Source organism: Numida meleagris, chromosome 14 (assembly GCF_002078875.1).
Source record: "Numida meleagris isolate 19003 breed g44 Domestic line chromosome 14, NumMel1.0, whole genome shotgun sequence".
Lineage (NCBI taxonomy): Eukaryota > Metazoa > Chordata > Aves > Galliformes > Numididae > Numida > Numida meleagris.
In genome coordinates, this window is record NC_034422.1 from 387,568 (window position 1) to 458,071 (window position 70,504).

Below are 70,504 nucleotides of genomic sequence, written 5' to 3' on the forward strand. Positions count from 1 at the left end.
GGCTGCCTGCTTTATCCTCCCGTTTCCTTTTCGGTTACTAGTTATTCCTGCAGGACCCAAGGCAGCAGGGAAAGAAGCACAGAATCTGGTCCTGACACACTGCAGTCATTTACCACTACTCTAATTTCAAAAGTGAATTCCAGGATAGCTCCACGTGTCATTTTAAAAGAGAAGATGAACAGAGTTTCTGCCGGCTCTTCCCTGTAGTGTCTTCTGGACTGTTTAATTCCCTCTTCCGTATGATGGACTTGGTGAAAAATAGGGAACGATTTGCATGTTTGTTTGGATTTTTTGTTTTTGTGCTAATTTTCTACATTTTTATGATCTATGCCCTGGATGATTGCGTTTCTTAAGTAATCATTCGTTTCTTAACCTGAATCTACTTATGGATTACAAATGTTTCATTTTCCATTAATGCAAAAGCATTCTGGTTTTTTTATTAGCTTAATAATAGTGTTTTAAGTATATTGACTGGAAAATTATTTAACTCTTTTTTTTTTTTCTTTTCCTATTTTAGAGGCAAGGTATTTGTGTTGCATGTTTATTCATGCTTAAATACACAGTGGTAAATTTAGCCTGATCTGTTCCTGGTGATTGGTGCATGATGTCTGGTGTAGAATGGGATTTATCCCTGTGGTACCATTGTTTTTTGGACTTGGCAGTTCTGTGTGCATGGAGAGCTCCGCTGAGCGTTTCCACCCCTAGACCAGCTGCAGGAGGGGCCTGAGCTGCTCCGGTGCTTTCCAAGCAGGTGCTCTGTGCTTTCAGCACTCAGAGCCCTCTAACGCTCCGTGTGGATCTGCAGTTTCAGTAGGCGATTCCTGTGCTTGTAGTTGGTGTTTAATCATAATATCCCACCTAGGCTTGCAAATGTGGTAGTTCCCAGTGAAGAACTGCTATGTGCTGCCAGCATGCACCTCAGCAACGCTTTTTCCCGACGCGCGTGGACATACAGTCGTGTGCTTCAGACTTGGAACCACTGGGCAAGTTTTATATTTCACTTCAGGAGATTTGAATTTGAATTCAGTTAAATTGTCTTTATAGATAAAACTCTTGAAGGACTGTCATTACTGTGGAAAAAGCTGAAGCCTTGAGGTTTTCCTTCTTTTGGTCTTACGGCTTCCTGATGAAATAAATAATCAGGGAAACAGTTGCTGCAGTAGGGCTTATAGTCATTTTAAATATAAAAATATCATAAATACTTGATTTGGTGATACCTTTATCACTCACCAATAAAAATGATTTTTACTGGTGGTTGATAGGTACAGAAAGATACCTCCTTTGTATTCTTTCTTGTTGTAGCTATAGAGAGGGGCATCTTAATAAATGCTGTGAGCTCTGAAACAAAGGTAGAGCTGTGACAGCTCAAGTTCTCAATCTAGATAAGATGGGTATTGCACAGATACTTATTAGGGTTTGCATCATTTAAGTTGATCTTGCAGGAATTTATTGGTTTTCAGCTGAAATAATTGGTCTGTTCAGTGACTTCATAAGTTTTAAAACTATTGTGAAATAATTCTTCCAAAGCTCTAGCTCTCATTTAGGTAAGTCCTACGATGCACTTTATCTTTGTGCTTCAGTTATCAAAGCATGGTATCAAAGGCATTGGTTTGCATTTGAACTGTAAAAATGTTCTTAAATACTCATTTTTTAAATACTTCTACTGAATTATATGTATAACTGTTATTAACGAAGTATTATTGTATATTTGTGACGTATCAAAAAATAACCCTTTTTAAATAACTTGTCTCAGAGAATATTACTTCTCACAGGGCAACATTTTGTTTTATGTGGGTTGCTGCCACTGAAGCCTCAGGCTTCTTTAGTGTTAGAGGAACTCGCATTCACCTCCAAGCATTTTGAAAAACAGATATGAGCATTGTGCCTCGTGTTAGTATTAACTGCTGATTTAAACTCTGCTTCTTTTCCAGGAGCTTGAAGAAATCCGCAAATGTGGAATGAAAAACTTCCGTAACATCCAGGTTGATGAAGCTAATTTATTGACCTGGCAAGGGCTTATTGTTCCTGTGAGTATGGAATACTCCTTATTTTAATGAGCTTTATAACAAAGTGCTGATCATTTGTACCATAAATCCGTTTAGCACTGCTGTTAGTGACCATTAGATAGCTTTTGGACATTGACAAGACTTCTTCATTTTGTGAATGCTGACTTTCAGAGTTGCCGTTTTCTGGGCAGTGAAGGGTGGTTACGGATTTAATTCTTGGCCCTCTTTAGAATTCTTATACAGTCTTAGGCAAATATTGTAATCTTTCTGTCTCAATTCATGTGAATGCCTTGTGTGGTTTTATTAGTGTCTGATAATGTTAGTAGGTGAAGTAGCGTGAAGAAAAATCTATACATATTGAAAGGGGCTCTGGACAACTCTGATTAACACCTGGCTGAATGCTGCATAACTGTGGGTCTGGTCCAGCAAATGGCTGCCCCTGGAAAGGCTGCAGACCCAGTGATGGCACGGGGTTGCTTGGGAAGGGTCCTGGAAAGGGGAAGCAGGTGAATTCTGTAGTTTATCTCAAGTTGAAAGTACAATATCTACATCATTGTAGGAGAATGCCTGAGTTATGAAATACTTCATTTGCTCCTCAGTAGATTTTGGTGTATGTTGTTTTCTTGTGGTTGTTTTGGTTGGTTGGGGTGCTTTGTTTGTAAATGAGTATATTCATTTCTAGGGAAAAAAATAGTGTTGGAAAAAGTTTGATGCAAGGAAAAGGTTTGGATTTTTACAAGTGCGCTCTTTAAAAGAAATTCCTTAGGCATTAATCACTTCCAAAAACACTAATGCTGCTGTTTTTTAAGAGCATAATAGAAATAGATAACCACTGTATTAGTCAGATAGAGAGGGACTTGTTACAAAGGGGGATAGCAGGAATCTAGTATGTTGAATTCCTTGGTCGCACTGATTTTCACCTCCCTTTATTTTCCACTGCTATGGCTCATGTTCACTTACTACATCAGCTACTTTTAAGTCTAGGTCTTTGCTTCTGCTTTTCCATGGGTACTACCTAAAATTGGTCTCCTGACCAACGTAAATTATTCTGAAAGAAACTGAAGCATCATTTTGGCACTGCCTTTGCTTTCATAGCTGAAGTCCAATCCCAAACTTGGATCATGTCGTCTCTGCTAAGATCACTGTGAGGCCTCTGAACTTGAAGTGCTGTAGAACAGATTTAGTTTACTCACATTCTGTGAGCAATTCCCTGGAGTGGTTGAGTCTGCTCTTCCTAATAAAACAAGTAGGATTTGGTGCTAAAATTTGATTTAACTGAGAAGCGGTGTTTTGCAAGCCACTCCGATATTTGTGGTTCACGTGTAACGAGTTAGTATCTTGGTAATACTCTGAAGTGATGTATGGTTGGTAAACATGGCTAATAAAGCAAAACACCAGAATGTTGGTTTGCTGCTGTTAAAGTTAGCAATATGTGGGGTACCACATCTATTTTTTTAATAGTTCTTACTTACCAGAGTATGAGCGTAACTGAGTTTTCTTGGTTTTCTTTGCAAAGATTCACATTGCAAGTGTTGAAACATCATTGCAATAAACCACACTCCTTACCTGCCTTTTGGTTTATATTGTGCTTTATTGCAAGGTAAATAGCCTTAAATTCTCTACTGGTGTAGTTAAGAGGGAATTTTGTCATGAAATCTACACTTATTATAGCAATTAATAGTTATATGTCATAGCTTTTGAAAGAGTAGTGCAGATTACTCTTTTTAGGAAATACCATAAGCGATGCTTCCTCTGAAGCATTTTTTTTTCTTTTTTAGCTATTGCTATGCTGGGATGGATGGCTTGAAAATACCAAATATGAACTGGTTGCAAGTGAGGCGTGGGGTTTTGGGTTTTTTTTTTGGTGGTAGCGGTGGTTTTAGGTTTTTTCCCACGTTTTTCTTTCGAAGCTTTACATGCTGTTTCCACTTTTGTTCTCGCTGAGGGTTTGAGATACAAGTACTGTGTCATTAGTAGACTAACCAGTTACTGATTATCAAACTCTGTAACTTGGCATTATTTTGGTTTGCTTCTTAATTAAAATATTAAAGATATGAAGGTTAGTATTTTGACAGTGTTCATGCAGAAGTAGTGCTCTAAAAACCTTTGTGCATCATATTTTGTTTTTCAGTGCTTCTTCAGTTGAGAAGCATGTTGAAGATGGTTTGTCAACATGTTTTCCTGTCCTAAATTGTAGGATAGGGTATAGCTGAAGCCCGCTATGTTGAGAAAGCGCTGTTTGATTTCAAACACCGATGTGAGACTCCTGGCTGTTGTAAAAGGTGCTGCTGGTTTACAGTGAATTTTACTTCACTTTGTCCATAGCAAACACTTCTGATAAACCTGTGCAGAGCAAAAATATGTCAGGTGAATGCAAGTCAAGTGTTAGCTATCTATGTTTCAGCGTTTATAATTCAGACTCTCTACCTTGTCAGTATAAAAATAAATGTAACAAATTATTGGAAATGAATTTCTTGAATATTGTTTGTTGAAAAGATGAGCAACTGTTTTACCTAGATTTTTAGTTAAAATTTATTGGTGAGTTATGGTGAGAAACTGTTCTGACTGAGAGTCAAGCAGAAAATGGGTATTCTTGAGCCAGATCTGATCCTGGAGCATTTCACTTAACATCCTCACCCATTCTAGTGGGTGATGGAGGTAAGAACAAAGTGAACAGTGTGAGGAGAGGGCATTAACTTAAATTGCCACTACAGCCAGAAAGTTATTTGTTGAACTTAAAAAGTGGTCTTAAGCTACTCAAGTTATTTCTTCCCTTGACTCAAAAAATTATGCGTTACTTCTTAGAAATGCACAACCAGACTTCCCTATATGGATACAAACAAAATTGAATGTTGTGTGTTGAATAACATTTTAAGAGAGTTCTCCCCAACCCGAAGTATTCGTAAAATGTTTTTAACCTCTGGAGTGGAATTGAATGAAGGAAATGGTCTGATAGGTAATGAAGAATGATTATACTTAACAGGAACTGGAAACACTAATTCTTCAAGTATTTGGGAGGCTTTGTGTCCTTGTTATTGTTCATTGTAGAATGCCATTTTCATAATCTTTAAACGTAGCAGTAGCTTTTTTTCTGCCTTTCTTCTGCAGTTAGCATTTGAAATAGTACCAGCAGTTGAAAGATCTTTGCCTGCTTCACAGTTCTCTCATCGTACTCCATCAAAAATTATCTGATAACAGTGGGTGCTAAAACTGCATACGAATTCAGAATGTTCTCATCAGCAGATGCAGTGGATATCTATCTTTAGTACAAATTAATGCTCAGCAGATTTTTATGTAGTCAGCACAAAAAGGTACTCAGAATGTTTATGGGAATCTGACAAATCAAACTGCTTTGCTGTTCGAACCGCCATGTTGTGAGACTGACAAAATAAGCAGGTTTAGAGAAACCAATATCCTTGTGAGGTTTCCTGTTTGTGTATCAGAAAGGGTTTACAGTGTATTTCAAAATCCAAATAAGTGTGAGAATAAAAATACTTATTAGATCTCTGAGCATGGAGTAAATGGGGTTGGCTGCTTTCCTACTAGCAGAAATGTCAGCCAGCTTCAGAACAGCGGTAGTCTGCATCTTCCACGGTGAAATACAAAGGTGATAGAGGTTGTATTGTCTATTCGTTACCACATTAGTTTTGATGTTCATAAATGCAGGAACGTCTTTGGAAAAAGTGCCTTTGGAAGAGGTTATTTAATAGACTGAAGCCTGGAACATGCGTTTACTTAAAGTTTGTGTGTTATAGAATGCTAGGTTCTTTATGTTCTGTCATCTTGTTGCAGGACAATCCTCCATATGACAAAGGAGCCTTCAGAATCGAAATCAACTTTCCAGCAGAATATCCATTCAAACCTCCTAAGATTACGTTTAAAACAAAGATCTATCACCCTAACATCGATGAAAAGGGGCAGGTTTGTCTGCCAGTAATTAGTGCTGAAAACTGGAAGCCAGCAACCAAAACTGACCAAGGTAGGACTCCTTGGGGGGGGGGGNGGGGGGGGGAAGAAAAAGTATTAAGAGACTTTGTATTGTGTGTTTGAAGCAAACAGTATTTTAGCTTGTCAGCACGTCACTGCTTTTCTGGTTTATCCATTTTCCTAAGGTTTGCCTCATGAATATGTGTTGTGAGTAAAGCATGCAACTCTTTTGGTATTTCGTTTTGTTATTAGAGCATAAGGTAATGACACTGACGTGTGGTGTTTCCACCTCCAGGAAACCACAGAACTCTTAATGACTGAGGAATTCATTAAGGTCGTGTCCTTGGTAAATTTAAATTAAAAAAAAAAAATAGGCATTTATGTTGGTGGGAGGGTGTTACTTTGTGTTTCTTCTTAAAAAAGTAACTATATAATTCATAGGTAGTTTGGCTTGTTTGCTTAAAGAAAAAACAAAATCATAACACAAATTAACTCTTTGCTCTTAAAAGATCACTGCTGTGAGGCTTACTGTGTGGAGTGTCTTTGGATAAGAATTTAAATATTTTAAGGAAAAAAGTCTCATCAGGTTCTCTGCCAGACTGAGAGCGTGATGTGATTAAGTCTTCTCTTTGCTTCTATTAGTTAGGGTGAAATTTTCATGGTTTCTGGCAAGTAATGATAAACGTGATATTAAATGCTTATTACTGTACTTAAAGCAAGAACCCTTGCAAAAACTGCATGTTTTAATAGTGATTTGAATGCAAATCAGTATCAGTTTAACCTGGTGCAAAGACTTCAGTGACACCGATGTTTGATATGCAGGAGAAAGTACTTTCATCTTCCACGCTCTGTGTTAAGATTGTTCTCTCCTGAACTGTGTTCCTGATAGTGGACAACGCTGTAGTTAAGATTTCTCTTCTGTAAACTTCTCCACATTTACATTTTCATCATCTCACCCCAAAAACAAAACAGTTTTTTATTTTCAAAAAGATCAAACAGTTGAATGTTGAGGGAGAAAGCAGGGACAGCACCAAAAAGAGTCCGTTAAATAGGTCAGCAAAGATCACAATTACCAAGCATCCTGCCCTTCATATGGCTGGGCAGGGGGTGACAAATTGTGTTGTGCATTTTGGTCTTCACTCAGAGGTGGTTGGTTTTGTTTACAGATGTGATTTTTTTCCGATGTATTTGTGGTCATTGAACTAAATGTTGGCATATTACGATAGCTTATTTGTGCGGTATCTTACTTGGCTCTTGAAAATACCCTAGATTTATTGGGGTACGTTTAAATGCAGTTAAAGCTATTTTCTTACTGGGGAGTTTTGATTACATTTCTATATATATACATATATATTTTTATTTTTGATTAACAGTCTTAGTCTCTGACAGCGTTCTTACTTCTTTTGACAGTAATCCAGTCCCTCATAGCACTGGTGAATGATCCACAGCCTGAGCATCCCCTGCGGGCTGACCTAGCTGAAGAATACTCTAAGGACCGTAAAAAATTCTGTAAGAACGCTGAAGAGTTTACAAAGAAATATGGTGAAAAGCGACCAGTGGACTAAAATCTGACACAACTGATGTCAGCAACGTGTGATAGAAGATCGGAGCAGTGCATTTGAGACATCCCGTAAAGCAGGACTCTATGGAAAATTGACAAGTGCCACCTTTCGGTGTTTACTTGTGGCTGTTACTAACTTTCTACAGTTTTCTTAATCAAAAGTGGGCTAGATAGCCTGTAAAGAAAGAATTAAAAATTTAAGATGTTCTAGTTCTGCTTTCTTTGTTTAAAAATCACTGCTTCAATATACTTTAAAGTATGCTGTTTTCTTTTTTTTTTTTTTGTCAGAATTTATCAAAAATATCTTAGACTTATATTCTGCCCTTAAATTGAAAAGGTTGTGGCTGTCATTTCTTATTTTTCCTTGCAGTTACCACTATCCTGAGTTCATTTAATTTTTGCCCCTCCTCAAACTGATGTCTTAGGAAAAAAATCCCACTTCTGGCGGAAAGTGATTGAGTGTTTGGCAGTTTTGTTTACTCTCCTCCTCAAACATTGCACTGTGCTCTGGGGGACTTGCTGCAAGTTCCCCTTAACTTCAGTTTGTACCGTAATAAAAACAAACCCCACAAATACAATTGGAAATAACGTCCAGGTCTGATGTAAATTTGGCTGATGTTACCACAAAATGTTTATTAAAGGGGGAAATACAATTCCTTGTGTGCGTTATTGAATTAGAATATGGCTTATGTCCGGCTTTTGGAAAAAATGTACATATGCAGCAAACAAGTGGTAGAATGTGATTCCAAACTCCTTTCCCGTGGATTCTCAAGAGCAGTTCACTTAAGTGAGCTTGGATAACGTGCACAGAACAACAGTGCTACCAGGTTAGAAGTTCCAGAAATGGAGGACCACGAGGTACACCAAAATAACAAACTGGTAATGAGTTAAAAAGTTGGTATTTTAGAATGGAGTTGATTTCAAATTCAAATACTAAATGTTAGCACTGCTAGTGATACTTTTTTCATCCAAATGCATATGAGATATGTTCTAGGGCATGGCACTCATGCCATTCCTTGCCCTGTTGCTGTACAGTTATTACTGAAAAATACTATTTAGTATGAGAGTAGGATTAAGCAATAAGCTGGATACACTTCACTGCTCCTGTTCCTACATTTTAAAAATACACGTTAGATTATTTAATGACTACTTCAAGTATCACTCTGACTTGGGCAGAGCTGCTTCCCTTTGCTCCAGGCACACCTATGCATGCTGAAGGATGCCCTTTCTGTTCAGAGTTGAGCACCCTTTACCGTGTCTATTGCTTTTCTTCTGCCTGCGTATCCTAAATCTACAGTGTGATTGTAGCTCCAATCAAACTGCCATACAATCAAACTGCCCTCTCCTTCCCCAGCTGTAGAACTTCAGTATGTTACTGAGTAAACAGATTTCCAGCAATCCATAGGTAGCTGAGAGTACATATCACTTTGATTTGCAAGAACTTGAATTAGAAAATCCTTCACGTCTAGATGGTTGTCCATACTCCTAAAATCAGTTTTAATACAGCCTCTACCTTTGCGACCTTGCAGAACTAGTGCATCAAGCTGTAGATCTCTTGTTTTTTAATGTATATTTGCTATTCCTTCATTTGCCCTTCTCATCCGGCTTTTATTTTGGATTTAGTGTGAACAATGACAGCCCGGTACCTCACCTCTGTTGAAAGTAATTTTTTTATTAGTTAGGGAGCTATGAAATTTCATGTTTAAGTGGTCTTGGAGGGATTCTTTGGCAGGTAAATGAAGTTAAACCACATTCACCTTATTTACGGAAACTTATCTTTCCTAAGTGTTTCCTGGCTTGTGAGAGCACTGTCTATTACCAAATTTTTCACATCTTTGTGTCTTTGGTTGCAGAAAGTTGGTACTGATTTTGTTTCCTTCACGCTTACTCAGATTCGTAATAAAATAATGCCAAATTATCTGTCGAACTGCAGTGTGTAACTTCTGCCTCAGACAAGTCACTGTACTTCTTGATCATGTCTGTTTGCAATTGAAACTCTCTTTAAATTTGCATTATTTTTATTATTATTATTTAAAAACAACCGTAGCACTAGTTTGCTGCCCTCATTACTACTCAACAATCTGCTTTCTGGTTGTGAGCCTCTCAGGTTAAAGACTGCATTTATTTCGGTGTGGCTTGGGTGCTCTTGACAGGAACCAGGAAGAGCTGTGTAGCTGGAGGCGCTTCAGTTGGGTGGAGGCTGTGAGCAGTGCTGTGTGCTGGCTGCTCTCGTTTCTTCCGTAAGGACCACACAGAAGACAAGCGTTACCGTCACTGTTCTTCGTGTGTTCTTCATAACGCGATTTCTAATGCTGAAGTGTAACATAGGCAATGGCTTTTGTTTGTAGGTGGCCCTCTCCAAGGAAGATGAAGATCAAATACTGTGCTGTGTGGTTGCAGTCTGAGGTGGAAAAAAATCAAACCCTTTGTTAACTCAGGAAATCAAGCTCTCGCGCTCTCTGGTTCCCTAAGCCATGCTGAATTCTAAACGTGCAGTTTAAAATCCAGAATAAAAACATACTGGTGAAACTACCACCACTGGTACAGGCTTTCTGCAATTCCATTCTGCTACCTTAATAAAAATCGCTCTCAAAGCTGTTGTGGTATGGTTTTATTTTCTAAGAGATTTCATGTTCATATTTCACGTATCTTTATACAGTGCTGTTCATGCACTATAGTCTGTTTGCGCGTTTCAGTTCAGCTTCATGCCGAAGGTGGAGCTTTCATCCAGCCCCTGAGAAACTTCCTCCTCTGCGCGTTTTATGCAATGAGAAGGTTACTTACTTAGCACTCTTTTGGTAGTTCTGTATTCGTTTCTCCATTTAAAACTGATTTTAAATTAAAAGTTGGGTTTCAGTTCTGTTCATTTAAAAACAAGGTATTATAAAGTATTTTTTTCTTAACATCTCCTTAGTAAGACTTGTCATGTTCATTTCCATGTTCCGCTAGAAGAAAACACACACAAGCTGCGCTATGTTACGTCCTAAGGATCGTGAGCAGAGCAAATTCACTAATGATTGTGCAGTTCCAAAGTTTAAATTACGGTTTTAAAATATCCATCAGCTCGTGGTCACGTCCCAGAGAAAGCTGGGACCAACTCCGAGCAAAGCTGCTTTGCTGCCCGAGTAAGGCCACGAGGTGGCACTCACGTGTCTCCTGCCGCCCTGCCCCGTCCGGCCCCGCAGCGCTGCCGCCCTCGAGTCCGTCGTCCACGCGGCCTCAGCTTCGCCCTCGGGTAGCGCTGAGAGCAGGGCAGCTCTCACCCGGTTCCACACGCTGCTACCAAGGGACGGCACAGTTCTGCGTAGCAGGGGCAGAGCAAAGCAGGTCTTTGATCAAAATAAGTCTGTTACCCTGATTTAGTAAAGAGCCTGAGAAAAGATTTTATCAGGTGTCCCCGATGATATTTTCTGTGTTTGTTCAGAACAAGAGTTTCCCCAGTCCTGCGGGCATGGTCGCACGGTTCCATTACCAACACACAGCGCTGTTCTCGCACTTTGCAGGCCCTCCCTCATGGAACAGATGCTTGAGTGCTTCTTAGCTCCAACTAACAAGTCTCTTCAAGCACTGCAGTAGGAAAATACCTGGGTTTTTTTGTTGTTTTTTACTTAAGAAACAGAGATGGCGATATTAATTTATTTTCAGGTTTTGGTTTTTTTTAAACGCTTTAAAGTGATGTTAGGTAGACAGCTTTTGTACAGAAAATGAGCATCAGCCTGAAAAAAATTCCCCACATTAATGTCATGACTCAGTGACAGCTCTACATCTTAAAATGCAGTTCAACATATCAGTACTTACGGGGTTGGCTGAAGTTCAAATGCTTTCATGACTGGAATTAAAGCGGACAGAAGGTACAAGGAATTTCCCCCCTTGACAACTTGCTGATAGCTGGTACAGCCATACCACACGCTCCTCATGGAAAGCAGTGGGCAGTTGCTGGTGAGCTCTTCTATGCAGCAGTTACTGAAATAGACGGGGCAACAGTTGCTGTGCTTGCAAAGTCACCCAGGGGAAAAAAAAAAAAAAAAAACCACTTGTATTGAAGAGCTTTCACTCATCTTCCCCTGTGATGGCTCAATGCTGAGGCAACAAAAATAGGAAGAGCCTTAAGCAGTGCTGGCTGAGGGCTTGCACGGAATATGACTGCACTCACAGGGCACTGTTCTGAAGTACCAGGCTACGTACCCCCAGAGTACAGCGTGCCGCTGCTCACAAGCAGCTTCACCTTCCACAAAAGGCTTCACGCAACTTCCAGGCCATGCACAGCTCCCCTCAGCTGTGCTGGGAGGTATTACAGAGGCTGGCCACGGTGGCCTGGCTTCTGGGGACGTTCACAACTGTGTATCCTTGAAGTACAAACATAGGTATTTTTATATGTGTGTTTAAAGATCTTTGAATGAACAAAGCTGAATGTTCCTTGTTTTGTAATGGCTCTGCAGCTCCGGCTTGATTAACATCTGGAGTTCATGCAGGCGCTCCCAGGACTGTGAGAAATCGTCTGGTCCTTCCCCACAGCCGCCGATGGGTGGGACGCTAGGGTACCCCGGGTGCACCATCAGTTCAATTGTCACCGTCCTGTGCTGTGGCGCTGGCTGCGCAGGCACCTTGGACATGAACTCCACAATGGCGGTGTCAATGGCATTCCGGATGGCACTCACAGACATGTTCTTGCCCATGGTACTCAAACCTATGTAAATGTCTGGCCACCTGTAGCCAGAGGTGGGAACACAGATATTAATGCTAATGAGGTAGTTAGGCAAGAGTGCATTATGTCCAGTGGATGAGGAATCAAAACCAAAACCACAAGCCAATAATGATTTTTCATCCCTTATCAAAAATCAAGATACTGTTTAGAACAGCAGCTCTTCAGTCTGGCAGAAAGTCCCAGCAGATCCCCAGCACTATCATTTCTGTTATTAGTCTGGTAATGTATGCTGTCATAGCACTGGAATTGTGTGGCATCTGAGAGCTCACGGGTGCACGTTATTAGCACTGAAGGGACAAATAGAGTATAACTGAGAAATGCCACTATCAACTAATTTACAGACCAATTAAAACCTGATAATCACTATCTCCAAATAATAGCCCTTCACTATGGGGGGAAAAAAAAGATAACTAAAATGGAAACCACCTTGCTAACATATCTTTCTCCTAGCATATAGGAGACAAAGCACTGGACCCAAGGTTGTTGCCACTAGAGACAGTACAGCTACAAGGACACCTCCTAGAGGCTGTTTCTTATGTAGCTTCAGCACCATCCTTTGTTCAAGTCTGGCTGCAAACTGCAGTTCTGTTTTGGGACATTCAAGCCCAGGAAGGATGTGCAGGTGTCCTTGAGGTGTCAGAGGACAGAATGAGAGAAAGCTTTTGAAGAAATGGGCTGGACTTTTCACCTGTATGATCAAGAATAAGCCCAGCTGAATGCTCTGATGTGATGTTCACAGCACTTGGGGAAAAGAGTTAACATTTTTTAAACCGTAAACTGATTAAACTTGCTAGAGTCCTGCAGTTACACAGTAAGCAGAGTCTTTCCCTTTACAGCATCACAAACTCTGCTCTGGGAGCTCAGTGCAGTACTTCATTGCACATACGCAGAAATGGAATGGCTGTGTTTGTTTCTCTATGACTTCAGTTGATCATCCTCCTCCCATTTCCCTTGTATTCTTTGTGTTACATGTTTGTTTGGTAGCAGTCTATTCCTCCTCACTCTCAACAGCAGCAGAGGTGGAGCATGACCCACTGCAGCATTTCCAGGCAGGAGGCAGCCACAGGTGCCCACTTGTCGGGGTGGTGCCAAACAGGTATAAAGGCACAGCTCCCACGGCAGCCCTGTGAGTTCCAGCCTGAGGGGGGATCCTGGGGCAGTAGTTTCTCAGCGGTACCAAAGCATGGCCCCTAGGGTGGCATGGGGATCCCTGGACCATGCAAGATTTCTACCAAATTCCCCAGCACTGTCCCTGGCACAAAGCTGCCCTGAAAGGTTGGTTCATCTCCCCCAATTTCTCACTGAGTTGCCATGCCCTTCTTTCTCAGAAATGGGCTGTTTTAGTACAGTCTGTGCGCTCTGCCTAGAAAGAGCACAGCGAAACGCTGGCCTTCTGCTAGTCAAGAGCAAGTGATACTGTCATCCAGCCTATATCAATACACAACTTAATGTAAAAGCCAAGATGATAATACTTTCAGTAGACTGAGAAAGTAATGAAAAGTAACATCAGCCAAGGGCAGGTAACTGCACAGATCTCAGCTGAAGAGTCTTTCATCTGTAAAACTAAGATTTGCAGGATACTGACAAGACTGTTTGCTTTAAAGCAGTGATCACTTGCTCTGGCACTGTACACCCTATGATCTTCTTGCCTCCCCATAACAGAGGGTGATTCTTAATTAGCTGATTTCCTGCTACTTAAAACCCATTCTCTACTACTTCACTTCAAAGATGTAAGAAGTTATCTTCTGAAAACTTTCCCGAAGTTCCAGTGTTTGAAGCATATCTAACACTTCTATCAAGTAGCATTACTCTTACTCTGGCATCTGCAATAGCAAGAGACTGAAAGGCTGAGAAACACCTTGAGAAGAACACTTCTCATTCTTCCAGATGAGAAGTGTGTCATCCCTTTTCAAACAAATCTGCACACTAGCCCATAGCATCTCCAGAGGTTTTGTACTCTTGCAGAATTCCCTTGTAAGCTCCAAATTGGAAGGAGAAAGAGAGGTCTTGTTATCAGTTCCTGATAACATCTTAAAGTTTTACTACAAAAAGAATGAGTAATGCCTGTCTTACCTTATTCCATGCTTTGTAAACACATCCACTGTGTTAAGAGAATCTTCTTCTACTCCCACATAAAAGTCCATCAGAGATGGCTCAATCCAGTCACAGTTATGAAGGCCTGGCTCTATTGGGACACGTGTGTATTCAATTCCATATTCCTCTAATACCTCTGCAAACACATGCCTGACCTCTGTAAATAAAGAGACACTTCAGTCAGGAACTAGATAACCAACTCACCTCCCCTGAACACCGCTGCACAGATATCTTTTTCCCTTCTGTGTTTAAAAAAAAAATATATATATATAATCTCATTTGGCTTTTCCGCTGAAATGGTTTTGTTCATCTGGATCAAAGCTCCCTTCTAAACTGGAAATATCTGAAAGCATGACTCATTCAGCACCTGCTGTATGTGCCTCATCTCCCCTTCAGCACTGAGTGTTTAGTCCAGTAATCTCTTCTTATGAGGTTGGGAGCCTTGTCCTAGAGTGCACGTGAGGTGGCTGTACTATTGGGAACACATTCTTCACCAAGTCTCTGTGATATTTGTTGAGACAGTGAATTACCGAGAGCAATGTCATCTGGAGTCAGCTGAGTGCTAACACAGGAAAATACTGATCATTTTTTTCTGCCAAGTTTTCCATCTCTATACAACAATGATCTTAATTGGAAAACTGAGACGCTGGTACTTGCCTATGATATACATATGAAAAACATGCTGAAACCCACAGATAAAGATTGGAATAGAAATACAACCAACAGGACAGCTTTTGTAGCACCTGAAAGAGCTACTGGCTTCAATCTCAGAGACTAATACGACCCAGGTGGGAGCACTCAGCTGCAATTGTGGAGCCTCACATAAATCCTATAAGATTTATTGCCCAGGGAGCCATGGCAAGAGTGGGGGAAGGGGGCTTCTTCTTATCTGCTTAATGCTGGAGAAAAAAAAAGAAAAGAAAAAAAAAAGAGCATCTGCTTACCTGGGAGGACATGAACATGCTGGTGTCCATCCATGTGAGGAGGTAGGTGGCCTGTTAGCTCATGGAACAGATCCACCTGGGCCTTTAGCTCCTGCTTCACCTACACAGCAGGAAAGGGTTAAAGAAAAGGCTGAGAGCAGGAGGGTACAAGATGGGTACTGGAGACCTTGCTTGCTAGTACTTGAGATCTGGCACCGAAAGGCATAAGGTGCTGGGTGTGCAACGATGCTGGACTGCCCAGCATCCTTCCTACGTACAGGTCTCCTTCTGGCTCTGGCTGAATAGATGGTGCTGATGCTGTGATTTTTTTTAATTAAAAAAAGCTATGATATTTGAATACCCACTTCCCTTTAATTTGAAAGGCAATTTTGGTCACTAGAACACACTCATCCTTGCTCAACAGTGCAAAACCAGATATTTACCTAGAGAACAAAAGCCCCTCAAGATGAGACAGAACGTACTCAGAACTTCTCCGGCATTTTCCCTTTATTGATCTCTAGGCTCTTCACAGGTATCTGTTTCAATATCTCTTCTGCCTCCTCAGATAAGCAGTTAACAAGTACATTAGCGTATGCTTTAATGAAGCAGGGAGGAGTGAGTTCTCAAAGGCTGCAGAGGCTTTAGCAGCATTAGGTGTAAGACACAGAAAGCCAACTTCAGATGCCAAGCCAACACAGCCTAGATTCACCTGTAAGCATGCTCACAGCTGTGACCTACAAAAAGATCTTCAACTGTTATGTGCTGGAATAAGCATAGGCTGAGCTGTATCAGGAAAGCAAGTTGTATGTGTGCAATGCTATAAAGCAATGGAAAGCACAGCAATAATAGCAAGGTGGCAAAGTCCCAGGCTGCAGCAAGCAAGGACAAGCCCAAGTGCAGCAGACATAAGAAGAACGGGAAAAAAGCTGCTTACCCTTGCAGTGCCTCAGCTAGGCAGGGATCTCCAGTGAGATACCCTCACCTCCACTGCCAACCCTTAAATGAGGGCTGGGAATGGGGGGGATCCTGGCTCCTCCCCTCCAAGTCACTCAGGCACATTACACACAGCTGAGCTCCCTGGGCTGGCCCTGCCTTCCCACCAGGTGCTCCATCACTGCTTAGGGTCGTGACTTAGCATTTTTGCTACATACGTGGCTTTCTCCTACCTCCGACATATTTAGGAGGCCTTTTGATAGAGCTGTTCTGAATCCCATTTTCCCATGGAAAAATCCATCTTCGTTGATCAGAGAAGAGTTTGTCTTGAGCACCTCACATACAGGGGAGCCCTCAGAGAGGTTGGCATGCAGTCCTATGGGGATGTTGTATCTGTAAGAGGAATAAAATACCCCTTAAACTTTGTACCTCTACCTCCCTTACTGCATCAAAAGCTTGATGTTTCTGTGAAAGATCTGGACTAGTCCAAAGTGCTGTTGTCACTAGTATGCATCATTGGATCTTTTCTTTTTTAGAAAGGAAAACAGAACAACACTCCAGCCCAGAGCAGAATATCTCCAGATAACAAACCTGTCCAGCCTGTGATATTCCCCAACGGTGTTTTCATCCTGGCTCACGTGGAGAGAGCAGCCATAAGACATCTCAGAATAAATTTCATATCTATACTAAAAGCTATAACTAACTGTATGGTGTTAGTATCTGTCCTGAAGTCACTAGTGACTGACACAGAGAAATCTGAACATCGCAACTGTAACACTCTCATGATGGAAAGTATAGCAGTAAGAGCAGGGTGGCAAAATCTTTGGCTACAGTAAATGAGAACAAGCCCAAATGCAGCAGCCATAGGCACAGAAACAAAACAAAAAAATTCGCTGACCTCTGGAAAGCCTTGGGTAGGCAAGGATCTCCAGTGAGATCCCTTTCCCTCTCCTGCCAACCCTTAAAAGAGGTCTGGGAAGGGGGGATCCTGGCTCCACCCTTTCCAATCACTCAGGCACATTGCTTGCAGCTGAGCTCCCCTGGGCTGGCCCTGCCTTCCCACCAGGTGCTCCATCACTGCTTCAGGCCATGACTTAGCATTTCTGCTACAGCAACTCTTTTAGAAAACAATTTACTAACTCTAGAGCTTACGCTATTGAAAATGCTGCCTTTATAAAACATTAGTTTTACCTGACAATTTCATCCAAATCTACCTGCAAGTGGAATCCAACTATACATAAACAGTGCCTAAGGCAGCTATTACGGCAATAGCAACGGTTACAAGTGTAAATATTTTCTGAGTTTAAGGGTAACCAGGTGCAAGTGACTACAGCTGAAATGGCCGATAGTGGGCAGGTTTCTGTCTAACCCTGCAGATGATCAAGCTGGGCTGTACAAAATCGCATCACTCTAGCACAGGGGAAGGACTAGCACAGGGACATCAGTGGTTTCAGAGCATAGAGCCTAGCTAAGGACTCACAAGGGTCCAAGCTGTTACTGAGTTGCATTCTGCAATATTTAAAGTAAAAAAACATAGAGCTTATATGCATACAGAGCTCCCGTCAGCCACAAGGCTTTGCAGAGTGGTGGTCATTTGATGCGTGCTGTGGTTTCGCCTACAATGTGAGCAGGAACTGCAGGTGCTCAGACTTGTGCTGAGCTTCATTACCACCTCCGAAATTCTCTTGGGGTAGCCAAAATGATGCTTTGAAACTTCTTTCAAGACATCCTCTCTCTGACTCAATAAGCTGCTGCCCTGAAGCTGGTTAGTGAAGTGCCAAGTTACTGGGGACAGAAGGACTGTTGATGGATTGGAGCAGGTCAGGGTAAGTTAGCTCCTTCGGGTTGTAAAACCTAGCAGGATTTAAATTCTTTCTTCCTGGTTCCTCCATGGCTTGTGCTCCAGGAGGATGGTTTAGGTACCTGCTCCTGCTCAATGTATGGACAGCTCTGTGAAACAAAATGAGTTCATGTCTCTCCACTGTACGATTAGGGAGTTTGAATGTATGTTTAGTGGTGCAAAAGAGATGGGATACAAAAAAAAAAAGTCCCCTCTGGCTTTTCTGATTTTTGTGGTTTCTCTGCAGCAGCATCTGATTGTATAATTGATGATAAATGTCCATCTGGCTTTCACAGCAGGAGCACGAGCACATGACACAAACACATGAACTCCTTGCTAATGCAGTAACTGGAAGATGCTGTCACTGGGAGTGGGGCCCCTTAAACATTCTACTGAGAAGTTCATGGGCAGCTGATAGCAGGGCAGGAGGCAGACACAGTGAAGAACTGCTGAGGCAGAAGAACATCCCTTTCCTCCCATGATCTGCTGTGTACTTTGCATGAGCCCAAAGGCAGAGGGGGAACTTGTTCTTTTAGAAATCCCAGGTTCTTTATCCTGTCTCTGGGAAGCTTTGACTACATCAGCTGATAGCACTACCTGCACCACAGCCACTGCTGTATGGAAGAAAAGGATTCATGTGTTACCATTAATCAGCAGGTGGAAGACTTTTTGTTGAGCACTTGCCTTCTTGTGTTGCAGCAGGGCAAGAAATGAACAGCTGGGCCCCTCAGCGTTGTCTCCCAGGGGCATCAAATGAACTACCTCCAATTGTGCAATGCTGTGAGCAAAGCTATTTTCAGGAAAAGGCAAGCTCTTCTGACAGGTGTGGGACACCAAGGAGCCAGGCACTGTGCTGCACTGCATTAGAACTGCTCTTCTGCCTGAGCTGAAACCAGCCCTGGAGCTGGGGAATGTGCAGAATGTGGAAGTGCAGAGAGCTGGCCCTGTTCTCACTGTAAGGGGAGACTCTGATTGTAACATTAGAGCATGTTTCAGAGCTTTGGTGAACACCAGCTGAGTATCTTAATAGTTTTCTCCTGGAATTAGTCCTGGCTTGTTTGAGAGACTACTGGTGTTGAGGCATCTAAAGAGGAACTGTTAGTGTTTAATAGCTCTGGGATACAGGCACTGAAGCCAAAACTCAAAACACAGCACGTGAGAAACTTCTGAAGAAGTATTCATCTGTGGGAGATACACAGAAGCAAGCACGCCAGGAGAGCTTTAAGGACACGAGAAGGTGGACAACTCAGTGGGCACACCAGAGTTTTGCTTCTAGCTTGCATTTTCCCATTCCCAAATACATGCATTTTCTCTGGATGCAATGAGCCAGGTGATGGTCCTTTCAGCACCACATGCCCAATGGCTCAGTGTTCATCCTAAACAATTCTGACACTGCACGAGTATCTGAAGCCCTAAGTGCAATGAGATGAAAACGAGAGCAAAACTCCAAGATTGTGGTAACACCTGGACTGCACCTCAAGGACTGGGATCCAATCATGCTCTGCCCAGAGGCTTGGCCTCTAAGACTGAACTTGCAGGCTTCCTTCTGCTATTAAACACACTGGACTACCTCTTCAGAGTACTCTGGAGTGTCCCTCATGAGAGACATGTAGTTTCTGTAACCAAAGAACAATAGCAAGGCATGCTGCATTGTAGGAGAGAGTGGGAAAAAAGGCAGGGAAAAAAAGTCAAGTTAAGGGAACTTTCCCTACACGAACATATTTCATAGCTGCCCAGACCTTTTCAGAGGCAATAAAGTATCTGCTATTTTACGGGCAGAAATGTTGAAGCAGAGATCAATACCTCAAGCAGCTTAGCATGTGATGCCACACTGGAAGAAGAGCTCAGCTATGGTGGGTCTGCCCTCAAACCAATCCTCTGCCTAAGACTTTATGGACAGGGCAGAATTTGCACTGCTTTTCATTCCAATCAAATCTAACTGCTACTTGTTCTACCCAATATACAATTTAAAAGGATGAGCACTGACCTTCAAGCAACAGTTTCTGCGATAAAAGAACGGCAGTAACAGCTACCACTGCCAACACAAAACAATGCTGAGACAAATCTATGAGGTGGTCTCTCTAAATTAATTCTGGTTGCTGTTTTAAGCAGTAATGACCCTTCTACAACCTCTTTGGAGGCTTGAGTCTAGGTATTTGCAAGCCTCTCCTGCTGTCCTGAAGAATGCATAGATGTTACCACAGGCGTGGTGACTGTTGAAGAAATGTTTTTTGGCTGAGAATTTGCTCTTTTAAGTAGAGTTATTTTGCTCTTTATATCTGTTGTAGTTTCCATGGAAATAATCAGGAGGCATTACTTGCGAAGCAACCAACGTAGATACAACCCTAGACAATTCCTCTTCACTCAGTGCAGCCCAAGCAAGCCAAAAGGTTGGACGCCCACGGGATATAGGAAATACAACCAGCTGAACTTCTTCCTTTTCAAGTAGTTGCTTATTTTGCCACACAAGCGCTCTGAACAAATGTCTCTGCTGAGGCAATGGGCTTTTGTGCTATTGCAGTTAGCGGTAAAGGGTCCTCAGAGACTGTGTCCCTGTACTGAGTCACTTCAAAATGCTGCCAGCTTTGCTGCACACTTCTGAGTTTGGCAGATGAGCAATTGTGCCCTGGCTCCTGCCTGGCCATATCATGGGCTCTGTTCAGTCCCTGTGCTGCTGGGAGCTGCCGTAATAGCTGCAGGAATTACGTGATTTCCCTAAGCCCACACCCTTGGCAGTTCTTTGCTCAAGGCTGCATACTCTGGGATAAGCAGGACACTTATTCTTTTTCCTGATGGGTAAATAGATCCCACCTTCAACATCCTGTTTGCACTCTTATCTGGGAAATCACTGGCTTATTGGGTTTCAGACCAAGAGTGATGCAATTAAGGGCCTCACATAAATATCCAGACATCCTGCTTCAGTAAATATCCAAGTGTCTGAATCCAAACAAAAGCTCTATGTGAAAAGCACATTTTAGTTTTTCCATGTGGGCATTTGCATGTTTGCTTGTTTTCCCCCACTGCCCACATTCACCCTATAGCAGTATTTTTCTAATGGGATCCTATCAAATACTATCTTGGCTTGCTCTGTTACTGCTAAGGACTTATTCTTGCAGGCAGGAACACTTCAAAGCCTCTGTAGTGTTAAGAACTGGTTCTGTACATTGTGTAAGGCTTTGACTTCATTTTTAATCAAATCTTTGTGTCAGCTGAAGATCCACTGTCCATGATCTCACATCAGCAAAAAGTGCTGTTGCCACTGAAATCAATCTGATTTGGGATTCTAGTTTAAGAACTCAGCACACTATCCTGAATCCAAACACAGTTTGACAGTGGAACTGCCTGCCTGTGATTAGAAGTCTGATAAAGCAGGTGGTGAGAAACACGAGAGACTTCTAGATTAATCAGACATTGACTGGGAGGGTCAGAATTAAGTCACAATTTACACACACATTTTGCAATTAGTGTTGATGGGAAACAAAGAGAAAACACAGACAGCAATTAAATGTGGTTTTGTTAGATTCTTTTGTTACACGTACCCAGATGATGTGGGGGCTTCAGCTTCTGTGTAGTTGAGATTCAACATATAATCAGAGGAGAAGGGAAAAAAAACAAAACAAAACAAAAAACAGGAAGACTGAAGCTGTGTTCTAAAATTTGTCACTATTCATCAAGTGTTTGGATATAATCACCTAGAAAACAGGAAAAGGGTTTTAACAGTCACAACTGTGCTGGTAAGGGGTGGAAAACAGCTGTAGGTGTCTGTATTTCTGCCATCTCCATATTTGTTTCTACATAAAAGACACCTGTTCTGTTAACAAAATAACCCTTCAAATCTCTAGGAAAGGCTCTGGAAGAAGCACCAAGAACACTGTCTGACTTTAAAGTGGGCCTTGATAAATACATGAGATCATATTACTAGATAACCAGGACATCGCTTCAGTCTTATGCCCCATAAAGAGAATACTTTTCGAGTTACTGACAACAAAAAGTAATTCTGTTCTTCCTTCTGCTGTTCCAGTTGTGCACTGTTCTAGCAATTGTTATCGTTCGCCATCTGATAATCAATCAGGCCTCTGCAGAAACTACACTTTTGCCTGTAATAAGCAGATCCTTTATTTCAGCCCAGTTGTGGAAGTGAATAAGAAGAGCCCGAAATCCAAAGCCTGAATGTTAGGAAAGGTGTATTATTGACTCCTTGGTTCTGCTGTTTTGCAATTAGTTTGCGTTAGAGCTGGTAAAAGCATCTGCTGACTACTGTCAGACTTCTGCCAAGTCTTCTAATCAAAACAGAGGGCAACAGATGGTATCCCCAGAAGCCTACAGAATTTCTGGGAAAATGCAGGAAATAACAGAATTCCAGAGGAACAGTGTTTCTTCTTGAAGGATGCAGGGAGTCACAAAGTGCTTTAAAAAGACTACCCTGCAAGAAAAGCCTTCTTGTTGCTAACTAGCTTTCCCTGCGTGCAATTAATTGAAGACCGGGTAAGGAGAGCTCAAGACCTGGAGTGACAAGCAAGCATGCCACAGTTTATCAAGAATCACACAGGATCTCCACAATCACTAAACCACCAGCACTCTGACAATCCTGGCACCACGTGTGCAAAAGATCACAACAACACTGGAAAGCACCACAGGAAAGCACGAGCCGCTTACTTCAAGCTTCTTTTCAGTTGGTGATGGATCCAGCCTCCCAGCTTACACCACTGTCTAGTCACAGGCTGAAAGCTCTGCTACTGAGTGAAACATTTGTGTGCATGTATATATAGGTGGGCGTGGTACATGTTTAGCTGGGTAGCTATGGGATAACACAAACGGGGAAAAAAACAGGGCACAGAACACAAAACATCGTAAAACTTAAGCATTCATAATGAGATAGGGGACAACGTCAAGAAGGGGAAAGAGGAAATAAGAGTGGTGAGGTAGTAAAGCAATAAGTTATACTTTTCCCCCTCCTAGTTTTCTTGTATTGTGGCACCACAAGATGAAGATTAAATGTTATTTTTAATAAATCTGGCCTGTATGTCTTAGGGGTGACATGATTTTATTTATTTACATGTTCAGATGCCTGTTTAATATAGGTATGCTAGCACCACCTGATTTGAGACTTGTATTAGACAAATCCCTTGCCCCACACCTGCAAACACTTCCCCACGCATGGGCAGGATTGAACACAGCTGCAGGAAATTACAGACAAGTGAGGAATTGTAGAACCTGGCTCATTAATCTTCAGTGCTAACAGATGTTTCCAAAGTCACCCAGCTTATATTCTCAGAAGTAGATGTAAATATATTTAATTCACTTGTACAACTCAAAGTTACCCCCCAGAAGAGCAAAACGCAGCAGCAGGTTGCAGCTTCTGCTGTCACTCACCATTCAACTTAGCTTTTTTTTTTTTAAACACCCATATCAGCTGTCAGCACAAGTGTCATGACCTGGATTCAGAGATGCTTTTTAAACCTTTTTAAACGATTATACAGCCTACATTCTAGCTATGAAAATGAGGCCAGGTGGATTCTATATTTAAAAGCCTGCTAAAGACTGCAGCTAAAATAGCAAAGCTATTACCAGAGCTTTGGGGCTTAAAGGGCTTCATGGTGCCTATATGTCTGAGAGAACTGCTGGCTTTATCTCCTTGTTTTACATTTCATTTGTTTTACTTACTAACAGGATTTTAGGTATGTCAACAGTGTTGCCTAGTTCTGCTGCCTTTCCCTTCATCAGCCTAGGGTGGCACACAAACACTGGGAGGGGAGCCGTCTCCAAACTTTTTAACAGAAGACCAGTTTGCTGCTACCACCACACCTTGACTTTCCTGCACAACCCAACACTCATTTTCACCAGAGAAGCTGCGGGCAATTTCCAAGTACCTCAAAAAGCAGTCATAAGGGGGAAGAGATGCTCAAGGAGAACAAGGATACCAGGGCTCTCACCACATCATCCCTTGCAGAAGATGCATCTGAAGTGTAAAGTCTCGGTGTTTCTAGTCCCAGTACAGCTCCTTTCCTTTTCTGGTTTCCTAATTTTTTCTCAGCCCTACTGCCCTGGGACATGCTCCTACTTCAAAGTGCCTGCCCACCCAGAAGCTAAAAGCATTAGCTGGGTTTTACCTTCTACACTTCCTATTAAAGGATTTGCTGGGCTAGCCCATGAGAACAACGTGTACTGTCTGATTTGTTACACAGTCAGCTGTGCTGCAAACTTCTGAAAAATTTATGAAGGTGCAAAGATGGTATGTACAAGACAGATATGAGGTATTATGGGGGGATGGTGGTGTTTGGTTTTGAATTGTTTGTTTGGTCACGGGTTTGTTGTTGTTATGTGGAGTGAGGGGTTTTGTTTGCTTTGATTTTGTTTGTTTCACAAATGGACTTATCAGTTTTTAAATGAATAGAAATATTGATTTTTTTTTTTTAAGACTTTTTGGTTGAAAAAGCCAAGTTTTCTGCTGAGCCTTTACAGAACCATACATTTTCCAAATTCTGAAAAGAGCCTGGCTGCCCTTATGTTCAACCTGTCCAAATGCACCAAATTAAATTAGATTTAAAGGTTTGTACATTTATGTCCCAGTAGTTTTAGGGGTAGCAGCTTGGTCTGAAAGTATAGCGTGGACTTTTACTCCAATGGTACAGTTCAGAAGTATGGGAAAAGAAAATCCAACAAACTCGAACTGTAGAACTGTAAGCGGTTTCCTACTACCTTAATAGAATGGGCAGTGTAGTGGATAATTCTAGAGGAAGAGTCACATTTGTGGGTATGAATTACAGGTCAATGCTTTAAATATGAAGTATGTTAGTAAAGATGCCCAGAATCCAGCTTTCTTATGCTGGCCTGGGTTCTGATACAGTGCTCATACTGGGGCTACAAAACAGGCAGCTTTACAGGATTGACTTTCTTTGCGATAGTCTGAATAGGCTGTCAGCAAAAGAACTAAAGAAAGTAGCTTACCTCCTTGCCAGCTTGGCTGCATCTGCTGCAGCACTTCCGTTGACCAGAAGGGACACGTTAGATACAGCTCCAGCTAGGAAACACTCCACGATGCCTTGGTTTCTCCGAGGGCAATAGCCAAAGTCATCTCCAGTTACTATTAGTTTTGCTTGAAACATCCTTAGAGATCATGGCTAGTGGAAGGAAAAAAAAAAAAAAAAAAAAGGAAAATTAGAACAATTAGCAATTTGCAAATTAGAAGCAAGGAGGTAAAGGCAGGCTCAACAAGATCAAACCCAACCGTGACTCATTTCTTAACGAACCCTTCCTGCTTCACTTCAGCCTGCCTGCTGTCACAGTTTGCACAGCAGCTGGGCTGGACTGGTGCGTGGTTGCTCGGTTCACATCATGCCTCCTTCCTGAAATGAGAACTCCAGAGCCTTCCTCTGCAGAAGGAGAGGCCTGCCCGCACCTTATACTATGTTGAATTGCGTAAGAGGTCAGGGGCTCTGTGCGCTAGTTTAATCGACTGAGGGCGCGTCAGGCGGTTCAAATTCCTTTCCGAAGCCTCATACCCTTGCCCGCAGTGCCCAAAGTGAGGAGGCAGAACTGCAGAGCTCCTGGGGCATACCCGCCGGCCCCAAGCGCGGCCAGCACCGGCGCGTCCCCGCGAGGACACGGGCACCCCGCCACCCGCTCCCGGGCGGTGCGTACCTCCTCGCCCGACCGTTCCCGTGCCCAGGGCCGCCGCCAGGGCCGCGTGGCCGCAGCCGCCGCGCGCGCAGCGCTCCCGGTCGTCGCCGCCGCTCCGGGGGGTGCTGGTTTCGCTGGCGGAGCTCTACCCTCTCCGCGCCGCCGCGCAGCCCCCGCAGGCAGCTCCCCCGCGGCACTGCCAGCACCGGGGCCTTCCGCCGGCGGCCCCTGGCGGCCGCAGCCCGCAGCAGCGGCCCGGCCCCGCGGGCAGGAGGGAGGCTGCAGGGAGGAAGCGGGAGTCCCCGCGCTCAGCCAGGCGGCGTTGGGGCGAGGAGCGGTGCCGGAGGGCGCTCCGGGTTGGCCTCGGCGGGTACAGGCGTTGCGTGCAGCGCAGCTGTGGGGAGGCTCGTGCCGGCGGCTGCAGGTGCTGCAATTCCGTTACGCTCTTTGGTTGCTCCAGTGCAGAACGAATCGTCCCAACAATGCCACGAATATACAGCTCCACGGTACCACCTGTATCTTTCTCCTCGACTTGCTGGCAGCGTGAACTCTCTAGTCTTAGAACTTCGTTTCAGCGAACTCTGGTCAGGAAGTCCCCACAGCCCTCAGCTCCCGACTGGGGGAGGGCAGAGAGAACAAGAGCTCTGGGAAGGGCAGCTCCTAACACGTGCTGTCGTTCAGGGCTGGATGTAAGCCAGTTCCAACAGGCTGCACGTAAAATCCTGCTTGTCCTCGCATTGAACTGCTGTTTTTCCTTACCGTAGAAAAGTGATTCTTGATCTACCAGAATGAAAGTGAAAGAAAGCACCGAATATTCAGAAATGTTGAGTGGGAGATTTTACCAGCCTGCGTTTTAGCCTGCAGGAGGAGAAAATGAAGCTCCACCAAAGCAGAACACGCCCCGTCTCAGTCTGTAACGTTATTTCAAATTATTCAGCCATTCCTATTATAGCAGGAAAAATAAGAAACTGATGTTGGAGCAGGGAGAGGGTGGTAGTTCAGAAAGCACTGGGATAACATGTCTGTGAATTGAGGGTTGCTACTAACCACTTCTGGGGAGCGGGGATGCAAAAGTGGGAGGTCTTCTGCCCAGATTCCTTTCTCATCGAAAAATTGTACAGAATTTTTTTTTAAGAGAGAGATTAAAAAGCATTAGAGAACTTGCTAAATCTGGCGATATCTGTGTTGCCATCATTTCACAGTAGTGTACTTCTGTTACAGAAGTTTTTCATGTTCTGTAAGGATTTCCAACGCCCTTGGCATTTCCAAGTGGATATTTGTGCACTGCTACTTGCTTCCTCTTCTAGATGAACCTCTCAGACACCCAAGGCTTCATTTACTGATGAGGGCTATTATTCTAACAGATTAAATCAGCATGGCTCTGAAGTAAGGTCATGAATCAAAAACAGATACATCTTCCCTTTGCCAATGCAAACTCTGGCATCTTCCGCCTCTTTTCTAATACTGTCAATGCTGCTTGACTCCGCATAGGTGAGAGATGCTACATAAGAATCTTAGACAAAGCTTGGCTTCTCGACCTTCTTAACCTTAGTGTGCATTTAACGTTATTAACAGTAACATCCTTCTTAATCACTGAATGAAGTTCCTGGAGGCTTTTCTTATCTGACTTTATTCCCATTTCTCCATTTCTCCATCCTGTGACGCAAATCCTGTCACTGTGCCACATGCTCCTCGGACCCCAGCACAATGTTTCCTCTGCAGCCCGTATGTCCTTGCTGATGGACAAAATAACCCTTGTAGCTCACCCCCTGCACAGTCCAGAGGAAAGCCTCTTATGGACTCAACCTGGAACTGAAAGGCAAGGCAGACTTTCTCTGGCTACACTCCCATCTTCTTTAAAGTAATGGATGAGAATATTGGCCAGCATTTCTGGTGGAACTCCATGAGCCAGGATATGCATTAAGCACAAGCAGCATCTTGTAGCAACCTTACCTTAGTCACGGAAGCTAGTAAGAACTCTCTCCATCCTCAAGTCCTGGTGCTTCACTGGTTTTGAGCTTCAGTTTCTTTCCCCAAACTTCCATTTATTCAGTAGCAGATTTAGAGGCTTCCTGCATTTCACAAAAGCCTTTCCTAAATGCGAATACTTCCATCAAACTGTTTGTTGACATAGAACATGCATGATGTTTTTCTTGTTCCCTCAGCTGCAGTGAGTTAGTTCATTTGGGATTACAATGGTAGCACAGTAGAACTTCATTTTTCTTATCCTTGAACATTAAATTTTGTTCTAAGTGTGAAATGTAAAAAACAAGGTGTTTGAATCAAATGAAGTAAAATCCACTTTAAATGAAAGGATGTTAGCATTTTCTTTTCTTCTCCACCCTGAAAGATTTAAAAATTATTGGAAAGGCAGTGGCTACTGTAGAAGTGTTAAAGGTCTTTTCATGACTGTAAAGAAGTCTGTTTTCTGAGGGGGAAAAAAGATGTTTTTGTTCACATGGTCACGACCTGTCTCACAGTCTTGATTTAGTAACAGTGGAATGCCTTGGCCAGTTTCAACCTCCTTCGCAGCAGAGGTATAGGTCCTGCAAGAGATTCACATGGCTCTGATCGTGTGGACTCCAGAACGATCTATATAACTCAGATGCAAAACTGAAGGGGATGGAGGAGGGCACTGCAGCAAGGCATAGTGCAGAAAGGAAAGGAAACTGAGCGGACTCTCACAGAGGCTGACACGGGGGACATGCAAGAATGCTGCACGAGCATTTGTTCATTAGCTGTAATTTTTCAGCATCTGTCCTGAGTAAACCTTTCGAGTAAACAGAAGCAAAGAAGCGTAACTGAGCAGAGCTGGACTCCAGATATCCAGGCTTAAAATTCACTAAGTGTCTGGTCCACAGTGAGACAGAAAGCCAGAACACCTTGGTCTTCTAGGGAACTTCTGCACTGTGTGGGGCCAGGGCAGGGGTACAAGACAGTGCTTGGAGGGCACCGGGCCCAGGGTACGGGTGCAAACCCGCTCCCATGAGGCTACGATGCTCGGGATGCGACACCCCCAGCAGCAGCCCCCGCCCCGCCGCTGCCTGCCCGGCCCGCACTACAACTCCCGGCGCGCTGCGCTCCCGGCCCCGCTCGGACGGCGCTGCACGGGGAGGAAGCGGCCCGCCTATATGGGCGCCATTTTGTGGGAAGGGGCGGCTCTCCTGCAGCGTAATTGACAATAACAGCAAAGCGACAGGACCGAGCCGAGCAGCGCGTCCCTTGTTCGCCTGCCACCGGGCTGCGGGGCAGTCCTCTGGCTTGGCAGGCTGCTTGGTGCTCTGGGGGTCTCAGAGGCGCTCACCTGGAGAGCTCAGTAGTAGCTTGCTGCAGGATGTGTCCCACGGAGCAAACTGCAATGCTTCTGTTCTGGTCCTTTTCCTTCTGCACATCTCAAACCCTCCCTGACACACACAGGAGGTCTCTGGTCTCAGCAAGACTGCATATAGGTGCAGGGAGACACAAATGGTGTTTCTTACAAGCACGGCGATCAAGGATGCATTTTTATTAATCCTTAATTCACTAAATTATCAGCAGTTTGACACTAGCTTGTAGCTAAAGACAGGATTTGACCTTCATTAGTGTCTATTAATACACAGCTTCTAGGTGAGGAATGACCAGCCTTTTGTATGTCTATAATTACTGATGTTCACCACTCATTGACAGTGAATTTTAATCCACCTTCTTAATTTCAGTGGATTGTTTTCTCTCTGCTGCTGATTTTCCTTCAGAGTGTCTAATGTGGAGTAAAAATTAATATTTGAGTGTGACCTAAGCTATAGAATCTGTGATTTATGACTGGGTTTGAGGTGATGCGTAGCCTGCCCATTCCTGCTTCTCAGTAACATTACTAAATGTGGGATGTAATCTGTAAGATCACTTACTCTGATTGTTGTCATTCCTCATCATCACTGAAACCATCCTGGAAAATCTCAGCTGATTGAATGGACATGCGAGATAATTCTTTTGGAGCTATGAGAGGAGATGCCACTTTTTTGAAGGACAACCATCGTTCAGAAGAGTATTTGGAAGATACCGGCAGTGTTACTAGACACAGATAGGCAGGATTCTGCAGAACTTTCAAGGAAATCTTCCCTTCCTCAGAGTCTAGAAGCAGAAAATAGCAGTCAAAAATCATCACCTCTTCTCCTCCAGATTAAAAGTGCTTTAATTTAAATATCTCTTTCAGTATTTCCAATTTCTATATGTCCAATGTCTTCTGCTTATTTAGCTACTTACCTTATTCTTACATTCTACTTTTATCTACTGAATGTAGAATTTTAAATAGCTGATTTGTGGTGTTTAATCCTTAAACAATGTGAGCTAAGTAATAAGATGTAATTCTATAAATTTTTTGCAAGCTACATCTTTTGTCATTTTGATTTCTCCTTAGGTGACAGCATCCTGTTGATACTACTACTGCTTACTATTTGTATTATAGCTATGCTTAGAGGTCACAGAAGAGGTCTGGTGTAAGGCATGCCAATGGATACAAATATTTGATCTGGAGTGAGGTTATAACTGTCCGTTCATCAACATGGGGGTAAAAGGAAGAGATAGAAAGAACCACAGCATGTTTACAGGCCTGATACTCCACTGTTACTCTCTTGAACTCAGTAGTTTGTCCTTACGGACACCAGTGAGAGGACAAAGTGCAGAGAAAAGTCAATGGAAAAGCTCATGCAGACTTATTTTTGCATCAGATCCTAATAAGATCAGAACTGTGCTCCATATATTTTGCCTGGGGTTAGTGACAGTCCAGGAAAGAGAATCCAGGCAATATTACTGCAATGTTCTCCATAAATCAGAGCTGTCTACATGCAAAGACGCACTACTTCTTTCTGAGGTGTACATCAAGCCCAGGAGTTGCCTGCCATGCTACCTTGGTTGTCAGTCACTGCTTTTGTTGCGTGAAGCAAACAGAAAACTTAAAGTATTGTCTAAAAAGGTGAATACAAAAAGAAAAAAAATCCTTTTCTGTAATACGTTTATTTGGGTTAGCGTACTCGCTCTGAAACTTTCACGTGCCACAGATCTCCCATTTCTGTACACTAAAAGCATTTGGCACTGCCAAATCCATTAAAATCTGCTCTTCAGGGAGGGCCAGGTTATACTTAGAGGTGCATCTGGGTGGAAATTGTAGGTGCTTTCAGTCTTTGAAAATCAAGTATGCGAAATGACTGCAGGGTCAAGTGATTGAAGACAGAAGGCAATGTAGTTACACACTATACACTTTTGCAGCACCGCTGAATTATTCTGTGTGCGTAAAGAAGCAGCACAATGAGATTCCTATCAAATATGCTTTTGTCTCCATTACCAACATGCGTCACCAGTTAATTTCAGTGGCAAGTTTACCTGCAGCTTACAGAATTCTGCTAGAAACAACAGTGAGCCCTGTAGCAATGAGGAGGCTATTAATTGCCGTGGATGTTTGGCATTGATGGGGTTTTGTGTTGGCAACCATTCTAACCCAATTATGTTTCTACAGTACAACTGAAAAGCATTGTAGGGAGCACCATGTAAATGGTACTAAATGCGCTGAGGCTGAGCGACCTCCCAGAAAGATAGACAGGTGCCAGCTAAAGCCCCATATGATTGATTTTCCATGGCTAGAATGGCAACCACAGACATCTGCTTTTGCCATATTTGTAACAACAACAGCAAATGTGAGCTCCTGTCTTAGCACAGTTTCTTAGAATGACAAAGAAATATAGCATTTGGCTATCAATATAAGATTTTTTATTTTATTTTGTGTGTGTGTGAGAAGAAACATACTTCTGGGACTACGAAGTTTTAGTCATCAGATAAACACAATGGGCTTGTGTGTGTGTGTATGTGTGTGTGTGCAAATGTACATATGTGACAGTTTAGGATGCAGGCTTCTTTTAAGGCAAGTCTGACATTTAAGTCAGAGATTCTTCTTAGCTGCAGACACATAAAACAGGCCAGCATGAAAAAAAAAAAAAAACCCTAACCATTCCAGTGAGTAGTATCACATGGGTAGAAAACAACCTCACAGGTTGGTGGAAGAGATAAAGGGTCATCTGAGAATCTTATGATGTTTCTGCTAGCCAGCAATACCAAAATGTTTTCTAAATCATCCCTTAATAGAAAGTGCAATGTTGCAGTTCTGTGCTGTTGCCAATGCAGAATACCATCCTCACAAATAATTAAATCCCGAGGCAGGTGCTCTTCTACATGTTACTGTGTTGCTAAGAAGGTAAAAAGCTTTTCCTCTGTCAAATGATGCCGTATTTTGGGAGTATTACACCAGCTTGTTCCTGATATATGGGTGAATGCAGTGATGAGTTTCAGAGGCAAAAGCTAATGGACTGTGTAGGAGTTCCTATGTCCTTTGTCCATAGCTGTTCCCTGTTGTTAAAGGAGACTGTATTGTTGTTATTTGCAGGGGGCAAAAATCCTTCAGTCTCCAGTACTGTGCAATGAAGTACAATGCTTCCTTTATCCAGTTTCCTTTTATACAGAATAGGTCCTAATCTCTTTATCTTAGAAGAATTTTACAAAAGGAACTGAATCACAGCAGGTGAGCTTTCAGGTCCAAAAGCACAGACACAGTCACCACAGCTAGACAGTACAGCAGTCAACCTTAGCTCTTTGTATGGTATTTATGCCCCAGCATGAGAAGCTCTAATATAATCCAGAGGTGACTCAGCCAGCACTATACCATCACACAAGCCTGTTAAGCACCTGAATTTCCTTTGTGTTTCCTTGCAAGGCCTGTAACCCATCTATTATTTCTCTTACAGTCCAGACTATGTGTTAGATGAGGATGCTGCTATAACAAACCTGGCTGGCTCTGTCCTCCGACGCCCAATTTTCAGCAAGGGGAAGCTCCACGTGAGAGAAGCGCACCGATTTCCCAGTGCCTTTGGGAGCACCCACGGGGTGACAGTCCCGGAGGTGACAACGCTGTAGGCGTGGCTACGGCCGCAGCAGGGGTTGGGAACTGTGCGGACCGGTGCTGGGGTGGGCGATACCAACCCCCCACAAAGGCCCACGCCCGGCGCGGCACAGCGCAGTGTCCCGCCACTGCCGTCGCTGAGGTAAAAGCGCCTCAGCGCGCCCTCGCGTCCCGCCCCAGGAAGCGCCACGCCGCTTGCTCTGATTGGTCGCCTCTTTCCCTCGGCCCAATGAGCTCCTCCTGCCAGGCCTTGCGTTCGCTTGGTCGTGGCCCAATGCGAGATGGAGGCCGAGCAGAGGGCGACCGGCGATTGGTTGACTGCCGTGCTGACGGGGGCCGATTGGCTGAGCTGGCTGAGGGGCTGCGGAAGCGCGCTCCGCTGTGTGGTGGCGGTGCCGGGTGGGCTGCGGCGCGATGCGGGGTGGCTGCTGCCTCCTCCCTCTGCTGTTCCTGTGCGGACTGTGTGGCGGAAGGGAGCCGGCGCCGGGAGCTGTAACCTGCGGCTCGGTGCTGAAGCTGCTTAACACCCGCCACAGCGTTCGGCTGCATTCTCACGAGGTCAAGTACGGCTCCGGTGAGTAGAATCGGGCCGGGAGGCGCCGCGTTGAGGGGCCGGGAGCTGGGAAGTGGCGGGGGGAGCGCTGAGGAGGCGAGGAAATGGCGGGGGGAGAGGGGCGGGAAATGGCTGTGGGAAGCTGTGAGGGGATGGGAGAATGAGGCTAGAGATCGCTCCGATCTATCGCTGGGGCAGCGGTGGGACTGTGGGTTGGGCTGGGCACCTGGCAGGGACAGGAGGATGCTGCGGCCCGGGGTGCAGCCAGACCGTGCAGCCGGGCTCCGCGTCTCCTGCGTTTGTGGTGTGAGAGGGATGCCTTGCCCTCTCCCTGAGATGAGCCTTGTGCTGTGTTAAGCACCTCAGTTAAGTTCTTCAGTCTGAAGACTTTGTTACCTGCATTCCCATTGGAGTCAGTAAATGGACTGTGAGAATTAAGTGTATCTTAATGTTGTCATGCCTTCATGTTTAAAGCAGCTTTCTTCAGTCCTTTCAGGTATTTCTGAGCTCCAGAAGTGGGTTAAGTTTCCTACCATGTAATTCTGTTCCAACAGGAAGTGGGCAACAGTCAGTGACGGGAGTTGAAGCTTCAGATGATGCCAACAGTTACTGGCGGATTCGTGGTAAGACTGATGGCAGCTGCCAACGCGGAGCCCCTGTGAAATGTGGGCAAGCAATACGACTTACCCATGTTAACACAGGAAAAAACTTACACACTCATCACTTCCCATCACCACTCTCCAATAACCAAGTAAGTTGCTGTAAATCATAAGTTTTTGTACAAATAGTGCATGACTGATATTGACAGTACCTCTTTCCAGATTTCTTGTTTTTGAAGAATCAGGCTTAGATACCAGCTGCCAGAAACATGGCATTTCTGGATCTGCGAAGTTCATGTTGTTGCTTCTCTGCATCATAAAATAATGTGTTAAAGTTCCTGACAGAGCCAAAATGTAATATCTACCAGTATCAGTTTGTCACAGTAGTTTTTACAAACCTATATTGGTTTCTTTATTCTGCACTGCTGATACTTTGATGGTTGTTCTGAAGCGTTTAGCACTTTTACAGTATAGGACATTAGCCACTTTTCTCAGCATCAGAGGACTGATCTAGAGCCAGACAGTTAACTGCGTGTTAGGACGCTTAGGATTTCCTATATCCATGTTCCTTAGTGTTCCAGTCTATTAATCTCAATCATCTTCTCCCTGTGTCTGTTTTAGTTCCCTTTGCTTATTTATTTGTCCTCCCTTCCCAGAAAAAAATGAATCCACTTTCACTGTCATCTTTATTTGCCATTTTATTTATTTCTAGAGCATCATTTCTCTCTGTAACTAGGGCCCAGCCTTATCCTTGAACAAATGATTGTCTAGAATCGAAAGTCTTTCTTAAAACATAATCCAAATTTGTTGGAAGTTTGTTTTTAGTAGTCATTTTAGTCTTCCGTTAGACTATGTAGATAGGTCATTAGATTCTAATTTGGAAAACCAAACTATTTGTAAAAACAGGCTGAAACAATAAAAGTCAGTTTTGTGTAAGGTATCTAGTTTATGTATTTATTAAAACAAAATAAGTGGTGGAAAAACAGTATTTCAGAAGAGTTATTTAAAGACCAGGTGGACTCCTTAAGACTTTCCACCTTTCCTCATCTGCTAGTTTAGACAATTCATTCAACATTGTCATTAATGTGAAAATATTCAGCAACTGACATTTTTTTTTCCTTTGTATTTGCTATGTGTTTTCATAGTATCTAAGCAAAAGGAGAATTTAAATGGTCTCCTAGAGATTGATGGGACTGTGACTTATAATCTTATTGAAATAAGGTGTGGTTCTGAAAACAAACTTTTATTTCGTATTCTTAACAAAGAAGTTTGATTTTCAATTGGTATATTGTCTTTGACACTGTATAGACTGCATAAGCTTGAATTAACATGACCCTAAATTATTAGCTTGATAGGTACAAACTATTTCAGTTCTATTTTCAAGTTGTTAATCACTTCTATCCATCAGATTTTTAAGTGTGTGCTGAGTCTTAAACAGTTAGAGGTGAGCCTACCAGGTTTATGCAAAGACTTGGAGTTTTTGGGGGCGCATAATGAAATCTGGTCTCTAAGTTTTGTTTTAGCAGGAATTTATTTGCCTTAGTGGTTGTCCATCTTTATTTTTTTAAAGAGCCATTCAGCTGTCTGTCCAATAGTGCTAACCAAAATAGTTGTTGACTTGTAATCTTGGTATAATAAAGTAAAAAAGGAATACAGTTCCTTAGTAAGTTAAAATGCTGGGACCTTGTGATTAAAGACACTTTTGTAGTGATCACTATGAAGCGTCGTACTACAAAATTAGATATTTACAGATACAAATTTGTTTTAGTGGGGAAAAATTGCATCAGCATTAGTGTTGTTTCTTTTGAAATTTTTTGTCAGGATTGTTCTGATCTCTGCTCAAGTTGTCTTTAATTTGTAATATATGTTGGAGTTTGTTGGCACTTTGTGCTCAGATTATGTGTTGGAGTTTGTTGGCAATTTACGTTCAAGTTGTAGTCGCAGAGAGTTACTGCTTCTGGATTTGACCGCTGTTGACGGTAATGCAATGTTTCTTTCTTCTGCATCCTTGCCTTTAAATTTTGCTGGCTTTGTGGCTGATGTTTTTGTGTGTGTGTTGGCAGTGTTTGCTTATATTTTCACTTCAGGAGATTTGTGTCTCTAACAGGAAGTAAGTGCCTTTGGTGATGATGGTGAAGGAGATGACCTCGATATATGGATTGTGCAATGCAGTGGGACACACTGGGAGCGGGAGGATGCAGTGCGCTTCAAGCACGTAGGAACTGAGGTGTTCCTTTCAATAACGGGGGAACAATATGGCCATCCCATTAGAGGCCAACGGGAAGTTCATGGCATGCCCACCGCTAATCATCACAACTATTGGAAAGCGATGGAAGGAGTCTTCATCAAACCCAGTATGGACCTTGCAAAACATGATGAGCTCTGAACTGTCAGAGGATCCAATAAGATTCATCTTACTCCAGTGTTCAGAGATGCTAATCCTTGGTCTCTTAAAAGTCCTGCCTTGCCTAAGTGACTGACTTTCTGTGTTACTGAAGGGCATTAGTTCACTCTACGAATGCAGCACTTCTGTGGGAATGACATCTGCCAGGCTAAGACATTTTAAATTTATTTAAGAAATCCTTCAAGCTTATTTGGTGAAACTAGATCATATGTGTTAGTTTTCACTGTCATTTGTTTTGCCCATTACTTCTCAAATTCAAAAGAAATGGAAAAAAGAAAAGTTGTACATCTCCGCAGTCCCAGGTACCACAAAACTTTGTATCTTGTAATCTTTTCTTCAATTATAATATTTGGAAACTTATTTCTAGCTAGTGAGAGAATGCTATTAATGAAGAGATGGAGTAAGTCTAGAAAGGGAAAATACTTCTTGGAAAATAGTGTCTTTTGGATGAGTCAAATTCAGCTATTTCAGCCTTCCAGAAAAATATTTCAGCCCATCTGAAAATTGCCTCCAATGTGTTTTATGAGTTTCATTGTGTATGTACGGAAAAGTTGAAAATATTGTGTACGTTGAAGTAAGAAGACAAGTTTTTATTTATTACTTTTCTCTCAAGAATTTTTTTTTTCTGCTGATTGTGATGCTGCTCATTATCAAATGGTAAGACTTGCTCTAGGATCTGATGCAGAAAGCTACTACTTGTTCAGTTAATATTAGAATTTTATAAACTTTCATGTGATGTGAATAAATTTGTTTTATGATGTTCTTGCATGGCATTGCAGGCTCAGTATGAGAATCCAGGTGAATAAGTAGTGGGACTTACACCCACGTAGGGTTCTTTTGTGTGAATCCAGAAGAAAAAGAGTAAATCTTAGGAAATTGTTTGGTCCTGGATTTTTAATGGAGGGATATTCTCTAGAGTGGTAGCAAGGAATCTTCACTGAATAAGACATTAATTTCTGTGGTGTTCTTCCTCTGTGCAAAGAGGGGAAAAAGATCCAACTCTTGAATGCTGTTGGTACAGTGTATTACTGGAAATACTGACTAAAACACAAAGTACCACACATCTTCTATTTGCTTTAAGGAGAAAAGCTCACTAAATGAGTGTGAAAAGTCACCAAATTCAGGTGTGGGTTTTTTTTCCATGTATAACTAGTTTACTAATTATGGTCTTAATTAATCAGTTAATGAAGCAGAAAAGTTATTTACTGCTTTTATATCTCTAGTTACATGCTATAGAGAGTGAGTGTTGATGGGGCGTAATACGTAATTTCATTTAAACTTTATAATTGTACCTATACACTTATGCTTCGTATGCTGATCCCTCACACACTTGTGTCGCATGGAATAGCTTCAGTTTTTATTTAAGAGTTTGATACTAGTGAAGATCCTTCGTATTCTGCAGAGCAAGAATTGTGGATTGTTGCCTGTGTTGTTTTGTGATATTCTTCAAAGAAGGTAAGAGTGTTTTTCTGTTAATCTTACGGTATTGAAGGATAACAGGCATTGTGGAGACAAAACGAGCTTTTACTGCTTTGTATTAGTAGCAAACTTTTATGTAAGGTTCACTGGTATTCCTGACTAATTGTTATTGAAGTAATAAAGGGTAATTACTACCAAAAAAAACCCAAACCAACGTGCAGCCTGTTTAAACAAGCTGCCCTTCCCTTTAATAAAAAGGAGGGCTTTTCTTTTGAAGTTGGTTTATGAGAAACTACAAAAAAAAAGTGGTAGCACTTACAGAATGAAGAAATTAATTTGGCAATGGGGTTCTCTACTTTTCTTGAACAGAGTGCTAAACACTATGTGTAAACCATATGGCCTTAGTTTAGTGTTTGTTGGCATACTTGTGGAGTATTGGTTTAGCTAAGGAAAGGATAGATCTGTGTGGCTCATCTTGGTCTGTATGCCAGTTTTGTTTGTTTCAGTTCCCACTACAGAAGTTGTGCTGACAGACTCTTGAATAAGCCTAGTTGAAGTACATCTTAGGAAAAGTCTGTTACTGTCGTCACTTAAAGCATGCTAAATGCAGAATACAAAAGTCACGAGTTGATATAGGAAATGCAGAGGCTTGTAGCCCCTTGATAGCTTGTGCAATTGCAAATGTGCTTTTCTTTTTATAAAACATATAGATTTATAAGACCTCAATTAGTATCTGTTTAATGCCATATTTTAAGTTTTTAAACAGAATTACTACAATTTCAGAATCTCACTCAAGTGCTTCTATTTACTCTGATTGCTTACTATTCAGCTTTCCAATGCACCCTCCGCAGCTGAGGACTAGAGACTTAAAGAATCTCCGTTTGTGTACTGGGTTTTTTAGTTGCTTTTTTTCCTTATGACTTTTATAATCTGACTAAAGATGTTGAAACTTAAAGTAAAATATGAAACGCTCCAACATGTAGATGTGAAAGTCTTGAGTGTTAATTTTGCTGCTTTTTTTTTTAAGGTGGTAATCTAAATTTTATAGTACCTCTTTCCAAAGTTCTCTATGCACTTTAATGTTAAGTAAAAACTTTTGGTTTTTGTTTTGCTTGATAGCAAAATAGAGTTCTATCTAGTGATTGACAGATGCATTCTGGCTTCTTGCTTATTGTACTATTACAAGAACTCTGTGAGAAGGAGGTGTGCCAGTGTTGCCCTGATAGGCTAGAAAGGCTTTTGAGAAAAGCGTTAGTGGAATCTTTATTTACAGTTGTTCTAAGTAAGAATAATTGTTGAAGGAAATCTGCTTACTTTAAACTCTCTACTGTGAAATATCTGTCAAATGCTGCATTTATTTAACATGGAATTAGATATGTTATATGTATATGTCTATGAGGAATTATACAAACTTAATATGTTTTGGGAATTCTTTTTGAGGAATACTTGTTTGAGTGCAAACACTTTTACTGTCTGTTTCTTGAGTCTTTTTAAAGCTTTGTGTAACTGCTTGGCATATGAACTGAGCACTTGTCATTTACTTTGTCTTTTCAGTATGAATAAGAAGTGTTTTCACTTATTTGAAAGTACTAGAAGGGATTTAGAACACGTTGATCCTTAATTCTGAACATCAAGGCTAAAGATAAACTAACATCTTTATTTCATCATGATTGGGAATACTAACTGGGTGTATTAGTTCTTAAGTTAAATGTTTCTTAAACTTAAAAAAAAAAAAAAAAGGAAAACATGACATTGAAAACCCTATACCATTGATGCTTACTCAGCAGTATTTTAAAACCTGTTATTTCTGCAGAATCTGTTCTATCTTTTGCCTGTCTTCTCCAGCTCTGGGATCCCTAGCTGTCACTATAGATGGACTGTAGACTATACCATGGTTAACAGCTGTAGCAGGCAGAGGCTAAAATGCAGAAATGTCTCCTTCCAGTAACAGCATCTTGCTAGGTGCCTGACTTCTGACTGGCGTGCTTGCTGCCTTTTTTTTTATCAGCTTCCCTGCTGGCACCTGGGAAACTGGCTAAGAGCCTACAAAATGTTCAGGTCTGCAGAATACCATGCTGCTGCCTGCACCTTTTTACTGGTTTTAAGTTCCCACCTGTGCCTTGCTGACTTTGCAGCTTTTTCTTCAAACATATATCCATGTAATAGAGCGCTGGGCCACCATTCGGCTGTCTTTGATAGACATGTTCAACTTTACCAGCTATTTGCAATGTGTTGCATTGCAAATACAAGGCAATTCAAGCTTACCTTAGAGTTTGTAACGTTTATTATGTTTGTAGGTCACAAATGGTTATAAACTTTAAGTTCTGAAAGTTATTTTGACAAATACTTAAAGGAGGAAATATTTTTGTAAGCATCCCAGTGTTCTTTTGCAGGACCTTGAGTATTTGTACCTATTAATTTATTTTACCCTATGCAAAAGACAAAATGCCAGGGTTAGTTCCTTCCAGTCAGTAATTTCAGTGAGGTTGGGTGATGTTCACAGAGAACAATATTTAATTGTGGATATCCAAGACATGAAAGGAAGGTAGGGAACACACTGAAAATAGATTTTGGACGTTTTATAGTTCAACATTTCCCTTAAAATTGCAGCAGGTTAAACATACAAAAGCCTTTTGCTATATTTAATACTGTACTAATTCTAAGTAAGCATAAAGTTCACAGTGGAGTCATCCTATCACAGCTCTGATACTGATTCAAGCTGCTGTTGTGTGAGAGATTCAGCTATTTTCAGCCTTTGGGAAAATGGTGTCCTGCTTCACCAGGGTTAGAAGCGCTGGAAGCTCTGTGATGTCTCAAGGGTAACCAAACCCCCATGAAGCCCATTACAAATTGATCAGAATACGTGCAGATACAAAGCTGCCTAATTAGTCCCTGTATGTGTGGTGGTTTTGTTTTTCAACTATATAGGCATTGGGCAGGTCCTGGCTCTGCACAGCTAAGGATCATTGAGTTTGGACTCGGATCTGAAATTCTTTCTTCTTCACTTGGTCTTCATGGTATCCATCTATTTCTTTGTCTAAGCTTGGTTTTCTGAGACTAGTAGTAGAGGTGTGTGCTGTGCTGAGAATTCCAGTATCTAGGATGACTTTCTTGCAATTCCAGCCTCAGCTAAACACAAACCTTATGTTATTTTCCTCTGATGTTGCCCCCTCTGCCTGCCTGGCGACTGCAGGCTGGTGAGGTCGGGCTGGCTACCAGTGCCCTTCCACTGCTTCCTGGGTCTACAGGTGTCCTCTGGGGACGCCTTGAGCCTTTATGCTTGCTGGGGTATGTTTTCTACTATTAAATCCAGCTGACTGTTCCGTCCTGCTTAGGAAACAGCGCTTTAGATTACCTGTATAAAAACTTGGGTGGCGTGGATGCAAGCAGGGCGATTGTGAAGAAAAATAGAAGGGGACAAGTCGGGAGGGTCTCTCCCCTTAACCCAGCGTTCCAGCCTGAGAGCCTTGCTGCTGCCGGCGCCGGGACGGGAGCGGCCGCTAGTGAGCGCTGCTGTTCCGCCGGCTCCCGGCTGGCTGCGGCGGGTCGGGGCTGGGCTCTTCGGTGGGTTCGTGCTCCTCGGGGGAACTAGTGCCAGCCGTGCCAGCAGCCTGTCCCGCGGCACGCTGCGGTCAGCTGCTGTGCGGCCGCGGCTCACCTTAGCTGTGCCCTGCCGAGTCCGGTGCTGCTATTATTTCAAAGGGAAGCACGACGCATTAGCGTAGTCTGTAGGGTGATGCTTTAGGCGTTTCTATTCACTATCTTTCTATGGGATCCATAAAGCTCTGCCAAGGTTGAAGTGTGTTTGCTTGAGATAGACGTTTAAGGCAATTAGCTGTGTATTAAAACTAGGTATGGATTTCAGTTTCAGTAGCGGGGAATGAAGGACACACAAGGATTATTAAAGGGAGGAGAAAAGAGTTCCCTGCCTTCAATCCTACTGCATTTTCTGAGATCTCGAAAGCAAAAGCAAAAGCTAAAAAAAAAAAAAAAAAAAAAAACCGACCTGTTTCCAGCTGGTGCAAGATGCATTTCACATAAGTGGTAATACTGCATGAATGTATCTTGTCCTTGGTGTAACTGCCTGGCTTCCCTTGACTACTGCCCGGATCGCTTCTCTTGGAGGGTCCTGTGTAATCTGGATGAAAGCCGGGCTGTTCTCTCTTACCGAGCCGGTACCGGTCTGCGAGCCGCTGGGACATGATCTCCCTGCTGTCCTGCGGGGCTGCAGGTCCCACGTCTTTCCCTACCGGCGCCTCGAGGGCTTCGCTCGTTTGCCAAGAGGGTGTAGTTCTTCCGTGAATCTGCCTGGCAGCGGTTCCTCAGCATCAACAGCCTGCCACTGTTGCTTGATGTCTAGCGAAAAGATGCTCGTGGTGAGGAGCCTTCCGCGATCCCGAGTAGCAGCGTCTGCAGCCAGCTCCTGCTGGTAGCGCTCTTCGGGTGATGGCCGGAGGCTTCCTCCCAGCCCCGCTCTCCCGTAGCCCAAGCTGCCCTTAGACCCTGCTCCACCGAGCACAGATGACGTCTCGTTATGCAGCCTCGCCCGCTGCAGCGGGGCGTGGAGTGGAGCGGGGAGGTGCTACCTCTGCCTCCCGCGCGCAGCCACGTGTGCTGCCGGCACGGTGCCACTGGCCACGACAGAGTTCTTGGCAGCGGACAAAGCCCTGCTCCCGAGCGGGACTCGGGGGGGAGCCGGGTGTGGCGGACCCTGGCCCGCGGCGGTGCGTTGGGCTCGGGGAATTAGGGGACAGCGGTGCCTCCTTGTGCCGAGAAAATAAACAAACAGAGACAGTACCTGCCCTAGAGAGCTGATGTCTCCCTGAGAGGGGGCACGCCAGAACCCCCGGGCACCCTGAAAGCTTGTCTCGCACCTAAAGGCATCCGGAGGGCAAGGAGCTCATGGAGACTCTATGTGCTGTTCTACTAGGGCTTGAGAGAGGGTTTCCAGCCTTCTCCATCTCCTGGCATTGTGGCAGAAGTACAATATCATAGTGCCCTTCCAGCATTTCTGAACTGGTGTAGCATGGTAACTGGTTTAGATGCAGAGGGCATATGTGATGTGATAAACTGTATAGGCACTTGTTTAATAACTGGTCTATTCCACTTGTATCTTCCCCACTTGCTGAAAACGGGCAGATTTCTTTATTCTTGACAGCAATATTTTATACCGGGATTGTGTTGTTCTTGTGACTCCTTCGCCAAAAACACTGTTGTAGCATTAAACCTGTGAGGCTCGAACAAAAATGGGTAAGTGCAGAAAGTGAGGCTCCTCCCGAAATTAGAAGTCCCAGCAGTGTCTCAGCACCAGCCTGGGACCCTCTGGGGGTGGAAGTGCTCTGTGTCATCTCTTTGGGAAGCTTCCTTTACTGGGGCCGAGCCCGTGCTCTAGAGAGCAGGAGGGATGCTGCTCGGCAAGGAGTGTGTGCCACAGGTCTCCCGGGACAGAGGCGTTTGCTCCTTAGGATGTGAATTTTCAGCTGGGAGATAACCTCCTTCTTCCCTATTCAAAAAGAAACAGGTGATTGTGACTTTGGAAGTGGCTGTTGAAGAGATACCCTCCTCCAGGAGAGCTGTGGAGGGAAGAAAAACCTAAGCCTCCCCGAGACTTGAAGTTTCCAGCCCCGCAACTCCCCCCGGCTTTTAACGCTTCCTTCCCGTGCCGCCCAAAAGCGAGCGCCGGCTGCGCGCTGTCCCCGCAGCTCTGCGGGGCGATGGCTGTTGTCCTGCGGGGACGAGGGAATGAATGAGGTGGATTTCTGCCCGGTGGGAGGGGGCCGCGCAGACAGGCGGAGGCTGCGTGGGACCGAGCGGCCGCCGGAATGCGCGTGGAGGAGACGCGCCGTGAGAACTGGCCGCAGGAGGAGTGGGCTCGGCACTCCCAGCCCCTCCTTGCCCGCAGCAGCCCTCTCTGTCGCTGCTGAGCCCAGCGGCCACGCACCGGAGTGAAGCTTCCAACGGCTTCGTGCCACAGCGCTGGGCTGCCACGGGAGGGATGCGGCATGGTGGCGCTGAGAGGGTGGGTGTCTTGTGGGACGCTGCTTTAAAAGGTGTTTCTGGAGGCAAAATAATAATGTGTATCGGTGGCTTTCTTCCCGGGCTGTTATTGCACTCTTCTCCATAGGAAAGCTGCCCGGTCTAGATTATTGCCAGAAAAGCACCTTGACACTAGATCATATTTTATTCTATCTAGTGCCTTAACAAATAGAAGGAAAATGATTCTGTTGTTCAGTCTGAGACACTATTGTTCACACTGGGAGAATGACTTAAGCGAAAAAAAATCCATCCTAATTAAGTGTTGGCTAACGTCGAAGGGTCTTTAGTAGAGGGAAGTGTGCATAAGAGGTCAGACGGGGTGATGACTAGGGCAGAACTGAGTGATCCAAAGCAACGTGTTGGTACCTCCTTTTCCCACCTGGAATTACAGGTTTTCTTTGCTTTGTCCATAAGTGCTATGCTGTGACTCAGGCCAGGCACAGGGAGCTCGGGAGGGTAGGCTGCCTGGTCAAACACCTGGCCTCATGCACTATCCTTGCACCTCAGAGCTGCCCCTGGGCCTGCTCGAAGCATGTTAAAATGTTGACAGCCATCCTTTTCCTCGAAGGCAGCAGCTCCCAATGGCCCTGGCCCAGCTGCTGGTGGGGCTGCAGGCCGCAGCTGAAGGGGTGGGGAGCTGCATGTCCTACCCGGAGCTGGGCACCGCGGGCTGGCAGGAATCACCCCACCCATTTTCCACCAGGACCGGCCAGTTCAGGCTGGGAGCCCCCGGGGCTTTGCGGAAGGTGACGGTGGGATCTCCCAGGGGTATGGGCGGAGTTACAGCGGGCTCCTTCCGTGCTGATCTCTCGGGACGTTCACGTGCTGCGGAGTATCAGTGGGTTTAAGAGTCAGTGGAGCAGAGCCAGAGAAGTATGTGCTTGGATTTCAGGGACGTTCTAGGCAGAAATGGTTAGAAGTGTATGAGTGGCTAGGCTCATGAGCAACCCTTACTGAGCAGCCTCTCCTGATGAGGTCCTCTCCTCTTTCCCTACCTATTTTATTGCATGCCCGTGAAATAACCAAAATGTTTTGAGGATTGGCTCCAGTCGATGTTCCCTTTACACCGCCCTTAGCCTCTCGTCCCTGCCAGGACCGCCGGATGCGATGTTTTCGGCATCCTCCCGCGGACGCCCGGCGGCGCTGAGCGGAGCGCACCTTCCTGCGACGGGATGAAGCCACCCGCTGCTCTCTCCGGCTCGGCGGGTTGGAGCCGCGCCGACAAAACGGCGGGGCTGGCTGTCAGCGGTGTCTTTTCAAGAGCCACGAGCATGAGGACCCTCCGAATCCCCATGCAATCGGTTTGCGGGGCCCGGTTTCCCTCGGCGGCAGCTGTCGAGCTCGGGCGGCTTTCGATGCGCTGTTCCGCACCGAGCCCCATTCTTATCGGGGGCGGCGACAACGCGGCTCGGCTCTGCCCGGCCCTCCCCGGCCCAGCCGCTCGAGGGCTGCCCGTGCCGGCGGGGCACGGGCGGCAGAGCCCGGGCAGAGCTGCCCGCTCCCCGCGGGGCGCGCTGCCCCAGGCAGCTTCCCGAGCAGCTTCTTATGCCGGCGGGAGCCCGCTGGCTGTAACCCACCTGCGAAGTGTGCTCCTGCTCCGGTGCCATTCCGTTGGTCGAAGCTTTAAAGCGACACCATGGTCTCTGCTCCCTTGCACAGGATGCAAATGCAAAATGGTGCGGCTTCACTTTCCCCGATTTAAGTATTGTTCCCCCCACTCCGTTCCAATTTAAAAGCTCTCTTGCTTTTTCAGTGTCTGTGTATTGGCTTAGTGGATTTTCTTGGTTGTATTGGTTTGATTTGTTGTTCTTTTGTAAGTGTTCACCTTTCAGTAAGAATAGCAGGGGTGGATGTTTGTGTGTGAAGAGGGAAAGGAGAAGAAGAAATCGACTTTGATCAGAGAATGTGGCCAAAGATTGAACAGGGAAATGGTAAAACTGCTCTTCGACTTGCTCCAGACGCTGCTATAAATGCCCCAAAATGAATCACTTAGTACTGGGGGCTAAGGGGCTGGCAGTGAGGAATCTTTCATTTTGCTAGTGCTCAGCATCTGTAACAGCTTGCATATGGAAGTGGCCTCCTGTACCTCTCCAGGGCTGTTGATAAATCTGTGTTTTCTTCAGGTCTGGAACTTTTTTTTAATTTTTTTTCCTCAGGGCAGAGATGGTGTATGGTGGTGGAGGTGGGTTTATTTTGTTGATTTTTTTTTTTTTTTAATAAATTAGAGATGTGTTTAAGGTCTAACTCTGTTAAAGGAAAACCAAGCAACAGACTTTTCTGCTATCACCCCAAACTTACCCTGAAGTATGATGGAAATTCACGGTGGAGGAACAAAACAAAGTTTCTCTTCTGGCATAGTGTGATGGAGGCTTTTGCACAAAGTGTAACTCCCTACTGATTTTAATTGGGTGAACTGCTGGTAAGGATGTAGCAGCTCCTGCCAAAAGTGCTGCTTCACAGCAGAGAAGTGTTTGAAGAAGGCAGGGATCTGACATTTTTGTTGTTGTTGTAGCAGGGTGATTCCTTAAAATAGTTGCTTTATTACTGGTATATTATCATCATTGTCACTTGATCATTCTGTGTGCCTAAGGATGTTTACAAGGTCTAAGGAGGTTTACAAGAGCTAAGGTTTACAGTACAAGGCACACCCACCTCCAAGGTGAGTAAGCAGGATTTCTACCAAACTGGTGTTTGACACTGAGTGCTGACAGTGTACCTAGTTCTGTACAGTGCCACACGGACAATATTGGTTTGCTAGTAAAGAACTTCCATTCTCAATCAGCCACCCACCTGCCATTCTGCTAGCTCCTAATGGCAGAGATCTCTACCCATGGAGCTTCCAGTGACAACACCCTAAAGAGAAGAGCATGGTTCTAAAGCTGTGAAAGTTTGAGACACTTCTTCCCATCTGTTGACTTTTGAGCAGCGGGTGCTTTGTAAGGATGTGGAGCTACTAGATCCAGGCCTTGCTGTTCCCAGGAAGAGTTTAGATGGAGTCTGAGGAGTTGTATGCCAGCTGAGCCAGGCTTCAGCTGAAAAGCTGGGTAGCTAATGCCATTGTCAAACCTCCAATGGAGCAGTTTGGCCACCTGCTACTCCCTCTGGATGGTAACAGGATGCTTACTAGAAGGCTTATGGGGAAGAGAATATGCTTTCAGGTATCTCATGTGAGTGGGATTCTCAGGAGTTAACAATGAATTGTGGTTGATTTTTTTTGTTGTTGTTGTTGTTTTTTTTTTTCCTAATCAATTTTGGCTAAGAAGGCTCTAGGATTTTTTAATTATTATTATTAAAGTATTCCTTGCCTTCTTGATTAGCACTTTGTCATAATTGCCAGACCATATCCTGTCTTTGGTCTGTGCTGGATGAATCTTGAGGGCTGGATGTAGAACCAGTAGCAGGATATGGCCCTAAAATCCAGCAGCCTTTGCTTCCTGCAGGGAAGTGGCTGTCTATGGCAGACCTCCTACAGGCAGAGTGACGCCCTCCACTGCAGCAGAGTGAGCACAAGGCTTTCCAACAGTGTTTTTTTTGTTGTTGTTTTTCTTCTTTTGGGGGGGGGGAGGCGGAAATCTATTGTGTATTGGTTTCCAGTAAATATACTATGAGCTACCTGGTGTTATTAGGTCTAATCACAAGAGTTTTCCTCTTAAAGCTGTGGTTAGATTTATGTTGATCACTTTAAAACAAATCTCACAGATATATTTAATAGAAGTATGTGTAAAACTCCAACCCCCAAATGGTATTATGTAACCAATACAGCATTTAAGTGCCCCCTGTGTAAACTAACCAAAAAGCCTGCTGTTTGCCTTCTTTGCCTCTGTTGTGTATCAGTCAACCAAAGCCAGGCACTCTGTTTGCTGTTCTGATTACTATTTTAAAAGGCCAGATCCATAGGATCATATTATCTAGAAAGTGAAAAAGACTTAAACCCCATTTTCTGGGCTTAGAGGCCTCTGGGGCTGAGAGCCCTCTCATGGGCTGCCGAGTGTGAATTGCCAAGCAAGCCTGTGCTGTTTAAAAGCACGCACACACAATGTACTTTGTCCATTCATTTCGGCATGTTCCAGGCAGTCCTTCCAGTGGCTTCATAACAGCCTCAGCCATGGGGTTCAACTAAGCTCAGCAAAGGTGAAGATGTGTTAGTGTGAGGCCATGCAGATGGTGGAAGATAGTGATACATGTCTAGAGATGGAATCAGGTGAAAATTAAGAGGTGGATTTCCTCTTGCTTTGAACCAAATAGAGTTTGTAGGCTTTCCCCCTAATTCATTGTTATTTATCTGCCATCAGCTCCTTGCCCAGTCAAATCCTTTATTCAAGGTGCTGGATCTCAGGAGCACAGTGGTTTCCCATTATTGTTATAATCTTTAGCCAAAGAGATGTCCCCCCTTCTCAGTAATGCACCAAAGTGGAAGTAATCGCTCTTTTTTTCTTCTTGCATTTGTCCTTTCCTGTTTCATTCACCAATTGAAAAATGGCTAAAGAGCAGCCCCCATTTCACCTCCCCTTTTCCGTGATTGACTCAGCAGCTCCTGGGACAGAGAGAGGAAAGGGGCCTCGAGGTCACAACCTTCACAATCTTCAAAGCCCCTGCCGCTTCCAGCAGCTGTCACAGCTCTCACTGACCATATCCCCAGAAGGTCAGCAAAAAAATAAACACTGGGGCCCGAATGATCCCCTTCTCATGCAAACTGTCCGTTTCCCTCCCCAGCTCCCATTCCATGCATAGCTCACACATTGGAGACCCCCTTGGATTTGCACAGAGCTATGCAAGAGCAAAATGCCACAGAAAAGAAAAGCAGAAGGGCTTCCTGGGCAGGCAGAGTGGGAAAAAAGAAAAGCAGCTTCCTGAGCTCTCCATGCCCACCCACAGGCTGCTGCAGCCATTTTGTGTGCGCAAAGCCTGGAGGTGAAGCTGGGGAGGGGGCTGACTTTTCCCTGGGAGAGAGACTGCAGGGAAGGATTCAGCTTTTATATCTGCTTGTGCATGTGAGAGATGGAAGAAAGAGAGAAGGCAATAGAAATAGGAAATTAAGCATAGACTGGAAAAGCCTTTTCATCAGGATTAGATTGCATCCCCCTCCTCCAGCTGGTTTGCTTTCTGCACTCACCTTCCTCTGCAAAAACTCATGATGAAGCAGAAACAGGGTCGAGAAGTGCAGGTTCAAAAGGCCAGAGTGGAAAGGTCCTTCGCTAAAGGAAATACCCCCTCCCCAGCTTTCTTTTATAAAAGTATCCATTTCACCATGGCCACTAATAATCAAAGGACTATTTCCCGGCCTTCCCAGCACAGCTCCCAGCCGCAGTGCTGGTCTGATGTCCATTACTGTAAACCATTCCTCTCTCGCCCCATGGTCCCCCCAGCCCCGCTGCTGAACCCAGCGCTGGGGCATGCCTCGAGCCTGTTTTTGAGGTTGCTCGGCGAAGGAAGACGCTCATTTTCCGTTTATCACCCTCTTTCCACAAAGAACAAGCGGGCTATTAGCAGGCTGGATGGCCGGACAAAAACCCGTCGAGGGGCCGCTGCTGGGGAGGCAGGAGGGGCTGGAGACCTGCAAGAAAACCCGCCCGGAAGAAAAGGCAGCGATGGAGACGTGGGAAGGCACTTTATTTATACGCGGATGGCCGAGGCCGGCGGCGGGCCCGCTCCCCTTGCCCTGCGCGTTCCGACAAAGCGAGCAGCACGGAGACCCCTGCCCCGCTCGCGTGGCTCTTGGGGGCCCGGCGGGACGTCCCGTCTCGTCCCCGCCCGCTGTTACAGCGGCTGGGCCCGGCTCTCGCCGCTCCCCGGCGCACTGACGCCCTTTCATTATTGCACTGCTCGCTGCGACCGTGACAGTAGTGCAACAGGGAAAGAGGGGCAGCCCGCCCGGTGGCCCCGGCCGCCGGACTGGGGCACGGAGGGAGAGCCCGGGCTTTGAGGTGGGGGGGAAATTCCTGGCTTTGTCCCTTAGCTGGTCGTCTCCCTCTCGGAGTGATGCCCGGGGGGTTAAACCGAGGGCAGCGGCGGCGTCAGGCGAGCAGGTGAGAGGCAGCGGTCCGGTCGGGCTTCTCGCCCTCCCGCGCCTACCGCCGCGGAGAGAACGCGGCCCCGTGCTGCCCGGAGAGCGGCTATGAAAGCCCCGCGGCTGCGGCCGCTCCGCCGCACCCTGAGCCGGCCCCAGTCCCCTCCCACCACCCCTCTGCCTGGGCCCCAGAGGTCCCGACGGGGACCGCGGCGACCACCTGAAATGGAAGGCAAGGCCACCCACCCGGCCAGCCCGGCTGCTGTCAGCCCCCAGCTGATTTCTCACAAAGAGGAGAGGAGATTGAGATTGAACACCCCCGGCCCTGCTCCTTTCCCACGTACCTCCGTGAGCAGCTCTCGGGAAGGGCTTAGGGGCAGTACCCAGCCATGCCCGCACCAAGCCCGGGCTGCGGGGCCCGGTCGCACTCGACACGCAGAGGCACGAGCTTTATTTAGAGGAAGTTATCGGGATTAGAGCCTCGGGCTCCTCGTGCAACGCTCTGCTTTGCACAGTACTGGTGTTAGGGTCAGGCACAGAAACAGCCGAGTGTGGCTATATATCTCCTCCCATCCCTTGGTGGGTGTTTACATCGTTATGCAAAATAGGCACCCTTCAAACGTCTCGGGACTTGTACTGCTTTAAAATGGAGACGTGATGGGTTTCTGCAATTTCAATCACTGCTTGTGCCTTTTAAATACAAGGCCATTTTGAATCCTGTGTGATAGCATCAGAAATATGCCCATTACTCACAAATTGAGTCATCACAATAGCACGATTATTTGTCACACATAACATCTCTGCACAATTACTTGCCTATCTAACAATGCTTGGTATTTCACAACTTTTCCCTTAACTCGATGGGCACATAGGATTAATTTTTCCTGCTGTGGCTGTCTTCTCTCCATGAAGAATACCCTCGAAAGAAAAGACCCTATAAGCAATATTGCACTACTACCCTGAGCACAAAAGCAGAGGCAATATTGATAGGGTCTCATCCTTAAGGTTAGGAAGCTGGATAATGTTTCTTGCGACAGGTGATTGGAGGGAGCTTCATTCCATGCCTGTAAATGGGGAAGGGGTAAAAAGTTAGAATGCAGTGCAGTGCCCTGTGGATTGCAGCACCATGTGCTCCCTGGAGTCTGGGATGCAGGAATGGATCAAACCTCTGCCCCCCACTTTCTCCCAGGATGTACTTAACACCAGTGTAGACTTTTTTCCAAGGATTCTATACCTCTGACTTCAGTTCTCACATTTCTTCTGCATAATTTTCTCTCCTTCATTAATAAACTCAGTCAATTAGCTGCCTGAGCTGTTAGAGGCTGGGAAGTTATATTTATTTGATTAACTGATAGTTGTATTTTGAACCTCTTAGTAACAGGCATCAAGTGCACAGAGAATTTCCTTTCCAAGGCTGTCCAAGTTGGAGAGCCCAGTGTTTTAAAGTATCCCAGCTTTCATTGGAAATCACGGGATTAAGTACACACCAAAAATTAGAAAGCGAAACAGGATCTCCACGGCTGGCTCTCTAGCCCTGACTTCACATTAATGCACACAGTTTAAACAGTGTTTGGAAATGCACACATGTTTTGCCCTAGCTTTTTGCTTGTTTGTTTGTTTGTTTGTCTGTTTCCTCTCCTCTCCTTCCCCAGCTCCTTTCTGTCCTAGGCTGGATGGCACAATCTTCAGCTGAAGCTGGGTTGGTGCTAAATGCACCAACGGCCACAGAAAAGAATCCCAGGGAGGGGCCAAGACACCTCCAGCTTCAGGGCTGCTTTGCCAGCTAGGCTCTTCCTCTGCAGTCTGGCTCCCAGCAAACCTGCCCTAGTGCTTCCATCATGTACGAGTACTTGAGAGCACAGAGGAAGATGAGGGAAAATTCATTCCCAAGCCATCCCAAACCAGTTCATTATTTTGATGCTGTCAGATTCTCTTCCCTCAGCCTACTTTGCAGTGGATTAAATAAGAGCAGTAGTGGAGAGACAATCCCCTAATTCATGGTTTCCTGGCTAATTTATGCATACCACATTGATCTGGTCTCTACCATCAGAGATCCCGGGCATTTGGCATGCTGGCGTGAGGCAGCCCTGCACCCCCTTTGATGTTGCCTGACTTGCCCAAAGCAGCTGAAAACCAAGGGCATGCCAGAGAAAAGAGAACAGGAGAAGCTCCACTAATTGTTTGTGTTTCTAATGGCCCGATAAACAAAATCTCCAGTCTGCTCAGCCACTCCCTCTCTCCATCCTTTGCAATGATGCCTGTTGGAAGCAAATAGGGATCTTTCTTCCACATTATTTATTTGTATTAACCTTTGCTCACACTAATTAAAAGGCCATGTTCACAGAGATTGCTGTAAGCAGCTCAGAAGTAGTTTTGTCAAACTTTAGTATTCTCGTTACCTTGGCAAAACCTCAGGTTTTAATCCTGCCACTCTGCTTCTCAGCAATCCCTGCAACGCAGACATCCAGTTAGGCTGGGAACAAAAAAAGATGCAACTGGGCTCGGCCTTACCTTTCCATCTATTCCCGTCCAGTCTCTATTTTGCTTATGTTTCCCATGTGTTTTCCACTCTTCAGCCTCGATGTTGTTTCAAACAAGACTTGTGCTTAACACACACAAATTTAACTTCTCCAGTGGCCCAAAGGCAAGCCCACTGGTGAGTTTAGAGTTGAAACGTACAATTCACACACCAAGTCACATTGCTAAGGCATCAGTAATGTTGGGGGAAAGCACAACTTGACAATTTCTACACAACTTCAGAATTTGAGTAGCTGCAGAAGCTACAGTTGTAGCAGGAAAGAGTGAGGGATGTAATTAGAAACATCAGCCAGAAGTTAAGGTCCAAGGAAAGGCAATTAAGTTACTATACGTTTCTGGATCTGCACTGAGAGCCTAGATGTGTCTCAGGAATTTCTTCATCTCCACGTGGTGCACTGGCACAGGACAGCCCACATTACTTATTTATTAATTTATTTTACAAGACAGGAAAAATAAAGGCTGCTTCCATCAGCAGTAATACTTCCCCAGTTTGCAAACAATATGCAAAGCCCGGGTCAATCCATGTTCTATAGCAGGGAGGCATCTCTGGAATGTATATGGGGGTTATTTTAAAATAAATGTTTAAACATGAGATTATGAAATGCACGCTATTTATACTCCAGGAGGCTCAACATCTCTAGATATGTTTAGAAACCTCTCTCGCCTTTAATCACAGTTATAGAAACTGAATGGAAATGTCACCCATACTAGTATGGAAATAGCACTATATGTTGCTCAATAATTGAAGCTTTTTTTCTTTTGGCAGTGCTGGGGGGGATCTTTAACTGTAGTGAAGCTGTTGCCTTATTTTTAAGCTCTTTTTTTCTGATGTTAGCAGACAAACAGACTGAAGTGTCCCTATGATGAAGCTCTGGGATAAATATAAACCAGTGAAGTGACTCTCAGGAGCTCAGAGGCCTCCTGCTCCTTGTGAGAGCAGACCTCATCTTGCCTGGCTTAGTTTGGAAGCTATTTCCCCTTCCATTCCTTGCTGTTTGTTTTTTCTTGTGGTTAAAGGTGTCACTTCGGGCAAATGTGTTTTTTAAATACTCATCTCGGTTGCAACTTCACATAATGTGGCAGGACAACAGAGCCTCAGTCCGGCCTTGTTTCCTTGCTCACAGCCATTTCACTAGCCCTAGGAAAGGAGGCCATTTAAAAGCCATCTTGTAATTAAATACGTTACATAGTCCACAATACATTTTCTGCAATGGAATTGACACTGTTACCAATGGTCAAAGCCAACACTTTGAAAGCAGCTGAGTGTTGATTTTAGACTTTTCCATTGTTTTAAAACTGGGAAGTGTTGCCTTTCTAATTCTTCCCCTCCCCCCCCCCCTTTTTTTTTCTGAAAGAGAATTCTTAGCATTCCAATCCTGACTCCTTAAGTCTATCTAGCAAGTTACTACAAATCCATCCATAGAAAAAGGGGATTCTTGCTTCCACGCAAGAGTCAACCTGTCCAGGTGTGAGACTCCAGAGAGGAAGGGCTGGGAGTCCTCCCTGAGAACACCGCATTCTGAGTGCGTCTCGCCCCCTGGCCTGGGGACTGTCGCCCACTGCCGCTTATCAATACGTTCTCCCTGATATAGGCTGACATCCCCTCCCCTGAAATCAGGAAGGATTACACTCCAAAATGTCCTGCCATTTGATTCTTGCTTATAATATTTAGTTTGTGGGTTTCAATAACCCTTTTCTCAGCAGCAGCACTTCCTCAGCTGGCAGAAGCCAGATCTGCGTCAGTGAGCTCCATTAAAAGGAACGAGAGAGCTCCTCAAACAGCCTAGACTTTGTAACTCCACAATACAGCTTTTCTGCATGGTGTTTACCAGTGCTCTGCTGTCAGATGGGAAAAACAACAACAACAACAACAACAAATGTACCAACAACACAAAACGCCCTCACGGTATGAAATGCAGGAGCAAATAGGGGGCTAAATCCTATCTCTTTGGAAATGACAATTCTGCTTCTGGCCCTGTATGTGCAGGGCACTCTCGGTACTTGCCTCCACTGGTGAAGGCGCAGCATGGGGCCAACCTTGGGGCCCCCCAGCCATACTGTGAGCCTCCAGTGGTGGTTCCCTGCGGCAGGGCATGGGCTCCTCCTGTTAAAATCCCAAAGGCCCTGAGCAGGGCAGAGGCTGTGTGTCCTCCCCAGGTCCCATCCCTGCAGCTGGGGCCAGGGGCTAGGGCATGAGAGGGGAACCATCAACCCCTGCCCTCCTCAGCCACCTCATCCCCACAGCACCCGAGAGTCACAAGAGCGACCTTAACACGGATTGAGCACTAAACGCAATGACTCCAAAAGTCCCCCTGAAAAAAAAAAAATCGCCTCTGAAAACTTAAACCATCTGATTTCACTTTCCGCTCCAATTGGTTGTGTAGTCAGGGCGCAGGTCTGGCCTCCTCCACCACACTAATACTCTATGTGTGCTGCCTCCACAGAGGAGGGGTTCTTTTAACAAGTTTATGCAACAACAGGATGGAGGCTCTGCCGGAGCCCTTCCCCCCGCAGCCCGACCTGATTCCCCGCATTCCTCCCTCGCCCTCCCCCTCCGACCCAACTGGAGACAAACTCTGGCATCTCCACACACATGCAAATGGTTTCCCTTGCACAAATACAGACTCCTGAAGGGGGCCTTTGCTTCCGAATCCCCCCCGCTTTTTTTTTTTTTTTTTTTTTTTTTTTTCGCTATTACATTCCTCAGCCAGGCAGGGTTAAAAAAAAAAGAAAAAAAGAAAAAGGAAAAGGAGAGAGAGTGAGAGAGTGGGGAAGGGAGGGTTTGGAATGTGCAACCTCCATCCCAGGCCCAAGTCTGCAGGAAACCCTGTCCTTTACCCCTACACCCCGAGGCCTTGCAGGGCTGCGGCTCGGTCCCAGAGGGCAGGCAGCCCTGGGAAGGTGTCCCCTAGCCCTCTCTGAGCAGGACGTGGTCCTTGTCATCACCCAGGCCTTCCCCTACATCTCATGCCTCAAGTCACCTTGCCCATGGGAGGTTTCCAAGTGCAGCTACCTTCTTGTTTGTAAAGACCTGACTTTATACAGAAAAACAACCACGTGTAGATTCCCCCCAGGATTTCTCCACTGCCAACCGAGGCTCACATGGCTGAGAGGCCATCTTATGCTCTGGCGTCAGCACCACCACGGCTTTTGCTGCCACTTGCTCCTGCTCACCGATGGGCTCCACGCACATACATACTCCACATGCACAGGGCCCAGCACTGCCTGCACCAGCGTGGCTCCTAGTGCCTCACTGGGCCTCCTCGTACCCTCTGTCCTCGTTGGCCAGAGGCAGCGTGGGGCCCTTGCACCTCTGCTCTTGTCCCTGGACAAGATGGTGGAGGTGAAGAGCCCCCACCCACAGAGCCTTTACAGATTTCACTTTCTCCTACTTCTTAATTAAGCAAAAATTAGGGGAAGAGGAAAGCACCTACGCTAAACAGGCCTCCTCATTCCTTAACGAGCACAGAAATGGCAGCTGTGCTACATACAATGCAGAGATGAAGGAAAAGAGCTCCAGAGAGAGGGAGCCACGCAGGGTCGCGTTATCTCCACTGAGGCACGGGAAGCATTCTGCAGCCATCAGTCCCCCAGCCTCTGCTTGGGAGGGCTCAGCCTTCTCTGAGCATGGAAGGGAGGCAGGCAGACTCTGACTCCCCAGCAGAAACACAGGGACAGAAAAGGTGTCTTTTGTTTGCTCCCTGCTCATGGAGGAACAGCAGTTCAATATTGAGGATGCAGCTTCCCGTCGTCCCTCTCAGCTGGGATCCCCCCCTCAGGATGTGCTCCTCCATTTTCTGACTCTCTGTGGTTTGCCCGCATGCAGACCCTGGCCTGGCTCAGGGTGTGCAATCCAATCTGAAAATGCTCCTTTACCTAGATTTAATTTCCCATATGATGGCTCTCCCCACCCCCACCGTTTGCTCCCAAGGTAACAGCTCAAGGCTTCAGGAAAAAAGAGAGAAAGGTCCCATCCCCCAGCCTCCAACCCCCTTTCTTAGCAGCTGCAAGTGAAAATACCATATCTGCCTCCAACTACACCACGAATGACAGTCACCAACATATTGTTATTTAAAGATCAATTCTGAATGCAATATTGCTATTCCTAGGCCTGCATCATCCCTGCGTCTCTCAGACCCACTTCATGTTTGTTACTGAGACGTGCAAAGAAAGATTGTCTTTTAAAATGTATTGATTATGACGTGCCTCCTTTAAAAAAAAATGTAAATGAAGGTATCAGTATTGCTTTAATCTTAGCAGTAATTTCTCTAAAAGTGAAATATGATGGAACTTGAAAAATCCATCGATAGGAAGCAAAAATGAAATTGCCCATGAATACACATGTATGTACTAAAGTCACTGAATTCTATACACAATAATAACATCCTTAGGTTCATGAAACTAATTTTTAAAGCAGACGCAAGATAATACTCAAACTTGGTCAGGCTATTTTTAAAGGTGGTGATTGCTCTAAAGGAGGACAAGAGGGCTTTAGGATGTGAATAGGCCAGCTTTTTATTTTACAACTTGGAAACACAAACCCACGCTAGTGGCAGAAAGGGCAATCTATTTTGTACACTAAAACAGTCAAAATGGGGAAAAAAACCCAAGGAGTTTCCATACAGCCACTCAGCTTAAATACAAACCCAACAAACAAACACGAGGGTAGGGATTTGGGGGTCAATTTCTACATAATCTCAAAATTTTAGCACACATTTGAGCATTTGTGGCGGAGGGGAGGGGGTGTGCGTGTAAGAAATCAGAGCAGGGGGATGGTTCCCTGCCAGAATGTATTAAATGTCTGCAGAATCCCATCATGTCAGGGGCTGGGTGTGCAACAGTAACTGATCATGAGGATGTATTAGGACTGGAACCAAATGCTTTGACAATATTATTGCACTGCTTTATTTGTGCAGACAGTAGTGCAACATTGTCAGAGCCAGCGATACCAGCAGCCACTGTCACTTCTGCACAGCTGCCCTGCATCCTTTTGTAAGGGACTGCTACATTACAGCGTTAACCACAATAACGTTTTTATGTTTAGCCCCCAGTAAAACTCTGCATGACAAAGTTTATTTGCAATCGTAATTAGACAAGGTAAAAAACAACAACAAAAAGTTAGGAAAAAAAAAAAGAAAGGGAGGGAGAAAGAGGAAGAGAGAGAGAGCACTGTTAGTCTGGCTTGTTAACCAAGCCATTTGGGGCTTTTGCTACACGCCCAGTGTATCTAGGCATGGTATGTTATGAAGGTTTTATACAGTAAAATATTTTGCTACAGTAATGGAGAATAAAAGAAGGGGCCTAATTCAGCATCCCCAAATGTACACGTTTCCATGAAAGCCAGCCTGGTTGGTCAATGAATCTGAACTACACAATTTAAATAAATCACAGAGAGTGCCAGCCCCTTCCTGTTCCTTCACAAGTTTTCTTAATTGTGCTGTGTATTTTATAGTGGTTGACTAGCACAGACCAAAAAGCCTAGAATGGCATAAATACACACTTCTTGGATTTGCTATGGAGGAAGAATGTTACAGAAATGATTAGACTTTTGTACACAAAAATGTTAGTGTCTGTGCTTCAATCTCACAGATACCTGTGTGACACCACTCAACAAAAATCACAGTATAAACGCAGCAGATTCATAGAAACAAATCAATAGCATTAAATCCCTACAGATATTGGTAGGGACCACCTTAAATATATATGGAAACGTTTCTGAAAAGGAAAAAGACTATAAAGAAATCACTGCAAAATTTCAATGTAGATATTATATGGAAGCATGTAGAAATTGAATAATGAATTACTCATAAGATATTGGTAAACACATCAGGTAATGTGATGCCCTGAAAGCCCCCAGAAATGTCTAGAGCTTGTTTTAAATAGAATGTGTTTAAATTATTCCAGCCCTTTAATATGTAAGTACGTATAAAACGTAGAACCCAGAATCTCCCCTTATTCAGAACCACTCCCACATGTATAAAACCTTATTTCACACACGTGCATAAATACACTGAAGGAGGCATCTATTTTAGGGTTGTTTGCCCACTCTGAAGAGGGTGGGCTGCTAAAGGGGGTCATGTTTCTGCCAGCCAATGCCCTTTTAATATTGCACTGCTCATCATAATTGCCAGTAGTACAACAGAAAAAGGGCTCTGGACAACAGCATACTTCAGAGACTTTCCAATAGAAATGATAAATCAGTTAGAAACTTCTCCAAGTGATGGCCTTCTGTGCAAGATTTACTCTAAAACAGATCTATTACATTCAAAAAAAAAAAAAAAAAAAAGAGTTTCTTCAACAATCGCATTGATTCAATACCATTCTTTATAATTAGATTTTAATATTTCACAACTGCATCTTGAATTAACTTCAGCAAGAATTTAGATAAGCTTGTTTTAGGGTCTTTTTTCAGTGACGAATGTACTGCGTTAGAACGTGTGAACGCAAAGGTCAGAACTGGATTGTCCTCCTTGCATCTCAGGGCCTCCGTGTTTCAAAAGTAGGTGCAATGACTTAGATTAAACGTTATCTTAAAGACACAGTGCGGGAGAAGTTCTTATTCTTTCTTTTGCTTTGATCTGAATCATCTGCTAAAATAGTTGGTATTTATTATAGACACGCTTGCTAGCAGTTCAAATTGCCTTTATTTATTTTTGACTACTGAGGAAGTTTTGCTATTTTACACGAGCATCCAAACACGCTTCCAAAACAACTGCCAGCCAGGAGGGGCAGACCTTTAAAAATCTTCTCCTCGCACTGTGAAATGTTATTACTGAATTTTTCTTTCCTTTTTCTAAAGGAAAATGCGGGCACTAAGGAGAAAACGCCAGTTAATAATTACAAATCAGACATTCCAAATAATTCTAGCAAAAAATAACATTTCAAAGTCAACTTGATAGTCTTTAGGTTTCAAACTGTTTACCATTTGTTTCTTTAAACAACTTCAAACTTAAAAGCCAGACAATGGAGCTGCCTGTGACACGAGAAATTATAAATACTTCGATTTCAAACTTCAAAAAATGCAGAGAAGTTATATGCAAGGAAATCCAAACCTGAAAGCAATTTTCCATAAACTGTACAGACAAGTCAGAATCGTACTGAGTGCTGACAGGAATTCAGCTGAACAGAGTTTGGGCTGAGTGAGAAAATGCACTAAATGAATTCTAATTATCAACTTTATTGAGCAGTATTCACAAAAACCAATTGGTTTGGAAACGTCTCAACCCAATTACAATCTTAAACTGCATCATTCTCTGATTTAATTTTATCTTTTTCCTCCTTTTTTTTGTACAATAATTTATCCCTAACCCAGAAACCTAGGCTAGTTTGGAGATGTTTAAAAGAGAAGAAAGAGAGAAGAGAGGGGAGAGGGGAGAAAACAGAAAAGGAAATAAAAAAAGAAGAGGGAACTAGACGAAAGAACGTGCTTTCAACTTTAGGAAGTTGGGTTTTTGTAATTCCGGTGCCCTAGGTTTGCGTCCGAGGGTGCGAGCCTCCCTTCCCCGACCCGCAGACCACACACTGGAGGGAAACAGAACGGAATTGGGGCAAAGTGCAAGAACGCCAAAGAAACACTTCGGGCTGCGCACCCTGGTTTATTGCAAAAACTATTTCAGCAAAGCATTAGTTTTACGAGATTTAAATATTAAGCCAATATAAATACCGGCTGGAGATAGCATGTGACGTATTGCCTTGCTCTTAGGGGGGGTTTAAGCAAAAAAATAAACTAAAAAAAAAAAAAAAGGAAAGCGAAGGAGATCAAGATCTGATAGCAAATAATAATAATACCGATCTACGCGGTGCGTGCAGAGAGGGGCTCTGCCGGGCTCGGGGCCGCTGCCCTCCCCGCCGCGCACAGCGCCCGCGGAGCACAAAGCGCGGCGCGGAGCTGCGGAGCGCGGCCCCGGCGGGAGGGATCTGATTCGTGGGCTCGTGCTCAGTTTCTCAGAAGTGTTTGCATAGGCGAAATGTTTGCGAGAGGAGGAAAAAAAAAAAAAAAAACCAACAGCTCAGCCCCAGCTATCGCCGCCCAGCCCAGCCTGCAGCCCTCGCCTCCCGCGCTACTCGTGCGGCACTCGCGGACGGACGATCCCCACCGCGTCCCCGTTCCTCCCCTCCGTTTGCGCCCGTACCGGGCTCTCTGCCGCTCCGAGTTCGCCTCTCGGCCCCGCTCCGGTTCCCTTCGCCCCTCGCAACGCTCCCGGGCCCGACGGCCCCGGCGCCGCTCCCGTGGGCGGGAAGAGGGGATCCGCTCCGGGCAGCGGCTCCAGGGCCGGCCGCAGCCCCCGCCTCGCCCCGCCGCCCGCGGCCATTGTCAGAGCGGCGGCGCTCCGCGCGGCCCCGGCGCTCTGCTCCCGCCCGGCCGCAGCGCCCGAGGGGCGGCGGCGGAGCCCGGTGGGTGCCGCTCGCCCCTGAGCCCCGCGCTGCGGGCGAGGAAAGTTGCCAAAAGAGGCGCTAAAGGGGCGGCGGGACCGGCGCTGCCCGCAACCCCTGGCCCCGCGGCCCCGCGCCGCCGTCGCGCAGAGAGAGCGGGGTCCGCTCGCGCTCGGACAGAACCGCGGGCAAAGCCTCCGGTACCAACCTCATGGCCTCCCCGCTCCAGCCTCCATCTTTGACTAGTTGACATTCAGCTCCAGCCTGACCAAGTCCTCATTAGCATACCTCCCCACCATTGGCCCGGCCCTGCGCTAGTTTTTGCCACCGCCTCTCCCATTGGCTCGCGGGGAGGATATTTAAAAATATTATCCTTGCTCCCATTGGCGGGCGGCTGCCGACGTCACGGCACTCTCTTTATTTTAACAATGAACGCACAAACACATTCTTCCATTCACAAATTTTTTTTTTTTTCAGTAGTTTGCCCGCCTTTTCTCCAACTACATTTTCATTGATTTTTTTTTGTTTCAACTGAGGGAGTCCTGGTTGTAAACAGATAAATTAAAGGCGAACGGAAGGGGGACCTGAGCAAATATTATTTTCTCTCTTTTGTTCGGTAGTGGCGGTGGTGGGGTAACGAAACTCATCTCCACGGTCCCTTGTCTGAGAGGTGTGGTCGGTGTTCTGCTCAGCCCAGGAGACCGCAGCTACTTCGGGCACATTTCGAAGCTCGGTCTCTTTCCCGCAAATAGAAACGCCAGTCCTGCCTCGTCAAAACAAATCGCCGCATTTGTCGCCTTAGAAGAGCGATTATTGCTGGGGCTGGGGTTGCCCGCGGGTCCGTGCCCCGCCGCCCTCCCCCGTCGCACCCGGGGCCGCTCCGCGCTGGGCAGAGCGGGGCTGCGAGCGCAGTGAGCCGCGGTCTGCTGGGGGAGTGCCGTGGCCGCGGGAGGTGCGCGCTGTGAGCTCCCGCAGCCCTGCCGGGATGTGAGAGCGGCTGCGGCCGAGTCTGGGGGCTGGGAGCGGGGGGGGCTGCCTTGTGGGGCTCTTCCCTGCAAACTGTGAAGCAGAGGATTTCCTGAAAAGAATGAGTTAAGGGGCCGAGAGAGTAGCTGAGACGCAGTGTCTCTAACAGGGACTTGTCTCCGTGAGTTTCTGGTGTTGAAGAGATTTCTGCTGTATTGTTAAGCAAAAACTCGGTTTGTGCAGTTGTTTTCACCTCTGAAATAAATAGCTCCTCCCGTGGAATCAGCTATTCAACAATTGGTTTCAATGGATGTTTTAAAATAGAATGGATTTAATACTCTATATGAGACCAACTTGGCAGCAAATGAACTGTACAAGCTTTAAGAAAGGGATACCCTTTTGTAGGTAAAAAGTTGTTTCGTTTTTTTTTTTCCACTGTGCTAAAATTTTATTAAGTAGTCAGCATTTAAAAAAGTGTTTCTCTCTAAACCGCTGAACGATTTTAGTTTAAAAATCTCCTTTCCTTTCATTTGTTAACTACCTTTGTACTCAGCCCCACTAAAACACAACCCATGGGCATGGGAACTCGAACTTTACATTATGCAAGAAAAAGGATATTAGCTTTTTTCTTTCTTTTTTTTTTTAAAAAAAAGCTAAACTTCCTTTGTGTCTATTCTTGGGCTTGGGAGTTGGTTCTGATTTGGATGTTTTCTCCATATATGTATGTACATGTACGTATAACCCCCACGCACAGATATTGAACCCGAGTTGTAAGCGCTGGGTCTGGGTACTAATGGGTGTGGACTTGGAGCAGTGGATCTTTGGCAGTGTTTTTGGAGATGGGAGAGAAGGGCAGTGGGCTGTGAAATCACACATTCCTGTCCAATGGAGCTGAAATAATGGTATTGTTCTCTGGAAAAGAGGTTGCTTTTCTCTTCTCCATTCTTCCCCTGATCTGCAGGGACCTGATTGTGCAGTTAATCAGCAAAAAAGCGTTTGATGTAAGGCAGGGCGTGAATTCAAAAGGGCCAGGGGGGATTCAAGAGGGATTCTTGTGTCTGTTAGATTTTTTTTTTCTGATTTCAAAATGGTAGGCGTTTGAAAAGCTGCGCTGGTCTCTCTTCAGAGATCCGGGTTTGTAGTGGGTACCAGCACTAATTATATCACTTTCTTTGTGGGTTTGACACTTTACTGCTGGGGAAAAAGAAAAAGAAAAAAAAATAGATATCTTACAGCAAAAAAGAAAGATGTCTTTCCTGGAGCAAAGGTGAGCCCCTACATCCCTGCAGTTAATTTCTTCAGCTTGCTATCACTCTCCAGAGTGTCTCCTTATGCTGCCCTGCTTAGTGTTTAGCACCAAACAGCTCACTCTAGAATAAAGACTGTGGGGATCAGGTAAGAATCAAGTTGGTTTAGTAGCTCTCTGTGGTGACCTGTGCCCTGGGTATGACATCCAGCTCCCCGAAGCTACATGGAAGCATGGAAGCTTTCCTGTCCCACTCTGGCTTATCTGTAATTTCTCGTTGCCAACCTTGTCCCAAATGCTAAGAATATATGAAGCATGTTTCTTATTTCAGTGTGGTTGTTTCCCAAAGTTTTTAACAAAATGCTTTTTGCTGACTTCTGCTCTTGTATGTGTATAACATCCCTCTTTCCAACTCACAGCATCTACACATACACAAATGTGTCAATTCATTGAGATCCTTTTACTTCGTGTATTATTCTAGCTACACAGGAAATGACACATCCCAGAGAAAGGCAACTGCCTTGGATGTTTATGTGAAAAATGTGCAACTTTACAGCATGCTCCGAGCAGGTTTCTCAGTTTAATTTTGGCCAAACTGTAAATAAAGTGAAGGACCATTCCCCTGCCCAGCTCCTTGGCTGTGCCACAGCCCTCCCCGGGGCTCGGTCCTGCCCAACGGATGGAGCGTGGCTCTGCTCTGCTCCGCTCCCATGTGCTCTGTGTGTTTCAGGACTGAGGGACGTCGGGGAATTCTTTGGAATTTTTTGCTGTTGTTTTGCTGCAAATGCGCAGTTGTGCTCTTTCCTCCCTTCGGAAAGGAAGGCTGATATAAAACGTTTGTTCTGATGTGCATTCGCTTTAAAGAAATTCTCCTTGCTAAACGACCAATGCTGGAGAAGAATGGCATTTTTATCATTTTTTAAGATCAAGGAGGGGAGGGAGAAAAGCTGTTTTTTTTTCCCCCAGATCTTGGGGTATTTTGCGGTGTAACTCAATCTGATGTCACTGGGGGTGGAGTCTGCACTGCGTTTGCTTAAACCGGAGCTGCCTCGGTTCAAGGCCTTGTGGCTGAAAGTTCTTAAATCTGTGGCAGACAGGCATGACTATTTCTTAATGAGACCCCTGCTGCAATAATGTGTTTTTTATTTTAATCAGCTTCTTAATGCTATTAATTACGATTTCTTTAATAACATTCTTCCCATCTGCAAGGTTAGTGTAGCCTCACATGAGCACCGCAGTAACACGCTCCACCGGTACCATCTGTGTGAAAACACATGTACAAACTCATATAAAACCCTCCTAATTAGGTCTCCAACATACATATGCTTGGTGAATGTGGGTGACAGACAGAAACAAAGAGAAAAGAGTAGGGCAAGGGAAATTTCACAGAAGTTTCCAAAGATATTTACAGAGGCTGTTATAAATTAACTTTAAAATCCATCCTTGTGGAAGACTGCTACATTTAGGAAGAATGGATTTGATTTTTTTGTGTTTTCTCTTTTATTTCCATCTCCCAGGCTGCAAACATTTGCTCCTGTGGACAAAACTATACAGCTGGATACAAACTGAATTGGTAAAACTCCGTGGGAGACAGGAACAAATGGATTCATAAAATGTTCACAGGGCAGCATTGACTAGTAATGTTTAAACCTGGACAGATCGGGCTTTTGGTTTGCCTCAGCACCAAAAAAATCCCTGCACCCCCCATGCAGGCTGGGAGTCAGAGCCACCTCTGGGCTTGTCTGAAATCCCAACTTTCTTCGAATTTTGCACAACTACCGTGTCTTTTCTTTTTTTAAAGCACACAAACTTGAAAAATGAAGTGTAGCATTCCTTTAAACACCGACTTGAGTGATCCTACAGGTTGCCACTAAATGGGTGAGATTTCACCATTCCCATACTTTGACCCAAGCAGTTTACAGAAGAGTTTTGTTTGAACGGGCTTTGATTCCACCACAGGAGAATCAAACTGTTTAAAATTACCCTGTATGTGTATCCCTATCCACATATGTATCTATGTATCACTGGAATTCAAATCGGTTTTTTTTTTTCATTCTTTTTCAACGAATGCTGTTGCTTAAAGGATTTTTAAATGAAAAAATATAAACAAAAAAACTATTCATGACAGAAAGCCAACCTCTGAAACACTATAGCAATTTAGAAGCTGTCACAAACGATTTTTAAAAATTTAAAATCCACCCACACTCACCCTCCCCAAACACATCTTTATTTAGGCTGAACAATAGTTTTAATGTGATAAAAATGCAGTATTTTCTTACTGGCACTTTTCTATCTGCAGGGTTGAAAATAAGAAAGCCAGAGAATCCCCACGTTCCTTTTGTTAAAAAGAAATAATCCGAATTATTTCCTAGCTAGCAGATGGCCAGAAATACCTTTTGTGTTTCCATAAACACGTCCCATCGATTGCTTCGAAAGTGATTGAACGTAACCAACACGCAGCCAGCCCAAAGATCTCCCATCTCTGCCGATCAGAGCCTACAAAGCAGGCTCTGTGCTCGCTCTGACATTGGCGGAGCGAAGGGGAACATGAATGAGAAAACTAATCACTAAATGCAAGTTATGAATGAGGGATTGGATGGGGGAAAAAAAAAAAGAAAGAAAGAAAAAACGAGGGGATACACAGATACACAGCTCGTGCCCAAATCAGCGTCGTTCCACAGACCGCACGCGGGCGGGTTTTCCCCGGCCCCGCAGCTCGCAGAGCCGCAGCAGAGGGGCTTTGTGCGGGGTGGCTCTGCTCGCCTCTCCCCCCAGCGCTCCCCTTCCCCTTTTGTAAATCACGACGAGGAGGTTTTATAGTGAGTCTAATTCTCACTCCCTCCATTTCCTTCCTTTCTGCATTTTTTATCCCCCCGCAGCCCGCCCCTCCCCTGCCTGCAGCCCTGCTATTGATTAACCACTTCGCTGCTCCCCGCGCTGCCCCGGCCCGGCCCCTCGCAGCCCCCAGCCCCGGCGGAACCCCGGCCCGTCTGCCACGGCGGAGCGGCGGGGGGGGGAGGGGAGCGGGCAGAGCCCCGGGCCGGCGAGCGGCCGGAGCCCGGCCCCGAAGCGGTTAAGGGCGGCGGGATGCATTGATTAGTATTGATGGCTTTGGTAGTTTTAATGGATTTGTTGTTTGTGGGAGGTGGGGAGTTTTTGCCTCGCTTTGAATTCTAACCCCCTGGCCGGGAGCTCGGTCCTAATTGCATGCACAGCATTCCTTCGGAGTGGGTGGTATCACCTTTTACTGCTGCTCCCTTCCACAGGGAAGGCCTGTAAAAAATCCCTTTCATGTGCCCGAAAATCAATACCCAGGGCTCTGGATGGCTGCTGTAAAAACAAAACAAAATCCTGTCCCTCTCCTGGTAAAAAAAAAAAGAAAGAAAAAAAAAAAGAAAAAAAGAAAAAAGGAACAATAATAATAACAAATATATGAATAGAAGGGCAAAAGTGCCCCGCGGAGCAGCGCACACCCCGCAACCCAACCTGGGCCACTGCGTCCTCTGTTCCCCCCAGGAGCCAGGCGAGGCGGCAGGGCTCCCCCTGTTTGTACAGCTGCCGTGGGGAGCTGCGGGCTCGGCCGGCTCCGGCCGCTAACAACGGACGTGGCTCGAAAATGCCTGCTGCATTGGTAGGGAGGATGGAGGTCAGGAGCAGTGCTTAAAAGGTTAAAAAGGATGGAGTGAGTGGGAAGTTACAGAGTTATGGGTGGAGTTAGCCACACTTTAAAAAAAGCACAACAGAGTGAAAAAAAATCATCTTTCAGTTAGTGTCACAGCGGCGTACGTGCGCCGTGCCTTGCTGTGGCCAGCACCAGGCTTTGAAAATGAGGAATGAGGATTTTTCCTAGGAAACTCTTATACCGAGTTCATTTTTCATTCTGTCCCCGGAGCGTGCGGGAGCGATGCCGGGCTGACTCGCAGGCGGACCTCTGCTCACTGCTCTCTACCGGATCTTAATTTCTTTAGTGCTGAGGGAGGGGGGAGGGATTGTTAAGCATTTAAAAATCCACGTAAAATAAATCAATGTGTTTCTGTCATCTACATTTCAATTCAATAACGTTGTTTTCACGGAGCTATTTCATTGATATGGAATAACTCACCTGTAAGTAATTACAGCTGACTTACTTTCTTGCAGAGACCAATACAAGACCAGAAAGGGGACAAAGGTTAGCTCAAAGAAATACTGTGGAGGTTTGGCACGGGTATAAAAGTGAATAGCAATTCTGAATAGTCATTTAAAAGAAAACTCATAGCTGCGCCTGCAGGCTTCACTTCAATTTAAAAACAAAAAGCAATACGGCAGTGTTCCATCAGAAAGATGTAATGTGGCTGTATCTAACAGAAAAAAGCTCCAAAGCGACAAACAAGCCAAAGTTCCTCCACTAGCTGTTTGAGAAATCTGCCAGTCACAGATTTCATGCCATCCCAAACGGTTTGTTTGATATTTGTTGGTGTAATTCTACTTGCTGAGATTGGGTTGGCACTGGGTTCCATTTGTTTGAAATTAATTTATCAGTGTAATACCGACAGAGAAACGAGGTTACTCGTTCAAAAGTGCACTACTTTGGGTGAGATCATTTAAGTGGGGCCATGCAGAGAAAAAAAACAACCACAACAACACAGAGAGTGCTTAAAATTATTATTTATTTTCTGTCAATATTTTAAAGAGAATGTATAGATCAGTGCAAAATTCTATTCGAATCACAGTTCAAATGCTTATTAATCTCATCTCATGATTTTTACTAGAGTAAAGTGCCCCAAACATTTTGCATTAATGCATACCAGTGTGCAACACTTTCTAGCCTGACGAGAATGTGCTTTAGGAAGGTGTCCAGGGTATTTTCTAATTAGACAGTTCTGAGTTTCTGATTTATAAGTTTTGAAACATAAAGAATCTTTTTCAGGATTAGCTAATTTCAGGTAGCTCATCCTTCCACCATTGTAGAAGCTTTTGCGTGTGTGCTTAAAATGAAATATTTACAAATAAAATCCCTTCCTGAAATGCCTAATTTATCTTCAACATGTTGTGACTACGCACTGTAACCTCTTATTGGAACACAATACAAAGGTTGTTTTCCTGCAAAAGACAGTGAAAGTGTGCTTTGGGCTGGCCAGGGAGACAGCAGAGCTGTGCTGTGAGGGATTGGAAGTGTTGTTTTGGAGTGCACTACAGTGACAAAACACTTCAGGATCCCACTTTCTTTTAATGTCAGGAACATTTATATATATATATATAAAAGAAAATCCACAAAACTTAATCAGAAACCATATCTGGGATTCAGGTCTTCCCTTCCTTCTAAATGTTTTCTAGTTGTTGATTTTTAAATAGTTGTGTTTTTTTTAACAAAACAAACCAAAGTGAAGTGCATCACACACTGTTCGGAGAGCGCGCGGAGAGGAGAGCTGTTTCCTTCATTCACTGATTTAATCGTAACAAACAATTTGGGAATCTCATTTGTTTGAAATCTCCAGCATATTTATCCTGCAGACATTTCAGTGTACCAATCTGTTTGACGTTCAAGAAAATGATCCGAAGAACAAACGCAGGCACGCAGCAGAGCTGCCCGCTGGTGTGAGTGTGTTAGCCCTGAGCCTGCGGGGCGGCCAGCAGCATGTTCAGGGAGGTGTACCTGAGCAGCACGGCTCTCTTCTGAACCCAGAATTTAACATGAAAATAGATCAGTAGGAAGGTTTCCTCTTTTTATGTCATCTCTGAAATATGTGCTAAGCATGAAGATATTTGCGTGTTTGCAGAGGCACAAATGCAGCATGTCTCTGGGCAGTGTTAGCAGGGGGATTTGTTTCTCTGATAAATGTTGGAAACACGGTTTTTGAGCTATGAAATCCCACCAGTAAACACTTGTGCAGATGCAGTTTGAGTGTTTAAAAGGAGCTGACTTACACAAGTGGAATTAAGGAGTTACGGTTTGATTATCAAACAAATGGTTTAGTTCAAAAAACTTCTGAATCTTCAGCCTAAATCTGGGGGCTCTGGGGGGAGCATGCATCTCTGAGCTCTTAGTTTCACTGTGTCATAAACTGACTTTCAAAAGGAAAGGAACCTGCAGAAAACTGCTCACAGTATTGCTTACGTGGCTGCTGAATTACACACTAGAACTGAAGATTCATTTCCAGTGCTTTTAACTGTTAACCAATATCACCTTGTTTTAAACCCGCAGCCTTAGTGAGCACTTCCAAAGTCAAATCTAACCTTTGTATTGCTCAGTAGCACCCACGAGGCTTAATTTTAAATTATATTATTAAAAACTTTGTTTCAAGATGAATTTCCCATTACCTTAAAATTCATGTGGGTTGCTCAACTCGTAAATCCAAAACAATTAACATTGTCATTTAGTTAAATTATTTTTTCTCAAACTGCACACCTATTGTTCAAGTCCACCAAAGGCTAGTGCTTCAGCTACGTGCAACAGATTGCCTGTTAGTTCTTATTCAGCTTTCTGACTGGATAACCGAGCAGAGCACCTTCCTTTAATTATAATCCACCGATCTTCATCATTTATAATGAAAGATACTGAACTAGTTAAGCGAGACTTTGTTGGCACAAGTGGGAAATGAAAATAAATGAATTAACGAGCCCTGAAAACTAGTCTTTGCAATCACAGATTTTCTTTGGTTAATATCTCACGCTCATTGTGCAGTTCACCATAGGGAAGTGGTGGGTGCCTAAGGTGTAAAAGAGCCTTCAGAAATATTTCAGCTGACACCACTAGCTCTTGCACATGTGTATGTATGCCTTACACATCTATGGGGACAAGTAGCAATGAAAAGTGGGTGTTAATACACCTAGAAACTGGGAAGTGCTGCTTCAGGGCGGCAGCCCATAGCTGAGAGCCGATCTGGGAGAGCTGAGCTTCTTCACACTCATTGAAATCTGTACCTGGAAAATAACAGCCCCCAAGGAGAGCTAATTCTGCAGGGAGCGCTCAGACCCGTTAGGAGCCTGTGACCAAACCCAGGACAAACCCAGAGAGCTTTGCTGTAAACACTCCTGCAGAACAGCAGCTTCCTGTTGGCAAAGGTGGAATTTAAATGGTAGAAGTCATCTGTTAAGATCCAAGAGATAACAGTATCTTTTCAAACATCTGAAAATATTCCTTTTCCACAATGCTGTCTTTCTGACTAAATGGTTTTAGTAAATGCTGTAGAGAATATGACGTTAGGTAACAGAGTGCCAAGGGTCCCTGTTTGGCTCAGTCCTCCAGGTATTCCTCGTAGTGGACTGAGTCCACATTTAAAACATTCAAATGCGTTTTCCCAAATGACCTCAAAGACCTTTAAAATCAATATTTGGATGATCAGGGAGCAAATGTTTGAATTGGGAAAGGAAGGGGCAAATACAGCCCGCGCATGGCTGCTGCGGCACACCGCGGGGGGGGGAAGGGGTGGGCGGTAGGGCTGGGCTGCGCTGGGCTGGGCTGGGCTGGGCTGCGCTGAGCTGGGCTGGGCTGGGCTGGGCTGGGCGGGCGCCCCGCGGCGGCCGGGGGGAGCGATGGGCTCGGGGCTCGGGGCTCGGGGCTCGGGGCTGGCTGCTCCGCTGTGGACAGACGGTCTGGGGGGAATCACAGTGCCGGCCGGAAAGCGTTGGGTTTTGCCTGGCTAATAACGACGGGGGGCTAAGAAAAAAGGGTGAGTGACTTCAGGGCAGCGTCATTCACCAGTTCTTCCACGTGCTTCATCTGATGTTGCTGGTGAAGAGGAAGGCTTGCAATTCATGGCAGAAACCAGAGAGAGCGTATTTTTTGACCTAATCTTAGAAGGAAACTCATTTGGTGCTGTAAGCACAACTAAAATCCTTTCTATGGTCAAAAA

General features: G+C 44.7%; 3 protein-coding genes across 14 annotated transcripts; 2 read left to right on the plus strand and 1 right to left on the minus strand.

The window, feature by feature from the left end:
- UBE2L3 (ubiquitin conjugating enzyme E2 L3) lies at positions 1,932–9,412 on the plus strand (the record flags this gene model as incomplete). The annotated part of the gene is given in 3 exon segments (XM_021413449.1): positions 1,932–2,027; positions 5,799–5,985; positions 7,344–9,412. Coding segments are annotated over 3 exon segments (438 nt in total), but the record flags the coding sequence as incomplete, so codon positions are not given.
- Positions 9,147–32,720, minus strand: YDJC (YdjC chitooligosaccharide deacetylase homolog). Of its 12 annotated transcripts, none has more exons than XM_021413444.1 (11): positions 32,417–32,720; positions 29,494–29,716; positions 28,914–29,048; positions 25,631–28,155; positions 24,938–25,110; positions 16,383–16,542; positions 15,238–15,337; positions 14,273–14,450; positions 11,293–11,457; positions 10,644–10,794; positions 9,147–9,895 (listed from the first exon to the last, which is right to left on the minus strand). In XM_021413444.1, exons 5-11 carry the CDS (start codon positions 25,093–25,095, stop codon positions 9,869–9,871), a joined length of 939 nt encoding a protein of 312 aa, XP_021269119.1. In that variant the 5' UTR covers positions 25,096–25,110; positions 25,631–28,155; positions 28,914–29,048; positions 29,494–29,716; positions 32,417–32,720; the 3' UTR covers positions 9,147–9,868. The 12 variants fall into 12 exon arrangements, with proteins under 12 accessions (XP_021269119.1, XP_021269115.1, XP_021269111.1 ...); XM_021413440.1 differs by lacking the exon at positions 9,147–9,895 and having other exon boundaries at positions 10,089–10,794; positions 25,631–26,389; positions 27,563–27,681; positions 32,417–32,714; XM_021413436.1 differs by lacking the exon at positions 9,147–9,895 and having other exon boundaries at positions 10,089–10,794; positions 25,631–26,389; positions 27,563–28,155; positions 32,417–32,714.
- SDF2L1 (stromal cell derived factor 2 like 1) lies at positions 32,861–37,206 on the plus strand. The gene is made up of 3 exons (XM_021413448.1): positions 32,861–33,105; positions 33,639–33,835; positions 35,791–37,206. Exons 1-3 carry the CDS (start codon positions 32,946–32,948, stop codon positions 36,067–36,069), a joined length of 636 nt encoding a protein of 211 aa, XP_021269123.1. The 5' UTR covers positions 32,861–32,945; the 3' UTR covers positions 36,070–37,206.

Bases quoted from the DNA above. Each gene is read 5' to 3' on its own strand.
- YDJC (XM_021413441.1), bottom strand. From the start codon at position 25,095: ATGTTTCAAGCAAAACTAATAGTAACTGGAGATGACTTTGGCTATTGC. The intron at 15,338-16,382 runs GTAGGAGAAAGC...CCTGCTGTGTAG, and splicing joins GCCTCCTAAATATGTCGGAG to GTGAAGCAGGAGCTAAAGGC. The intron at 11,458-14,272 runs GTAAGACAGGCA...CGTCTATTTCAG, and splicing joins TTTACAAAGCATGGAATAAG to TAACTGCTGCATAGAAGAGC.
- SDF2L1 (XM_021413448.1), top strand. From the start codon at position 32,946: ATGCGGGGTGGCTGCTGCCTCCTCCCTCTGCTGTTCCTGTGCGGACTG. The intron at 33,106-33,638 runs GTGAGTAGAATC...CTGTTCCAACAG, and splicing joins CGAGGTCAAGTACGGCTCCG to GAAGTGGGCAACAGTCAGTG. The intron at 33,836-35,790 runs GTAAGTTGCTGT...TGTCTCTAACAG, and splicing joins CACCACTCTCCAATAACCAA to GAAGTAAGTGCCTTTGGTGA.